Source organism: Zingiber officinale, chromosome 10B (genome assembly GCF_018446385.1).
Source record: "Zingiber officinale cultivar Zhangliang chromosome 10B, Zo_v1.1, whole genome shotgun sequence".
In the NCBI taxonomy this organism is placed as follows: domain Eukaryota; kingdom Viridiplantae; phylum Streptophyta; class Magnoliopsida; order Zingiberales; family Zingiberaceae; genus Zingiber; species Zingiber officinale.
Window position 1 is genome coordinate 30,022,903 of NC_056005.1, and position 72,089 is coordinate 30,094,991.

Genomic DNA, 72,089 nt, shown 5'->3' on the forward strand with positions numbered 1-72,089 from the left:
CTGTGGGGTATGGATGTTCAATGGTTGCTCTCTGGTTGATGATCATAGCCATGCCTATGGGGCATGCCCTGCCCTTGGACTGGTACATGGCCATGCCTTTGAGGCACGAACAGGTTGCTGATTTCTTCTAAAGTTGCTCCCATGTGCATTTTTACTCCATTTCCGCTCTATATTGCACCCTATCAATAAAAACAAACAAAGAGCATATTTCCAAAGAAATAGAATGAAAGTAAGACATTATAATAAAATAGGGTGCTATAAATATGCATTATACTCATTAAATACAAGTAGATGCACATCAAAGAATGTATAAAAATATATATAATCTATGCACATCAGTAACTAAGCATTATTACTCGGTAGACCTTTGATGATATTGCTCTCTATAATCCTTCATACTAAGCATTATTGTTCAATGGAAACTTATCATTGTTGTTCAACAGATCTTGATAACATTATTCTGCAAGACTTTGTTGATATTGCTTTGTAAAATCTTAACATGAGGCTGTTAGCCTTCATGATATTTCTCTACCAAGTATTGACATTACTGCTTGAGAAAACTTGTCATATCCTTGAGGGTAAGTCCGACTACCATCAGATGTCCCTCATTCAAGCAGCCTGAAGAGTAAAGTTGAATGAAGTCTGATTAAATGTATGTTCAACAATAATATTCTTTGAAGAAAAAACTAACTATCATTAGATGCCCCTCCTTTAAGTCAGACTGAAGAGCAAAGTTGAATGAAGTATGATTAAGTGTAAGAATAAATCATCTCCGGGGTCAGCTACTGTTATTGTTATACTACTTCTAGTATTCATTCATATCCATTTATGGGGAGGTATTTTATGGAAGATGTCTCCACTTGCAATATAAATAATCAAAGTCTTTTCATAATCTGGGAGATCCCTGTGCTGTCTAACTAAGACATAAACATTAACAAAGTTATTCTCTTATAAATCTAAAATAAATATGACTGACCAATATATTTTGCAGAAGTTTTGTGGCATAAATAACACCATATGTTTAAGAATGTAAAGACACAACTAAGAAAAACTAGTGAGATGGAAATATAACCAGAATATAACTTTTGAGATGGAAATATTTTTGGCACATTGACCATTATTATTGGCTCAAAAGTATTAGTTATTTGACACTTAAGCCATTATAATGATTCTTGGAAGTAGTGAGATGGATTTTTTTTACTCACTTGTGCTCCTTCTCAACAATTCCTCATCTCTCATATTGCTTTGTGGATTTGAGAAAGTATAACACTGGTTAGCATCGGGTCGGCTCCTTTGGCACTGCCCTTTCGATGCTCAAGTCAATAATTGGTGAAGAAAAAAGAGAGTATAATAGGGAGAAAAATAACTTAAACGAAAAAGAACTGCATCCGCTTGTTAGAAACATAAGACTATCATACCTAGGAGTTACTATCTGAGGTGCTTATAATAGTTGTTAGAAGAAAATCTTCATGTCATCTGCCTTCGCGTCTTTCTACTTCTTCCTACCTAGGTCAGTGACGACGCAGTTCTTGATGATCTATTACCATGCTCCCAATCCCTGATTATCACGTAAAGTGAAGAGGGATCTCAGGGAATTACCTCTGACAACCATTACTTATCCGTTGTTTACTAATTGCCACGTATTATAATAAGGAATCAAGTGAACCACCTCTGACATCCATCATCCATCCACCATTTACTAATTGCCATGTATTATGAAAAAGAAATCACGAGAATCACCTCTGACATCGATCATTTGTTTTCCCAATCATCGAGTGCCACGTGTTGACAACCAGAAGCTTTATAATGAAAGATTCCCTCAATAGTATTGCTTTATAGGCTTTAATGTAATTGCTCGACAGAAACTTAATATTATTACTCGATGAACCTCAATGATGTCACTTTGTGGAACTGAGCGTCATTGCTCAATGGAGCTTTGATGATATTGCTCAACATTCCTTTACGCTATTACCTTGTGAGACTAAACATTATTTCTCGGTGGACCTTTGATGTTATTCTACGAACACTTAACAATATTGTTTGGTGGACCTTCATGTTGTCACTCTATGAGACTGAATATTATTATTCAGTGGAGCTTTGATGATACTATGTGAACACTTAACATTATCATTTGACAGGCCTTTGTACTATCGCACTGTGAGACTGAGCGTTATTACTTGGAGGTGCTTTGATAATATTGTTATCCAATTCTTCAGTTACTCTTATGGAACTAAGCATTATTGCTCAATGGAAACTTGTCGTTATTGTTCGGTGCAAACCTCAATAACATTTCTTTGCAAGACTTTGATGATATTGATATGTAGAATCTTAACATAATTGCTCAGTAGACTATAGGTTACCCTTCGTGATATTGCTCTGCTGAGTTTTGATATTATTGTTCTACAATATTTATTCAGCCCACGAAGAAAAACTCAACTATATTGCTTAGGAAGTACTTGTCATATTTTTCGAGATAAATCTGTCTATCATCAGGTATAAATATGATTTTTCTACTCTTAGGACACTATAACAAGATGAAATTGTAGAAACAATAGGATATTACAAAAGATAGAAAAAAAATAGGATACTACAAAGGATAGCTCAGAGTATATATATATATATATATATATATATATATATATATATATATTTTCCGTTCATCCTTTAGTCTAAGCAGAGCATAATACTTTATTTACTAAGGAGAGGAAATATATATATATATATATATATATATATTTTCCGTTCATCCTTTAGTCTAAACAGAGCATAATACTTTATTTACTAAGGAGAGGAAAGAATGGAGAGGGAGAAGAGTACAGTAGTAAAAGGATAGATAGAAGAGTTGAAGTTGTTCACACAAATTATGCATAAATCCAATCTGTGGCAATCTAATTGACCTCATGTGATGTTGTCGGTACGGTACCTACCCAATGCACGCTACTACATTGCCAACTACTCGTAGACATGACTATCCAATCAAATGTTGTGGCCCCAAAAATCAAAATCAAGATGTACCTGCTTGATCCAGCGTTGTGGTCTCTCCATCAAGCTCTATGGCCGCAATTTGATTAAGCATTGCAATTGATTTTTTGTTTGGCAGTAGATAGCCTACTAATTCTGGGAATGATTGATCTGATTCTATAGAAAATTTTTACTGATAAAATAAATTAGAAAGTATTTATAATGGACAATTCATCAGTTCAATATTCTAAAATTAATCATCTATTTAAAATTAATGAAGTTGGAACTCGATTAAGTGTTTATGGTTGCTTAATCAATTATATTGAGTGGCTGTGATGCTCAATCGAGCGTCTGCGTTTGGTCATATGATCACATGGCAATTGAAAGTTCACCGCTTTGACAAATTTTGCCAGAATCAAGTTGCCAGGAGCTCATCAATCAAAATTTTATATTAAAAAGATTTAATAAAAATTATGAAGTTAAAAAAATATATGATATATTTATTGACATGAGACCTTTTAAGAAGAGCCTAAAAGTAAAATTATGAGAGCCTAGTCTCAAAGTGGATAATATCATGTCATTGTAGAAATATGTGGATATCCTTTGATTCCAACAAATAGTATCAAAGTCATGGTCCAAACCAAATGCCATGTGGGGCGACCTTGAACGAAGTTGAGGGTGGATCTGAGTAGGTCAAGGTGATCGGATGTTTATGAGGAGGTCCGGATCAAGTCAGAATGACTGAATGCTCGCGACGAGGCTCGAAGTAGGTCGGGGTGACCGGATATTCACAAGGAGTCCGAAGTAGGTTAGGGTGATCGGATGCTCGCGGATAGGCTCGAAACAGGTCAAGATTGGCCGGATCCAACTGCTTACGGGAAGTCCCGAAACATGTCAGGATGACCAGATGTTTGTGGGAAAGACCCTGAAGCCGATCAGGGTGACCGGATACATGCGGGGAGGTCCGGAGTAGGTCAGAATGACTGGATACTTGCGGGGAGGCCTGGAACAGGTCAGGATGAGCAGATGCTCGCGGGGAGATAAGTAATGACGACAATGTATTTCAACAGTAAGAAGGTCAAGGTGACTGAATGCTCGTAAGGAGGCCTGAAGCAGATCAAGGTGGTCGAATGCTCACGGGAAGGTCCTGAGTAGGCCAAGGTCATGAGTGCGGATGCTTGCGGGGAGACCTAGAGCATGTCAGGGTGGCTAGATACTCGCGAGGAGGCCTAGAGCAGGTCAGGGTGGCTAGATACTCGCGAGGAGGCCCGGGCCATAAGAGTAATTGTGATCCTTCGTTTGAGGGGAGGATTGTTGGGGTTTAATCAAAGTCCCACATTGAAAAGATTTGATAAAGATCATTAGGAGTTAAAAAGATGTATGATATCTCTATTGATATGAGATTTTTTTGAGAAGAATCCAATAATAAAATCATGAGAAATCATATGGAGTTATGAAAAATCATTTATGAAAATTGATTTCAAATCTTGTATTTCGATAATTCTATAAAATTATCTAGAGATGAAATCCATCCGCGGTCCTCTCAAACTTGCATGATCTCCCACCTTTCATTGCCATAATCTCGATGGTGGGAAAAAAAACAATAATTAAAAATTAGCAATGAAATTTTGAGCTTTGCATAAGTTTTGTCGGTTCAAACTTCAAAATTCCATAGAAATGGACAAGATAAGTGGAATTAAGGTGGTGAATGTTGATAATATTACGATTCTAAAAAACTACAATGAATACTAATTCCATGTCTTCATTTTTTTTCTAGTTGATATCACGTATTAAATTTATGTTGATTAATTTTAGAGGTATCAATTTAATTCTATGAAATTTTTTTATCAATCATCAAAATAAAATTAATACGGTCATAGCGTACAATTCATCAACCAACGTTAATTATGTCAACCATCTATATCTTTCATTGGTTTCCATGGAACATAATAATTAATTGTTGATTATCACATGCTTTTATCATGACTTTAACTTCTTCTTGAATAATGAAAAAAAAATAATAAACTTGATTATCCTTATTTATTATCCTTGGAGTAATCGATCCGATTATATGAAAGTGTTCTACTGGCTACTAAAATAAATTAAAAAGTACACACGACGGTCAGCCCAGCATCCTTTAATTGTACGCCTTATTTGGAGAAATTTTTTTTTACAAATATGTCATAACTGACGATCGAACCGTGGATATCTGGGTGATAATCTGAATGTCCTATCACAATACCATAATCCCGAGGACAACTTCCTCTTGAATAATTATGCAAAAGGCGGGTCCCGCCGCCCAGCGGCCCCCTAGGCCTAGCCCCACAGGGATCCTAGGAGGGGGTAAATCAGCGGTGAATGCTGGCCCGGGTAAAGCGTGGTGTCTCCGGAATTTAACACAGCCGGCCCAGATTATTCATCCAGTGCGCGTCCGTGGACCTTCGACCCTACGACTCATTGTGCAAGGATGTCACGCCTTAACCGGTTGATCCAGCCCGCGGGGGCACTTCCTCTTGAATAATTGTGCAAAAAGGCGGGTCCCGCCGCCCAGCGGCCCCCTAGGCCTGGCCCCACAGGGATCCTAGGAGGAGGTAAATCAGTGGTGAATGCTGGCCCGGTTAAAGCGTGGTGTCTCCGGATTTAACACAGCCGGCCCAGATTATTCATCCAGTGCGCGTCCGTGGACCTTCGACCCTACGACTCATTATGCAAGGATGCCACACCTTAACCGGTTGATCCAGCCCGCGGGAGTCACTTCCTCTTGAATAATGTTACAAAGACGGGTCCCGCCGCCCAGCGGCCCCCTCACCCCTGCCCCACGAGTATGTGGAGGGGGAGAGAGTGAAGATGAGTTTGCAGAAACATTCGAAAATATCATTGGGGAGGCATATGATCAATATTTATTAATATTAATAAAGTAGAAAGATGATTTCATTCATCTTGAGTGCTTTTCATTGTCAGATCCATAGCAAAATGAAGGAAGGTAAACCATATACTAATCAATCATTTAGGTGGGAGACATTTATTAATCTTCTATCGAATGAATTCGTATGAATCGATTCTTGCCCAATGAAATAATTCTGTCATCTGAATATCAACTCAGTTATACCGTGGAGACTACATGCGATCAATATTAAGCTCTAAGCTATAAGTGATAGAGGTTTTGATGGACACATGGTGGTAGATGGCGAGGATGACAAAGGGGTCGCTAAGCTAAGAATAGAAGTCGAGAAGCTTTCTGGCGAGGAGGCATCATGAATGCCATTGGATTTGAGAAAAAAAAAAAAAAAAAAATCATATGTGGATCCTGGATGATTCACACGGTCAACTTAAGTCATCCATAGAGAAATAAATTAAAAAATTGAACTGCGTTTCTTCCAATTTTACTGGGAATTAACCCCTGGTTTAATTGGTCATGAATAATACAATTGGAGATAAGGAGTGCGGAGGTGCAAGCAAGGTGCTCAAACAATGATTTTTTTTAACGAATTAATTAATTTCATATGATATATTTATAAAATTGAGAAAAGATAGAATCCTGATTTACTCCCTCAATTATTGATATTTTTTCTAATAAAATAAAATAAAAAATCTAAGCCCTAGGTCCTTAGGAGAAGAGCTGCCTCTTCCAAATTTATCTAGTGACCTGCCTTAATTAGATAGGAAACTTAGACATCTGGGTTATGAAAAAACGCTCAATTTAAACCTTCGTATTGACTTTTTTACATTTTCAATGTTCAAATTAACCAAATATCTAACATTCATAATTCTTATTATCTAACGGTATTACGTCGACAATCGATCCCTATAAATTCATTCCAACACTGAATCAAATTTTGAAGAACCTAGTAGTGCTTGGAAATCCAATTCGATCAACTTTATTCGATTCACTTCCTGAATGATATAGCCACAGACTAATTGAATCGATCCTGTTGCGGACCTGCAAGAAAGAGGCATAATTTATCTTTTTTTTTCCCCTTGACAAAGAAATGGCATCCTATCCTGGTTCGGCATCGCATATTTGGATGGTAATCAATCGATCACCTTCCAAACTCGGGACGAGACAGCTGTGCGGGAGCTTGACTTGCGTGGCACAAAACAGTCCACGACATCGGAAGCTCTTAACCATCCTCCCCCAAGGACACCGGAAGCTTTTCTTTTCAAGTGGTCACGGTGTCCCATCGTGTAATCAATGGTATGTTATTGAACCAGATGAGAAATTTGGTATTATCTATTTCACTTATATAATTTTAAAATCACACATCACATTCCTACTGTTTTTTTTAACGAAATAATTACTTTCTATATCACTGATTCAAAAATTAAATCAATGGATCAATTAATCAAATCACAAGTGAACTTAAATATTAACTTGGGATGGCTCTAAATTTGTCAGTGCACTGTATGTCGAAATGGACATGACGACACAAAGATCTATTAATGAGGTTACTGTCAAATGGAGAAAATGTTGAATGAAAAAATTTAGTCAACAATCAAAGAAAAATCTTGGCAATGATAAAGAAAAATAATGTCACCTAATATTTTGGTATTATAATTGTGTATTATTATTGTATATTTCCTTATTTATTGATCCCTGATTTATTAAGTTTACTGGGGATATATATAAGTTTGTATATAAATATGCAAGTATCTTTGTAATGAAGAATCAAATTGAGTTTTCTATTTCAATTGTTATTGTGGTATCAAAGCCATTGAGCAATTCTTTTGATTGTAGCATATGTTTTATTGAGAATTTCTTTTGTGAATATTTTTCCTCAGTTTTGTATCCTTTAAAGGATCTGTTCAATCTTGAACTTTATTATTCCAAAATTGTGATTAATCTTCATAAATACAAACAGATTCCAAATTGTGTTTGTCAAATTCAATGGCAGAAATTTTGTACTTTGAGAATTTCATTTTTAGGGTTTTGTTGAAAGCAAGGGATTATTTGAAATTCTTGATGGATCGGAGAAAAAATGGTGTTGAGATGGATTGGAAAACAAAGAATGTACAGGTTATTACTTAGATATTCAACTCGATTAAACTTGTTATAGCACCAAGTCTTCAATCTTTTGATACTGCTGTCGATATATGAAATCATCTTAAAAGAGTTTATTCTCAAGTCAAGGCAATTCGAACTTGAATATGAAATTGTCAACATTAGCCAAGAGGATAGAGATATTCACAGTTTTTATAGAAAAATGTTAAATTGTGGATTGAAGAAGACATGATTTCTGATTCTATGATTTCTCCTATTGCATATGCTGAAGTTAAGAAAGGAAAAGATCATGGATGAGTGATGCAATTTCTCATTAAGTTTCGATCTGAGTTTGAGATAGCAAGGGAAACATTAATTAATCGTGATTTTTTTATTAACTTATTCTTGCTTATCATGCAAATAGTGATTGATCCTGTCTAAAATTGGGAGAGATGACATGTTGGACACGTAATTCTGCTATTAATTGGATGAAGACTTCGAACTAGCAGGAAAAGGACTTCTGACCCCTCCTTCCTTTCTGCGCACACTAAATAGAGAGCAAAGGGAATGCTAGAGTGAGAATCATGGAGGGGGTTTCTGGCGCAGACACTCCGACGTTCAAGTCAGTACGGTAGCTGAGCAGAAAAAATAGAGAAAATGAACAGTGGATGCGTATATAAAAATGTGAGTGTGAGCATAAGCATGAGCACACCTCGCCAATGGAGAGAACCCTCTCTTTCTATATCATCTCTCATAACTTCTGCAATAATGAGGCGACAAGAAATATTTGGTGTCAGAATATGCTGGGTGACGAAAGTCGTACAGCCTGGAAGATGTGCATATATCCTCTGAGAATCTTCCGTTACCATTATATGAACCGCTTCTTATAACCTCCACCATCAATGAGACGGTAAAGAGAATATGCCGTCAGAATGTGTCGAGAGATGAAAGTCGTATAACCACCTTTCGAGAAAGATTCCATCACACGTATATATTATAGCAATAGAATATTCTTTGACATGTAGTTGTTATTCTTTGGAGGGTTGTTACGATTCTTTAACAATGTTATCCCCTTGAGATAGTCCGACCGGTTGTATGCATACTTGACTAGTTGTTATAAAGGGAGACTGGCACATGATTGGGGAACTGAGCCCCGAAGGTCCAACTAGCTCCATTATCGACCGACCATATGATGACTGCCTAGGCATTAAGAAATGTGGGACTATGCCTAAGTCCAATTAGCTCTTGGGTAGACTGACTATATGTTGAGTGTTGTATTGTAGGACTGACCGATTATATATTTACTTTGCTTTGTAAGTCTGATCAGATATTACTAAAGCTGGTCAGCCTAGTGGCCAGCCGAGATTAAGAGACTTAGTGCTCCCCTTCTCAGTGTCAAGGTACTTGGCATATATCCAACCAGCCTTAGAGTCGGTCAGACTTAAGGGACCCACTTCCCCATTCTTTGAGCATTTGTCTCTTAGCCTACGATTGGTCGGTTGGTCCCAAGGGTCGGTTGAACTCAGAGGACTTATCGATCCACTCTGCCAAGATATACAGAATAAACTTGATCAACCCTAATGTCGGCCAGGTATATGGGGCTTAGCTCCCTATCTTTTAAAGGTAGTCTCCTAGCACACAACAAAGGCAGTTTTCTAGCTTCTAGCCAGATAGACTAATATCTGGTCGAACTTATAATATTCAGCTGAACTTATAGAGCTAAGTAAATATATAATCGGTCAACCCTATAATCCAGCACTTGGCATATAGTCAGGCAGTCCAAGAGCTGGACGGACTTACGGGGCAAAGCCCCCCATTTCTTAACTCCTGGGTAGTCATTATATGGTCGGTCAACAATGGAGCTGGACGGACCTTCAGGGCTCAATTCCCCAATCATGTGTCAGTCTCCCTTCAAGCAACCAGTCAGGTATACATACAACTAGTCGGATTGTCATTAGGGGACAACATTATCAGAGAATCATAACCCTCTAGAGAATAACAAGTACATGTCAGAGAATATTCTGTTGCTATAACACATACTTGTGATGGAACCTTCCTTGAAGGGTGGCTATACGCGTTTCATCTCCTTACACATTCTGATGGCATATTCTCTTTACCGCCTCATTGATGGTGGAGGTTATAAGAAGAGGTTCATATACCAGTAATGGGAGATTCCTTAGAGGATGATTGTATATTTTTTGAGTTATAAGACTTCCATCACCCATCATATTCTGATACCTAATATTTCTTATTACCTCATTATTACAGAGGTTATAAGAGGTAATATAAAAAGAGGGGGTTCTCTCCGTTGGCGAGGTATGCTCATACTCATGCTAACGTTCACATATTTACTTATACATCCACTATTCATCTTCTCCATTTTTTCCGCTCAGTTACTTATTGACTTTAGCATCTGAGTGCCTGCGCCAAGGACCCCATTCCCGGTTCTTGGTCTAACGTTTCCTTTTCTCTCTCGTTGGTGTGCGTAGAGAGGAAGGAGGTGCCAAAAGTCCTTTTCTCGTCAGTTCAAAGTTTTCTTCCAGTCAACAGCAGAACCACGTGCCCAGCGCACCATCTCTCTCGATTTCAGATAGGATTAAATTTGGCACCATTTGTTAAAACTTTCGCCTAAATCTAAAATGCAGAGATGGAAGAAGTTAGATGATTCACCACTGTCACATTATCACCAGAAGATTTGGAGTTATTGTTGGTGCAATCATGCCTTGGGTGTTTTCAATGTGTTGACAACTATTTAAGTTTAGGTTAATACGTTTGGATCTAACATGCACTGCAAGTTTTGCAGGAAGAAGTCCAAGAAGGTCGAGTACCAGAGTCTTGGCAGGAGAAAGTCCTTGCAGGTCAGAAGACTGGGTGTAAGGCAAAAGAAGTCCAAGGAGGTCGAGGACCAGAGTCTTGACAAGAAAGTCCAGAGATATGCTCATCTGGCACGAGATATTATTTGGAAAACCTACAAGCAATCGATTGGTAAATCGATTGAGGCGCATAACTGGAACAGAATATTGATGAATCGATTAGCCGATCGATTGGAGTAAACCAATCGATCGGCCGATTGATTGATAGCCTCTGCGCGAGAGCACAGAGTGAACTTGGATTGATCAGCCGATCGATTGGAATAATCCAATCAATCGGGCGATCGATTCACATACTTTGCGTAAGAGCATAGTGTGAACCTGGATTGATCAACCGATCGATTAGAGATACCCAATCGATTGGTCGATCGATTCATAAGGTTTTTGCACGAAGGAGCAGTGCGATTTTGAATCGATCAGTCGATCGATTGGAGATAACCAATCGATAGATTGAATTGACTTCTGTGTCCATGAAATATGCAGTTGAATTGATCCAGTGTTGATTCAATCGATCGGGACGACACTCAACGGCTAGATTTGAATCGATTGGAGATGTCCTCAATCAATCAAAGGCGACGATCTTGTGAGAAACAACTAGTTTTGAAGACGAATAAAAAGGGGAAGAAATACTGTAGCAATATAACTCTTGTATACTCATTGTGCTAAGCAAAAAAGAGAGCTCTCCAAGTGATTTTAAAGAAAATATTTGAGTTTCTTCCTCCAAAACCTAGATCTCATCTTGTAAGAGGAAGAGGCAACCCTTGTAAAGGTTTCTCCACCTTCACTTGTGATAACGAGAAGGAGAAATTCATATTGGAGCTTGATCGTGTGGGTGTGTGCCTTGGATTAGTCACCTCAAGGAGGTGGAGACTAAGTAAACCAAGGAGTTAGCATTGCTCTCTTGTTTGCTTGCTTTTCATTTCTTTCTATTTGCTTCCGCTAACAAGTTGTAGGTGAAAAATCGAAGAAAGGTTATTCACCCACTCTCTAGCCAAACACAAAGGTTCTATCAATTGGTATTAAAGCAAGGAACGTATCGGAAGAACTCATCGTCAACCGAAGCATCAAGATGGCATTTCAAGAGGGATATAGCACCGCTCGACCACATTTCTTTGATGGCAACTGATCCTGTCTGAGAGGCGTGACAAAATGGAAAGCTGGGAGAAAACCTACTGCTGATGAAGAATAATACCTGTAGAATACCGATCCGAGAAACCCAAAGCAGATCTGGGAGAATGTAGTCGCAGAATACCCTCCTTATGCAAAGATCCAAAGACGAAAGGAAAGATTTAATGAAGAAAACCAAGATCTGGAGCTTCCAAGGCTTCCTGCGCACAAGAGACCAACCAACACTATTGTCAGTGACCTAAGACCGGGATGGGAATCCCTGGCTAGGCCCTCCAACGCTCAAGTCAGTGATCTCCTTTGGTGTGGAAGAAAGAAGAAGAAGACGAACAGTGATCAAGAACTAGGGTTGTGAGTGTGAGCAGCAATGTGTGCATACCTGGCCAACGGAGAGGATTCCCCTTTCTATATCACTTCATATAACCTCCGGAGTCATGAAGTGGACCCCGATTTGTTAGAGTTTGTTATGAGATAACGTAAGCCCTGTACTTGCATAAAATAACTTTTAAGGAATCTTTTTTGTACCCCAGATGTACCTTCTTTGTCGTCTAGTGCCTGCAGAAGAATTTAGAAACATACTTCCCGCCAAATTAGCGAACCTGTTATACAATCACATACCACAGATATCTTTATTAAACTATTTATGAATATTCTGGATGTATTTGCTCATGCCCTATCTTTATTACGTTATAGACAACCCGATGTGATACTATGCCCTGTATCGACCGAAATTGAACCCAAACCATTTCCGATCGGTTTATTACTACCATTCAACTAATCGTTCAATAATATACTACAAATTCTGTAAAGCCTTAGATCTTTTCATTCCCGGGCGATCATGTATACTCAATTAATATTAGTCTATGTTCAGATATGCCACCTTAAACAATCTTGGCTTTTCTATCTTAAATGTGTAAACCCAGCCGATATTAGTTTACCCTTCCTGAGTTATATCCCAGCCGATATTGGCCTATTATTCTCAAGGTATTTCTCGGTCGATATTGGTCTGTATCTCCTTGAGCCTGCTATCTTGACCGATATTGGGCTATATTTTATTAAGTGTGCAACCTCGACCGGTATGGGTCTGTATCCCCTTAAGCCTGCTATCCTGACCGATATTGGGCTATATTTTATTAAGTGTGCAACCTCGACCAGTATGGGTCTGTATCCCCTTAAGCCTGTTATCCTAGTCGATGTTGGGCTATATTTTATTAAGTTATATACCGACCGATATTGAACTATCCTTCCCAAGGTATTTCCCGACCGATATTGGCTTACCCTGTTAGAGTGTATACTAAAAGCCTAGCTTTTGGTATAAACATTTATCTAGAAATAAGAATCACATTGGTCAAATGTCTACATTTGTGATAAATGTAGTTGTTCAATTAATTTATATTGTAGATAACATGGTGTGTGGTGTCACACACAGAGGATCATGTTATCAGTACCTTATAAATTATAAACAGTAGCTCACGACCAAAATGGAAAGGAACAAACCATTAGAAGGTCGTAGTGTAATTAGGTATCAGTTTATCTTGACTGTATAATTACACTAGTACACTTAGAGTGTATTGAGAAGGACCATTTGAGGTCGTTTCTTTTATATTGATTTTATAAAGAAACAAAGACCTCGGTTATTATGGAAGTGTGTGCTCTTAATCCTGATATAATAACAAGCACATATATTTGATATTTATTTCTTTAATTTATCAATGGGTGAGATTTAGTTCGATGAATCAATAAGCCAAATAAGTTGGGAAATGGTATCACTTATAGTGTGTGTTGTTGATTATAGAAGGAAACTGTGTCCTAGAGATACTAGGTTGAGAATGTCCCCAAGAGGAGCTCATAAGGATTGTCATGTTAAACCCTGCAGGTGGACTTAGTCCGACATGACGATGAAGTTGAGTGGTACTACTCTTGGAACTAGATATTAATTAAGTGAGTTGTCAGTAACTTACTTAATTAGTGGACATTTGTTATCTTAAACACAGGGAGACTAACACACTCATAATAAGAAGGAGCCCAAAAATGTAATTTGGGATTGGTGCGGTAGTTCAATAATAATTCTCTAGTGGAATGAATTATTATTGATAAAATTAAGTTGTGTGTTCGGGGCGAACACGGGATGCTTAATTTTATCGGGAGACCAAAACCAATTCCTCCTCTCGGTCCCTATCGTAGCCTCTTAATTATAGAGTACTATACCCACCTATACTCACCTTCTTACCCATCCTATAGGGGGCCGGCCAAGCTAGCTTGGAGACCAAGCTAGGGCCGGCCATGTTTTGGTTCATGGGTGAATTCATGTGGCCGGCCCTAGCTTGAACTCAAGCTTAGGTGGTCGGCCCTATTAAAATAAAAAGGAATTTTATTTTTTAAATTTTTCTCATGTGGATAACATGATTTAAAAGAGAGTTTAAAAATTTAAATCTTTCCTTTTATAAGATTCTACAAAAGATTAAGAGAAGAGTTAAATCTCTTTCCTTATTTGTAGATTAAAGGTTGATTTTAATTTTGGTAAAAACTTTCCTTTTAATCATGTTCATGATTTAAAAGAGAGTTTAAAAATTAAATATCTCTTTTATAAAGCTTCTACAAGGATTAAGAAAAGATTAGATATCTTTCCTTATTTGTAGATTGGAAGAGATTTTAATTTTTTAAAGATAACTTTCTTTTTATCCAGATGTTTAAAAGAAATATTTTAATTTATAAAATTTCCTTTTTATTGACCATCATGAAGGGAAAATTATTAGAGAAATTTTTTATAAAATTTCCGGAAACAAATTAGGAAAGTTTTAATTCTTGATTGAATTAAATTTCCTTTGCTTGGTTTAAAGTGGCCGGCCACATTATTGATGAGAAAAAAATTATTTTTAATTAAATAAATTTTCCTTATCAATGGCAAAAGAATTAAGGAAATTTTTATTTAAATTTCCTTATTTGCTAAGGCCAAGGATTATAAAAGAGAGGGTAGAGGTGCCTTCAAGGAAAAACAACTCTATTATTTTTCCTCTCTCTTTTTCTTCTTTGGTGTGGCCGGCCATCCTCTCCTCCTTTCTTCTCTTTGATGGCCGAACCTCATCCTTCTTGTGGAGACTCATATGGTGGCCGGATCAAGTTTAGAGAAGAAGAAGAAGAAGGAGAGAAAGAAAGCTTTGTTTCTAGCATCCCTTGGAGCATGGTGGTGGTGGCCGAACCTCTTCATCCTAGAAGAAGTTTTGATGGCCGAAATTTGCAAGGAAGAAGAAGGTGCTTGGTGGTTCTCATCTCGGAAGATCGTTGCCCACACAACGTCCGAGGTTAGAAGAGGAATACGGTAGAAGATCAAGAGGTTTTTCTAAAAGGTATAACTAGTAATTTTTCTTTCCGCATCATACTAGTTATTTTTGGAAATAATACTAAATACAAGAGGCATACAATTCTAGAGTTTCGAATTTGTTTTCGATAAAGTGTTCTTTTGTTTTTATTTTCCTTGTGATTTGATTGTTCTTTTCGGTTAACCTAAAGTTATTTTAGGAAATTAAATATTAGCTTTCTATAAAAGGTTTTGTCTAGTCGGTGGTGGTTGCTCCCATATCCAAGAAGGTCATGTGCCTCGCCACGTCAGTACTGGGAACTGATTATGGAAATTAATATTTAATGGAATTAATAACTTAAGGTGACTTGGGTCGAACGTGTTAAGTTCCGCAGGAGATCCAAGTCAAAACCTAAAAGAACAAATAGATTAAGTTTTGGATCAAACGTGTTAAGTTCCGCAGGCGATCCAAAATTTAATTTAAAAGAACACATGGTAGCTAGGAAAAGGTTCAGACCTTTGTACAAAATTTTTGTACAGTGGAACCTCTAGGCTTTCCGAGTAGCAACCAACATACCCTTCTTAAGGTATTTCCCGACCGATATTGAACTATCCTTCCCAAGGTATTTCCCGGTCGATATTGGCTTACCCTTCTTAAGGTATATCCCGGTCGATATTGATCTATTTTCTTAATTCTGCTATCTCCTTTCTCTTTTTCACTAGGGACCTACTAAACCTAACCCATATCACAAGACTTCCCTTCAAGTCTAGTCGAAGGAGGTATAGCCGACTGACTAGACACAAGTCTATTTTGTTTCTTTGCCCATCTTTACCCGTGACTCTGCCATGGGCACTGTAGTGACTTCGTGATCTTCTTTATAGTAGCCCTCGTGACTTTTGGTACAGCAATCCCGTAAACCCAAGTACAGTAATCTCGTGAATCTTTTGATCCTTTAAATAGGGCTATGATCCTTTCTTCATTCTCCACTCCCCTCAGTTCTTTTTCCCCCTTGCTTCGCCCCTTCTTACTGAGAGTATGGCTTTAGACCTTCCTTTCTGGAGGCAATTCTTGTTTAACAAGGCGAAATCTATATATAAGGTTGCCCAAGCTTTGGATTTAGTTAACTCTCTGGTCCGAGAGCTGGAAACATTTCTATCGATTGCTCAGTTTCGAGTGCGCTCAGAAACTGGCCTGAGGAACAAAGTTCCTCGAGATCTAGAATCTCAAGCAAAAGACATGACTGCTCTGCAGACCCGACAAGCTTCAGAGGGGTTCAAACTATTCATGGAGGTTCAAGTAATTACCCCTGGACATCACGACGAAGGCACAACCCAGGCTATCTGCAGGCTAAGGCAGACACTCTAGAAGCAAAGCTCAAAGGCTCAAGCAGGAAAGGGACTCTTCAGTCACCTTTCCACCGGGGCATAAATAAATCTGCCCTTCCTTGTTCATGAGACCACTTTGCTTCATAGTTTCCTTCGTCCCGGGCAAAATATTGCCACTTCTGCAGCCCGGTCAAGCTTCCTTCGTGCCAGGCAAAATATTTCCACTTCTGTAGCTTGGTCGGTCTTACCCTTAGTTGGGTTGAAGTTTTCTAAGAAGTATAAGAGCTCCTGTTTCAGCAGGTTTCTATTCAAGTCTATCTGAAGAAGGTGTATAATTCATGTTTAGTTGAATTACCTAGTTTAGGCAATATTACATGTTCAATCAGGCTTTGCCTATTGAGTATATGTAAACCCTATCTTGTTCTTTTACTTAATTGATGATATATTTCGAGCTATGTAAGACTAAACGCTTTAAATACAATCAATATGTTAGACTCAATCAAACTCCTTTTGACTTCGGTTGATATTAACCTATCTTTCGTAAACATATTAACTCAGCCGGTACTGACTCATCTATGGTAGACATGTTATCCCAACCGATGTTAGCCTGTCTATTATAGATAAGGTTATCCCGACCGATATTAGCCTGCCTATTGCAGACAAGGTTATCCCGGCCGATGTTAGCCTGCTTATTATAGATAAGGTTATCCCGATCGATGTTAGCCTGTGCTTCGTAATGATATTAATTCAAACTGTGCTTCACGCTTGTCTGACTTTTATTTATTATTTTCTATTCTCGGTCCGGGCTCTGTCAAACCCGTTCCATCTTCCTCTATTACACATAGTAAACTGTGCCTTTTCTCAAAATTTCCTTGATTATGTTTGGTTTTTTATTGGTAAGAGAATGTTGGAGGCGTGTGACGAGGCATCACCAACCCTTACATGATTCTATTTGTCGCGTCCATCATAAATGCCCATTTGTGATCATATGACACATGTCTTTTCTTCTTTTTGCAACATCAGCTTTTGCATTTCTCTATAATCAATGGTGTCTGTTGATAAAACGTATTCTGATCTAACGGTGACCATACGCTTCTCTCAACCCTAAACCCTTCATATTCTTGTTGACTTTGTCTCTTCTTCCCTACCTTAGTGCTTCTTCCATACTATGATCTTCTCGCTCAATCTTCGCGCTCGCTCCCAGTGATCTTCTTTCTTGCCTTCAGTAAGTAATTTGTTGTTCTGTTAACACTTACTTCTATCTATGGCCGAGGAAACAATTTTCCCCTGGTATACTCAAATTTCTTCTTCTTTCGATGAGAATGCTCGACTTGCTATTCGTATGCAATATGAAATTCCTAGGGAATATGACATCATCATTCCTAAACCAAATGAGCATCCTCACCATCCTCCTGCTAACTGTGTAACTTTCTTTAGGGATCAGTTGATAGGGGATTTAAGGTTTCCCATTCCTTCTTTTCTAATCGATGTAAGTCAATACTTTGATATTCCCTTCCAACAATTTGTGCCTAATGTCTTTCGCTATTTGTGTTGTATATACATGTTGTTTCATACACTGAATATTCCTCCTACTCCTCAAAATATTTTCATGTTCTCCTATCCAAAGGTAGCAGAGCCAGGTGTCTTTCTTTTTCAATCCCGGACTAGGATGGTCCTTTTTGATGATATGCCTTCTTCTCTTAAGGCTTGAAAATCTCGCTTTTTCTTTATAAAGTTTCCTGGGCCTATTCCCTGGTCTCATGTTTGGAGATCTTCTTTACCTCCTTTACCTGATATCAAGGAGTTTTATCTTCACCCTTCTTTTCCTATTTATTGTGAAAAGTTATTGTGTCGTCGTCTTTCTATCACCAAATGGCTGTGGAACGATCTACTATATTTGTTTGGTTTGAGCCCGGTCAAACATAAGATACGTGGATCCTTAGGTAAAGTTCTATTTTTTCTTTTGTCAATTTTTATTAACTAAAATATTTCTTCTAATTTACGTAGTGGCTAGTTTTTATGCTGCTCTGATTGATGAAGAGCTGCGTCTGGAAGAAGCTGCACTTCATGCTAAAGAACAAGAGCTTCTTACTTCCCTTAATCCACCCTCGTCCACTGAAGTTTCGGTTCCTCCCGCTGAAGATTCCAGCTCTTAGGCTGTTCCGGAAGTTCCTGAGGGTCTTCCTGCAGAAATTCTAGATATCCCTCTGCCAACCGTTTCTTCATCAGTGGTTGTTGCTTCTTCAGCAGCCACTTCCCTTCCTGTCATCGAGCTTACATCTCCAGTGAGCTCTGGTAAATCCTTTACTAAAGTTGCTCTCGGCAAATGCCCCGGACGTAAACTTACCAGAGCTCCTCCTCCCAAAAGGAGACTCATTCTTTCCGCTGAAGAATTACTTTCAGAAGGTTTTGCTTCTGCAGATCCTTCTTCTGCTGAGCCTACTTTGGCTGACCTCTATCCTTCTCTCATTTTCTTTGCCTCATCCTCTTCCGGTACTAGTGTTCCTGGTGGCGCTTCTTTTACTTTTCCCCTGTCTCTTCCAGAATCTGGGTCTTTACCCTCCTCACTTTCTTCCTATCTGGTTTTCGCTCCCCCTTCTATACCAACCTCTTCCTTCTCCATGGGTTCTTTTGTCGTTCCTGTCCTTCCTATATTGCTGGGACGCCCTTTTGCTAGTGCTTGGGAGGAAATTCATCCTCTCTTTGGAAAGCTTACCACTCCCGAGACAATTGATCAATTCTCTCACAGGGAAACCCAGGTATGTTTATTAGTACTTATTTATCCTTTACCCTTGACTATTTTATGACCCTTTATTATATTTTTAGCGATGGATAGCCAACATGGGTCTGTCTCGGCTGATGCATAATTTATATAATGAGAACAAGAAACTGAAACAGCAAGTTGCTGAGATGTCCTCTGCTAAAACTTCAGAAGAATCCAAGAAACAATATGAAGCCCAGATTGAGAGCCTTCAATCTCAATTTAAATAAGCTACGGATCTCAACAAGGAATTAGCTTCCAAATTAGAAAAACAGACTACTGAGACAAACAAGTTGAAGTCTGACTATGAGTCTGCATTAGCTGATAAACTTAAGGCTTTACATCTTGAAGATGATGAAATAGCTTCCCTAAACACTTCTTTGCACACCGCTAAAGCAGAGGCATCCACCAAAGACGCTGAGCTGAATACTTCCCAAACAGCTTTGGTCGTCTATAAGGCTGGTGAAGATACTCGCTTCAAGGAGCGGGCCACCGTCCTGATCGGCTCTGCTGAATTCAATAGGCCCATCGCAAAGTCTATTTTGGCTGCCTATACTGCTGGGGCTGAAGGAGAGATTAAGCAATTGCGGGAGTAGGGCTTCCTATCTCGTGATCCTCCTCTTAATTTCTTGGATCGACGCAGACTCCTTGTTGACAAGCCCTACGATCTATTTCCCCAATTGTCTATAGACTAACCCATTTACCTTAATCTTGACTATTGTAAGGTTAACTGCTACCGGTCATGACAACTCCTGTTGGAACCTAATTTATTTTTGTGAGGTTAAACTTCTTCTTAGTATCTGTTTTCAAAAATTATTTGTGTTAATGAATTTGTTAGACCATTTGATTTATATTTTTATTCTGTGCTTTTATCTTTCGTATTTATATGTTTTAAAATTATTGTTTTCCTATTATCAAACTGGTTCTTTTCATTTAGGGTGGGTTACTTCCTAAATTTTATCTTCTTTTCATAATAAGCTTTTCCTCCATACCCCTATCATATTTTCCACTCTATTATTGTTTACACAAGGGCTTAATTTCCACCAATACATTGTAACACCATCAATCTGGACCGATTTACCATATCTTGATCGATTTATTGTATTATTAATCTTGATCGATCTACTATAGCATCTTCACTCCCGATCGATCTGTTATAACATCATCAATCCCGATCGATTTATTATAAGGTTCTTAATCTCGACCGGTTTTATTATAACTGCCTGATTTACTATAGTATCGTCAATCTTGACCGATCGATTTACTATAACATCACAAATCTCGACCGACCTGTTATAAGGTTCTTAATCTCGACCAATTTCACCATAACCACTCGATTTACTATTATGTTTACAAATATCGTTCGGAATTTTACAAGTAGCAGCCTTTCATTTGATTTAGTATACTCATACGGGATTATTGTTTTAATCAGATAGTCAATCTTAAGTTGCTCGCTCGTCCTTATACCAGAGCGACCTTCCTCATGCTTCTTTGATTCCTTTAGAATCAAGCGCAGAGAGAAAGTAAAACCCTGTCACATTTTTCTAAAGATGATTGCAGAGCTTACCTTCCTTTCCTTGGGATTCAGCTTTCTTTTTGAATTTGATCCCATCTCTTTTATGATAGTTATATCTCCTTATGTTCTTCTTTATTGAGTTTACATTTTTCCTTTTCCTACCCTCCTTTATACCTAAGTTCTGTGCAAATCATCATCGACTTTTGGATTTCCCCTTTCTCTAATTCTTCTTCTATTTCTGTTGAAGGGTTTTTGGTTTAAGGCATAAAGGAAGGCAAGGGTCTAAGACACTCTCTTTTGCTCTTCGACTATTTCTCCTCCTTTTCCCTGTTCACCTTCCTCCTGCTATTCAGCCATGGCCACTTCTTCCCCCGCGTGGTTCATTTCGTGCGCTTCTGACCTTATAGAGCCAAAAGAGGTAGAGTTACAAGTGAACTATGGTTTTCCTTCCTATATAGTTCGCCCTACTCCTCAGGATAGTCCGCACCTTCCTCCTCTAGGGAGTGTATCTATCTTTCGGGATCAAGTTTTACAAGATTTTTGATTTCCTCTTCATCCTTTTTTCTTTGATGTTAGTATCTACTTTGAGATTCCCCTTAATCAATTTATTCCTCAGTCTTTTTCTATCCTCATGGATTTTGTTGAGGTGTCTAAACTACTAGATTTTCCTCTATCCCCTCATCTTTTTCACCACTTCTTCATTCCCCGCCAAGTAGACATTGGTGTCTTTAAATTTCAGTCTCGCTCTAAGGCTATTTTGTTTAACAAGATTCCTCCTCAAGGGGAATGACGTCACAAATTTTTCTTTGTGCGCCTTCCTTCTTCTCCTCATTTTCCTATCAACTGGATATATGACCTTCCTCCAGTTCCTAGTACTGGCAAATCTCCTCGATGATCCTTCTGTCTCTTTCGCTTTATCCAAACTAAAGGGGATAAAATTTTTCCTACCGGCCCTGACTGCAGAGGGTTTAATGTTTCCCTTTGGAATAAGCTCTATCGAAACCCCTTTGGAGGTCTCTTTTGGTACGTTCAGACATTCTCAACTATGTCTATTAGTCACTTGTTGATTATTTTCTATAATAACACCTGATTCTTATATTTCAGTTGATGCTCTTCTACTAGCTTTTATGTACAAGAACACTACTATGACTAAGTCTTTTTAAAATAATCTTGGAGAAAAATGGCTATAGGATCGTCGAGCCAATCTTACTTCCTCTATTTTGGGTTTACTGTCTAAAGAAGAACAAACAGCGGAAGCTATTGCTGCTATGGAAGAGGAAGAGGAACAACCTTTTGTTGCCGTAACCAAGAAACCCCGGCTTACTGAGGATGTTCCTTTTAGTGACACTTTTGGTACTTTTGTGCAAACCCCCATTGTTCCTGCACCTATTTCTTTTGAGAGAGGTAAGACACCAATGCCCCCTACCTACATTATCTCCAATATTTCTCTTAGAATGATGAGACCGACTCTACTTATTCCTTCCTCTTCTATTATTGTTTCAGCTACTTCTTCTCAGATGGCTGCTACTACTCCTGCATCCTCTTAACCTCTTTCCTTGGCCTTGCCTCCTCTGGCTTCTGGGCCAAGGGCTAAAAGAACACTTTGCAGGAGATCTTCTCCAAGTCTAGGACCACCAACAATCCATGCCTCAACCACTGAATCGACTCTCCTTGCTTTGCCATCCTCCATCCTCTCTATTTCTTCCTCTGTTGTTCCTATTTCTACTACTTCTTTCCCTTCCATTCCTTCCTCTTCTTCTTCCCGGCCTCCTTCGTCTTCTATCCCCACACCCTTATTTAGACAAGCTATGGGCCTACCCTCTCACATAGGATGATCTTCAGATCCTCCTGGGTATGGTTTTCTACAGCTACAAAGCTCATTGGCTGAATCTTGGCTACAAAGCCAAGAGCTATTAAAAGACACTAGTATTTCCAGCTGTGTCGATAGTCATAGTCATTAAGCTGTTGCAGTAAGTGTTTTTTATTATATATTGCTAACTTCTTATTACTCCTGCTAACTGTATTATTATTATTTTAGTTTCTTGGCTCAAGTCTTCATCTGGACCAGTTAGTCATTGCCTTGGAAAGGGAAAATGGCAAGTTAAAGGCTCAAGTAGAGGCATTGAAAGTCAATCTTCCTCCTTCTCACATTGAGCTCACTTAACTACGAGAGAAGATAGCTTCACAGACTCAACAAATAGAGGGTCTGAAGAAGGAACTACAACATCAGCAGCAACTATTGGCAAACAAAGAGCTTGAAAGGAGAACTTTGGAATTATGAGTGGATCGATTAAATTCCAGCTTCTAGGTGGAAACTGCTTTGAAAGACAAAGCCCTCTCAGATATTTCTCATAAAAACATTGTCTTAGAGAAAGTGGAAAGGCTTCACAATGTCTTTCTTTCTGATCAGGCTCAAGATTCAGCCTCAAGAGAATTTGCTCTTCTACAAGAGCAAGAGCAAAGGAAAGCTCAGGATGCCAAGATATCCTCACTCCAAAAGGAACTAGAACAACTTAAATTGGAGAGGGACACTCTTAAAGATCAAAATACTAAACTACAAGCTGAATTTCAAAGTTATAAGGAGCATGAGGAAGACCGATGGGAAGATAGGCGCTTAACTTATCTAAGGTCTCCGGCGTTCGTTAACGAATATGTTCGTCGGATCATAGGAGCTCTAAATCATTCTGTGGCAGGGGTTATTCAGCAATTGAGGGAAGGCGGTTATCTACCTAGAGAACCCCCTTCTCTATTCATAAACTGTCGCAGACTCAACCAGGAATTACCCAAAAATTTGACAAGCCATTTTGAGTAAGCATGATTATGTATTTATAAAAGACTTGTAATTGAAAGACTTGTAATTAAGTACTTGTAATATTTGTACTATCTTGTAATAACCTTCATTATCTGAGTGTTGCTTCTTGAGAATAAGTACTATCTTGCTCCAAAGCTTTTCCTTGATTGATCGTATGACTCTCAGTGCTTCCGAGGGGAGTGTAATCTTGAATAACTTTATATGAAAAACTTCATAGGATTTATGTACTCTTGGTTGAGTGTACAATCCCGAGCGTTTTAAAATAGAGAACTTTATGTGGTTGTGACTTCTGATAGGGAGTGTAATTTTGAAGGATTATGTAGATATATAAAGAATTCCCTCTGAACTTTGAATTCTGATTGAGAGTATAATACCAAGTGTTTTTTATAAAGAAATCCAGATAATTTTTACATTAAGGCCAGATATATAATCCCAAACGATTTAATATGAAGAACTTCATTAACCTTTGAATATTTGGTTGGGCGTGGAATCTCGATTGATTTAATATAAAGAATTTCATTATCATTTGAATTTTTGGTCGGGCATGTAATCCCGCTAGTCCTGTGCTTTATCAATATTTTGGTCAAGCACTTAATCTCATATGACTCTACTCATGATAGTCGAAAGTCTTCGGTTCTTCTCACGAAGGCCTGTCCGGGTTACTTCAAGAGATTTACCGATCGACTATATTTCTGATAGTTTAGAGTCTCCGGTTCTTCTCATGAAGACCCATCCAGGTTACTTCATGGGATTTCCCGATGGACTATGTTTCTGATAGTTTAGAGTCTCCGGTTCTTCTCATGAAGACCCATCCAGGTTACTTCATGGGATTTCCCGATGGACTATGTTTCTGATAGTTTAGAGTCTTCGGTTCCTCCCATGAAGACCCATCCGGGTTACTTCATGGGATTTCCCGATCGACTATGTTTCTGATAGTTTAGAGTCTCTGGTTCCTCCCATGAAGACCCGTCCAGGTTACTTCATGGGATTTCCCGATCGACTATGTTTCTAATAGTTTAGAGTCTCCGGTTCCTCTCATGAAGACCCGTCCGGGTTACTTCATGAGATTTACCGATCGACTATGTTTCTGATAGTTTAGAGTCTTCGGTTCCTCCCATGAAGAACCGTCCAGGTTACTTCATGGGATTTCCCGATCGACTATGTTTCTAATAGTTTAGAGTCTCCGGTTCCTCCCATGAAGACCCGTCTGGGTTACTTCATGGGATTTCTCGATCGACTATGTTTATGATAGTTTAGAGTCTTCAGTTCCTCCCATGAATACCCGTCCGGGTTACTTCATGGGATTTCCTGATCGACTATGTTTCTGATAGTTTAGAGTCTCCGGTTCCTCCCATGAAGATTCATCCGAGTTACTTCATAGGATTTTCCGATCGACTATGCTTTATGTAAAACTAAAATGTTAGCACTAACCTTATGATGGTTTAACGTCTTTGAGCTTTTCTTAAAGAAGCCTGGTAGGTCCTTACTTAAAGCTCCTAATCGAAGGCCACTTGAGCAGAAAAAATGTTCGCCCAATAATCATCACGTTGTTTGAACCATGTCTATTTTTCAGGCCTGCATTGTATTCATCGAATTGAATGAAGTACATGAATTATGAGCATACTTGTCTTTTATTCGCAGGGAAACTACTTCAAGTGATTTTGATTTGTTCTCTCGGATGTATTCTTGAATGATATGAGCTTGTTAAGTTCAGTAGGGCTGTAGATGATTTGCACTCCATGGACGCTTGAGAGTTCTTCCTTCAGTGTCCTGGAGATAATATGAACCCGATGCAAGTTTTTCTACCACCTTGTAGGGTCCTCCCAATTGTGGTGCCAATTTATTAACATCACCAGCAGGCTTGACACGCTTCCATACTAGATCTCCCACCTGAAAGAATCTTGGGATGACCCTCTTATTATAATTCTACCTCATTCGTTGTCGATATGATGTGAGACGAGTTACAACTTTGTCTCAAATTTCTTCTATCAGATCTAGCTCCATAAACTGCCGACCCGCATTATCATCATCATATAATTGTCTTTTATCGGATTCTACTCCTACATCAATAGGAATGACAGCTTCTCCCCCATAAACCAGTTGAAAGGGAGTGATCCCTATAGCTTCTCGGGGTGTAGTGCGATATGCCCAGAGAACACTGGGCAATTCATCTACCCAACTGCCTCTAACATGATCCAGTTTGGTTTTTAATCCTCTTATAATCTCTCTGTTGGTTACTTCTGCTTGACCATTACTCTGTGGATATGCCACAGAAGTGAATGCTTGAATAATACCATAGCTTTTGCACCAGTCTAAGATTCTGTCTCCTTGAAATTGCCTTCCATTGTCAGAAACTAATTTGTGAGGAATGTCAAATCTGTATACGATATTTTTCCACAGGAATTTAATAACTGCATCTTCAATAATCCGAGCAAGTGGTTTTGCTTCTACCCATTTAGAGAAATAATCCACTGCTACTAATAAGAATCTCCTTTGTGCAGTTGCCATAGGAAATGGACCAACTATGTCCATGCCCCATTGGTCAAAGGGGCAGGAGACTATAGAGGTTCTTAACAATTGTGTAGGATGGTGTGAAATATTCTGATGTTTCTGACAAGAAATATAAGTTCTTATAAATTTTGTAGAATCTTCATGTAAAGTAAGCCAGAAATATCCTGCTAATAAAATTCTGTAAGCCAAGGACCTTCCACCTATATGACTGTCACATGAGCCCTGGTGGACCTCTTGCAAGATGTATTGTATATCTTCTGTCCCAATACATTTAAGTAAAGGTCTAGAAAAAGCCCTTTTATATATCTGTTCCCCTATCATAGTATATTGACCAGCCCTCTTCTTAAATATCCTTGCTTGTTCTGTATCAACTGGAATTATACCTTGCTGTAAATATAATATGATTTGCACCATCCAATCACCTTGTATCTCTACATCAGCCTGTCTTTCAATACAAGATACTAACAATGTCTGCTCTACTGGCCGATCCAAGCTCCATGGTATTATAGCAGAGGCTAATCTAGCCAATTCATCTGCTACTTGATTCTCAGATCGAGGATTTTTTGTAGATTTACTTCTTGAAATTGAGCCTTCAATTTATCAAATGCCTCAGCATATAACTTGAGTCTATCATTATTAATTTCAAAGTTACCTGATAATTGTTGGGCTGCCAATTGAGAGTCAGAATAAATATAAACTCGAGACGCTCCCACATGCTGAGCGACCTGTAATCCTGCTATTAATGCTTCATATCCGCTTCATTGTTAGTAGCCCTATAATTTAATCTGACAGAAAGTTGAAGCTTATTCTCCCTCGGAGATATAAGGAGAACACCAATTCCACTGCCTTGTCTGGTTGAAGATCCATCCACATAAACTTTCCAAGTATTTTCTTCCTCAGGACCTTGAACTTCTATGATGAAATCTGCTTGAGCTTGTGCCTTGATGGCCGAGCGGGGTTGATACTGTATATCATATTCACTAAGTTTGGTCATCCATTTAATCAATCAACCAGATGCCTCTGGGTTAAGCAGCACCCACCCGAGAGTACTGTTGGTCAATACAATAATTACATGTGCTAAGAAATATAGGCGTAGTCTCTGGGCAGTTAACATTAATGCATAGGCTAAATTTTCGAGTGTAGTATATCTACACTCGACTCCTTTTAATAAATGACTAGAAAAATATACAGGTTGTTGCTCTTTCCCTTCCTGTCTAACTAACACAGAGCCTACAACATTTTCATTGGCTGACAGATATACCCAAAGAGTTTCTCCAACTACAGGTTTGGTCAACACAGGAAGGGTGGCCAGGTAATCTTTCAATTCCTGGAAAGCTTTATCACATTCTTCATTCCACTGAAATTTGTTAGCCTTCTGAAGTATTTTGAAGAAATGGAAGCTATGATCAACTGACCTTGAAATAAATCTAGACAAGGTGATAATCTGGCCGGTGAGTCTTTGGGCTTCTCTCATGTTACGTGGTGGCTCCATGTTCTGAAGTGCTTTGATCTTGCTCGGGTTGACCTCTATTCCCCGCTCGGACACCATGTACCCCAGGAACTTTCTGCCTTTTGCCCCGAACAAGCATTTTCCTGGGTTCAACTTGAGCCCGTATTACCTCAATGTTTCGCAAGTCTCCTCTACATCCCTGCATAGGTCAGTAGCCTGAAGAGACTTAATTAAAATATCATCAATATATACTTCCATATTTCTTCCAATCTGCTTCTGGAAGACCCTATTCATAAGCCTTTGATAAGTTTCTCCTGTATTTTCAGTCCAAACGACATAACATTATAACGATAATTACCTTCAGATGTTATAAAACTGACCTTCTCTTGATCCTCTTTAGTAAGAGGGACTTGATGATAGCCTTGATAGACATCCAACATAGAAATATATTCACATCCGGCCGTAAAATCTACTAATTGATCAATCTAGGGCAAAGGATAATAATCTTTCGGGCAAGCCTTGTTGAGGTCACAGAAATCAATACATACCCGCCATTTATTTCCTGGTTTAGAGACTAGGACAACATTGGTTAACCATCTAGGAAACTGCACCTCCCTGATGTAGCCGGCTTCCATGAGTTTATTCACTTATTCCTTGATGATTTGATTTTGCTCAGTACTAAAATTTCTCTTTCTTTGCATGACAGGATGAGCATCTAAGAAGACATGCAGAGAATGTTCCATTATTAAAGGAGAAATGCCCGTGACCTCTCTGGGTGTCCAAGTAAAGACATCATTATTCTTCTTCAAGCATTGAACCAGCTCGATTTTCAGCATGGGATCAAGATCGGCCATAACATAGGTAGTAACTTCAGGCCGACCGGTCTGTATTTGGACCTCTTCCTTTTCCTCATAAACCAGAACAGGTGGCTTTTCTTGAATGGCATTAACCTCCATTTTTTGAATCTTTCGAGCGGCATTGGCTTCGGTTATGACAATCTCCACATAACATTTACGAGCCATCTTTTGATCGCCACGTACTTCTCCGACTTGGTCATCAACAGGAAATTTAATCTTCTGACAAAAAGTAGAAACGACCGCCCTAAACTCATTGAAGGTCGGCCGACCCAGTATCACATTATAGGAGGAGGGGGCATCCACCACCATAAAGTAGGATCTTCTTGTTCTCATAAGAGGCCCCTCCCCTAGAGATATGGCTAATTTTATCTGGCCAAGCGGTTATACCTCATTACCAGTGAATCAATATAAAGGAGTCACCATCTGTTGAAGTTTGCTCGGGTCAATCTGCAGCTGATCAAAAGCTTTTTTGAAGATAATATTCACAGAACTACCAGTATCTATAAAGGTACGAGAAATAGTATAATTGGCTATCACAGCCTTGATTATCAAGGCATCATCATGAGGTATTTCTACCCCCTCAAGATCTTTGGGCCCAAAACTGATTTCTAGACCCGTTGCTCTCTCCATGCTGCATCCTATAGCATGGATCTCGAGTTTCCGTGCATGTGCTTTTCTGGCCCTATTGGAGTCTCCATCAGTGGGCCCACCCGCGATCATATTAATGTTGCCTCGGGCGGCATTGCTCCTGTTTTCTTCTTGCCGAGCTGTCATGGCTTCAGGCTAAGTCTTCTCGGGCGCCTGGCTTGTACCAGCCGGGGTTGGTAATATACCTTGTTGAAGTTCTACCGGGCGGTATTCTATCTTGAGTGGACTCTATGGCCTGGGATATTATTGCTGATAGTAATTTTGTCTATGATAACGATCTCTATTTGCTCTTTTATTTTTTAAAACAAAACAGTCTTCGGTATGATGATTGCTGGTCTTGTGATAAGTGCACCATCTTCTTGGTGCTTCTTGCTATATCTCCACATGTTGTACTGCTTGTGGTCGATATTCTGGATGACGATGGGGCGGATGAACTACTTGAGGTCCCCTTGGTGGAGGAACAGGAGCCTTCTCCTTAACAAGGGTAGGAGAAGAAGTAATACCTTCTTTTCTGCGAGCGACTTGAGCTTCTTCAACATTAATGAATTTAGTAGCACATTCAATTAAGGAGTCAAAATTGGCAGGAGGATTTCTCACCAGATCTTTAAAGAAATTATTATCATTCAAGCCTTGAGAGAAAGCACTTACTAATATCTCCATAGTAGCATTGGGCACATCAATAGCTACCTGATTGAATCTTTTGATATAGGCTCTAATGGACTCCTTAGATGCTTATTTAATTGAAATAAACTCCAGGGAGTTTTATGATACCTCTTGTTGCTGGAAAAATGGTGTAGGAAAGTCTTCTGGAAATCCTTAAACTTTCGGATAGATTTTTCCGGCAATCTCTTGAACCAATGTTGCGCAGCTCCTCCGAGTGTTGTAAGGAACATCCGACACTTCACCCCATCAGAAAATTGTTGTAATAATGCTACATTCTCGAATTTCAACAAATGAGCTTCTGGATCTGTAGTCCCAGTGTACTCGCCGATCTACAGATTTTGATACCGCTTAGGAAACAGATCATCCAGTATGCTTTGGGAAAATAGAGAGATGACTCTTTTCGGCGAGCTATCACTAGTTGCCATCATCTTAGCTTTGCGCTTCTCTTTGTCTGACGCCTCGCCAGAGGATTCCTGAAATAGAGGCCTTCATCCTCCTTGCTCAAAAGGAGTACGAAGGAAAGCTCGAGGACGCCTACTTGGAGAAGCAGCAGCCAGAGGGAAATATACATGATCTTCTTATTCCAGCTCCCTTCCCTTCCGATGCTCAGTAGTCGAAATCGCCGGATTATGAGCTACCGGTAGAGTAGCTCCAGTATAAGCTTGTTGTTGTTGTTGTTGTTGTTGCAAAGCCTTCTGTAAACGAGTATTGATGAGGAAATCCAGATCTTCACAACTAATTGTGAGTAAGTTTGATTTTCCAGTGTCTTTCATCTTGTAGTCTCAGATTCAGGTGAAGTTCCCACAGACGGTGCCAAATTTGATCCTGTCTGAGAGGCTTGACAAAACGGAAAGCTGGGAGAAAACCTACTGTTGATGAAGAATAATACCTATAGAATACCGATCTGAGAAACCCAAACCCGATATGGGAGAATGTAGTCGCAGAATGCCCTCCATGTGCAAAGATCCAAAGACGAAAGGAAAGCTTTAATGAAGAAAACCGAGATCTGGAGCTTCCAAGGCTTCCTGCGCACAAGAGACCAACCAACACTATTGTCAGTGACCTAAAACCGGGGTGAGAATCCCTGGCTAGGCCCTCCGACGCTCAAGTCAGTGATCTCCTTTGGTGTGGAAGAAAGAAGAAGAAGATGAATAGTGATTAAGAACTAGGGTTGTGAGTGTGAGCAGCAATGTGTGCATACCTGGCCAACGGAGAGGATTCTCCTTTTTATACCACTTCATATAACCTCCGTAGTCATGAAGTGGACCCCGGTTTATTAGAGTTTGTTATGAGATGACGTAAGCCCTGTACTTGCATAAAATAACTTTTAAGGAATCTTTTTTGTACCCCAGATGTACCTTCTTTGTCGTCTAGTGCCTGCAGAAGAATCTAGAAACATACTTCCCGCCAAATTAGCGAACCTGTTATACAATCACATACCACAGATATCTTTATTAAACTATTTATCAATATTCTGGATGTATTTGCTCATGCCCAGTCTTTATTATGTTATAGACAGCTCGATATGATACTATGCCCTGTATCGGCCAAAATTGAACCCAGACCATGTCCGGTCGGTTTATTACTACCATTCAACTAATCATTCAGTAATATACTACAAATGTTGTAAAACCTTAAATCTTTTCATTCTCGGGTGATCATGTATACTCAATTAATATTAGTCTATGTTCAGATATGCCACCTTAAATAATCCTCGCTTTTCTATCTTAAACGTGTAAACCCGGCCGATATTGGTTTACCCTTCCTAAGGTATATCCCGACCGATATTGTCCTATTCTTCTCAAGATATTTCTCGGTCAATATTGATCTATATCTCCTTAAGCCTGTTAGCCTGACCGATATTGGGCTATATTTTATTAAGTGTGCAACCTCGACCGGTATGGGTCTGTATCCCCTTAAGCCTGTTATCCTGACTGATATTGGGCTATATTTTATTAAGTGTGCAACCTCGACCGGTATGGGTCTGTATCCCCTTAAGCTTGTTATCCTAGTCGATGTTGGGCTATATTTTATTAAGTTATATACCGGCCGATATTGAACTATCCTTCCCAAGGTATTTCCCGGCCGATATTGGCTTACCCTTCTTAAGGTATTTCCCGACCAATATTGAACTATCCTTCCCAAGGTATTTCTCGACCGATATTGGCTTACCCTTCTTAAGGTATATCTCGACCGATATTGATCTATTTTCTTAATTCTGCTATCTCCTTTCTCTTTTTCACCAGGGACCTACTAAACCTAACCCATATCAGCAACGATTTTATATATTGAAAAGGTAGGATGAAATACTATTTAATGAATGATATTGAGAATTAGTTTAGTGTTGTAGATGGATTCGAGAAACCAAAAGACAGATCGGGAGCACCTCTTCCAACCAAGGATTGGACAAAGGAGATGGCAAAGAAGGCCCAAACAAATGCAAAGGCCACAACAACCCTACAATGTGGACTCTCAAAGGAGCAACTAAGCAAAGTAGGACCATTCAACTCCGCCAAAGAGCTTTAGGAAAAACTCATTTGAGTTAAATGAAGGATCAAGCGAATCAAGGAGAACCAAGAGAGATCTCTTGTTGGGGAAACTTCAAACTTTCACTATGAAGACCAATGAGACCGTGAGTCAAATGCACGGTAGGTTCAAGGAGATAGTAAATGGGCTTCATGTAATAGGTGAGAAAATTGACAATCGAGACCTAGTAAGGTATGTTCTCCAATCTTTTCCTAGAACCACCTTATGGGCATCAATGGTTGATGCATATAAGGTTTCTAGAGATCTATCTTTAGTTAAGCTTGATGAATTGTTTTGCGAGTTTGAACTTCATGAACAAGCTAATGTGGTTTCAAAATAGAAAGGTATGACTCTTGTTGTAGAGAAGAAGGAAAAGAAAAAGAAGAAGGAAAAGAAGGTGGAATCCTCATCATCCGAATCCGAGCAAGAATCATCGGATAGTGATGATGAAATGTCGGCAAGTGAAGTGGCTCACTATGTCAAAAAGATGATGGGAAGATCAAGAAAATTCACAAGAAAGGATGTGAAGAAAATGTTTCAACCCTCAAAAGGTAAAAATAGTCAAAGTTCAAGTTTTAACACTAGTGTCACTTGTTATGGATGTAACAAGAAAGGACACATCAAGCCAAATTGCTCGAAATTAAAGAAGAAAGAAGAAAAGGAGAAGAAGAAAAAGGAGAAAAAGAAGAAGGAAGTCATGGTGGCCCAAGCTACATGGGATACACCAAGCATTGACTCATCGGATGAAGATGAACTTTGCCATGTTACTCGATATATGACATTTATGGCTTTTGAAGATGACAAGGAAGTGTCAAGTGAAGAGGATTCATCAAATGAAGAGGAATCAAGTGATGAATCATCATCAAGTGATGATGATGAGGTAAAAGAATCTCCCAAAGTATAACTTCTTTATAAAACTATTTCTCATCTCAAAAATACTTTTGTCAAATCACAATCTAAGGTGAAGACCTTGAAAGGAAAGCTTAGGACCATTAAAATTGATGCATGCATGACTAGTGAGTCAAATATGCTCAAGGAAGAAAATGAAAAGTTGAAGAATGACATGATTGAATTAAGAGCATGTTTAGAAAAATTCACAAATGGATCCAAGTATCTAGATATGATCATTAGAGATCAAAGAGCCATTTACAACAAAGCCAGAATAGGATATAGACCTAAGGAAAAGGAAGTTGCATATATGTCTCTAATCAAGGGTACTAGAAATGATGCACTTAGGAACAAAGTTAAGAAAAATCTTAAAGGGAAGGTAAAACAAGCTGGGTGCCTAAGAAATATTTGAATGATATTTCTGAATCAAGTTCATGGGTACCAAAGAGTTGTGTGTTTTATGTTTCTTAGGTAGAGGAGAAGAAGGATGCAAGTATGTGGATTGTGGATAGCGGTTGCTTAAGACATATGACCGGTGATGTGAGCAAGTTCTCCACTATAAATTATATAAAGAAGGGAACAGTATCATTTGGGAATAGTGGAAAGCTCAAGATTATAGGTAAAGGTACAATTGAGGTATCATCTACAATCACCATTCATAAAATCCTATTGGTTAAAAATATGGGGTTCAATTTGCTTAGTGTTAACCAATTATGTGATGCCGGATATAATGTAGAGTTTCACCCCGATAAGTGTATAGTTAAGCACAAAAATCTTGAATATGTTGTGCTAAAAGGATTTAGAAAAGCAAATCTTTATTATGTTGATCTTTCATATGCTTCTAACCCTCTTATTAAGTGTTTGATATCAAAAGAAGAGGAAGGATGGCTATGACATAGAAGACTTGGACATATCAACATGAGGAACATAGCCAAGGTAGCCAAGATGGAGCTAGTAAAGGGACTACCAAAGATCAAGTACATCAAGGACAAGTTGTGTGATGCATGTCAAGAGGGTAAGCAATCAAGGTCATCACACAAAGGTAAAACTTTAACTAGCACTTCATTACCGTTAGAATTATTACATTTGGATCTTTTTGATTGTCATAGAACACCTTCCTTGGTAGGTAACAAATATTGTTTGGTGATAGTAGATGATTACTCTAGATATACTTGAGTTTATTTATTGAAACATAAGGGGGAAACTTTAGAAACAATTATAGGATTTACCAAGAGGGTAGAAAACGAAAAGAACCTCAAAATTGATAGAATTAGGAGTGATCATGGTGGAGAGTTTGAGAATTTGAACTTTTCTAATTTTTGTCTAGAAAATGGCTATAAGCATGAATTCTCTTGTCCAAGAACGCCTCAACAAAATGGTGTAGTGGAGAGGAAGAATCGAGTTTTACAAGAGGTGGCTAGAAACATTCTCAATGCATATTCCTTACCAAGCTATTTGTGGGCCGAAGTGGTTAGTACCGCTTGTTACATTCAAAATCGTGTCTTGATTCATAAGTTTTTAGGGAAAATACCTTTTGAACTATGGAATGACACAATCCCTACAATTCACTATTTTAAAGTCTTTGGGTGTAAGGTCTATATTCTTAATACTAAAGATGACTTAGGAAAATTTGAGGCCAAGTCAAATGAGGGAATTCTAGTTGGATACTCATCTACTAGTAGAGGATATAGAGTATACAACAAAAGGACTCAAACGGTTGAGGAATCATCCAATGTTGAGTTTGATGAGTCCACTAGTACTTACCCTACAAAATCATCTATTGATAAGGATATAATTGAACAAAATCAATCCATCACTCAAGAAATACAAAACTTACATTTAGGGGGTATGGATCAAGGGGGAGGAAGAGATGGCTCAGATGATGAAAGAAATAATGTAGAAAATGATCCTCCCAAAAATGATAATTCCATAACTTTGAGGACCGTAAGGAATCATCAAGATCATCCTATTGATCAAATAGTTGGAGATGTGGGGCAAGGGGTAAGGACTAAATCCTACTTTAGAGATCATACTAGTCAAATTGCTTTAATATCACAATTTGAACCAAAATCAATTGATGAAGCTTTAGTTGATACGGATTGGATTCTAGCAATGCAAGAAGAGTTGAACCAATTTGAGAGAAGTGAAGTATGGAACTTAGTTCTAAGACCCAATGATAGTACAATTATTACAATAAAATGGGTGTTTAGGAACAAATTGGATGATCAAGGAAAAGTGACTAGAAATAAAGCTAGGTTAGTGGCTAGGGGCTTTAATCAAGTTGAAGGACTTGACTATTATGAAACCTATGCTCTGGTTGCTCGATTAGAGTCCATTCGAATCCTATTAGGATATGCCGCTTATATGGGTTATAACTTTATCAAATGGATATGAAATCGACATTCCTAAATGGATTTATTAAGGAGGAAGTGTATGTGGAACAACCACCCGGATTTGAAGCCATAGACTACCCAAATCATGTTTATAAACTTAAGAAAGCCTTATATGGGTTAAAACAAGCTCCCCGGGCTTGGTATGAAAGTCTCTCAAGCTTCTTAATCTCCAAAGATTTTAGAAGAGGAACAATTGACCCAACCCTATTTTTAAAATCTAAGGATGGAGATATTTTTGTTGCACAAGTTTATGTTGATGACATCATTTTTGGTTCAACAAATAATTAACTTCTTCATGACTTTATCAAACACATGGAAAGTGAGTTTGAAATGAGTCTAGTTGGCGAATTGAGTTTCTTTTTGGGGTTACAAGTCAAACAAACTAGTGAAGGAACCCATATTTACCAAACCACTACCCGAAGAGGAATTTACCTCACTTAGGAGAGAACTTGGTATGTGTTTTGTAGAATAGTAAGTATAACATTACATGATCCCATATCACACTAAGAATTTACCTCATTGCATCTCACAACAGACCTAAGAAGCCTTGCTTGTGTACTTCTTCAATTAGACATTATGTAAGATGCTTAGGATGATGCTTTTGGTTCAACATGTTAGTCATGATACATTGCTTTGAACCAATATAACATCGAGTAACATTAATCTTACATTACTTTGGTCCAATCATAAGGAAAGCAAGTGTACAAATCATGCACACTTAGCCCTACGATTATGATTGGAAATTTAAATTGACATACCTATAAAACTTATTTTTGAAACCCTTGTTGAAGTTTGTCCTTGGATGGGAGTTATCATTGAATAATTAGATACAAACTTACCACAATATTGAAGTTTTCGACAACTTTCAATTTTGTGTCAATCTTCGCTTATAAGAGTCTATTTTTGTCAAACTTTATTTTTTCTTGATAATATGAGACATATATAGTGTTTACACAAAATTTCATGATTTTTAGAGTAGTGTACAATTATTTGTACATTTCCAAAACTTGGATCTGAAAATTTTTTCGAAATGCAGTAATATCAGAATCCCCAATTGATCGGTCGATCAATTGGGGAGTTCGCACTTCACCACAGAAGGCGTCTGAATCGATCCATGGATCGATTTGGAGTACTTCGATCGATCAATGGATCGATTGAAGTACCTTTCCGAAATGCACAGAAGCCATCTGAATCGATCAGTGGATCGATTCAGAATGTTTCAATCGATCTATGGATCGATTACGATGCGTTTCCGATTTTGCACAGAGGCTTCGTGAATCGATCGACCGATCGATTCACTTCCTCTCAATCGATCGGTCGATCGATTGGGGAACTCAAAATCCAACTTAAATCACTGTTGACCTAAGTCCACTCTCACTTCCTTCATTTCTCTCCTTCGACTCGTTCCGTTCCCTAATCTAGGCGATTCTCCCGGTGACTCTCTCGTCTGCATCGACCGTCCTCTCCGACGGTTCTCTCTGGCGAAGAACGCTCTTCCATCTCTCTCCCTCTTTCCTTCTTCCTCTCTCGAGGCACGGGGCCGGCTCTTCTTCCTCATTTATACGTCACACAATAAGAACTCCAAACCCTAGGTAATTTCTTCCCTCTTTTCTCATTTTCTCTTTGGCTCTTGCTCCTATACTTGGAATTCTAATCTCCATGTGTCTTGTGTGTTTTGTGTGTGGCACATTGCATTTCTCTCTTGCATTGCATTCTCTTCTTCGATATTGCATTTTTCTTGCATCTTCTTGCCTGCATTTTCTGTTGCACTGCCAATTGTCTTGCCATTGCTTGTTCCTTTCCATTGGTTACCCTTAGGAAGAAACAGAAGGTCCATGAGTCGGGTGAGGGTTCATCTCAGCCACCCTCTCGCCCTCTTCCCCCCACTGATCAGAGATTCCCTAATGCTGCTATGCAGCAGGCCTTTAGCAAGCATACCTTCAAACTAATAACCCCTAGGTCTGTTGATCTTCAATTCTACAGGGACTCTTGCTTTGATGTATATTCCTGTTTCAGGCACTATAAACTTGAGTCGCTGTTATCTTGTGAGAGGAGTATCAATGTGAGCCTTGTCCCTGAATTCTATAACAATTTGCATACTTCTGATGGTGTTAACTATCGCACTCGCGTTGCAAAGCGGAGTTTGGACTTTTCCTATGAGATCCTTCAGTCATTTCTAGGGTGTCTACCATCCAAAAATGATTTTTTTTTATCCCACACTTCTTGATGAGTGCCTCCACCATTTGAGCATCTCAGCATTGCATCTATGCATCAGTCCCTTTTTGGTCGTCCTCGTCCGGATGGGCCCAATGCACAGATCATTACTTTTTCTTTTCTTGAGTTATCGACTGAGAACGCCACCCTGTTTAAGGTGATCATTAATTGTCTCTTTCCTATTGTCTCATGTGCCTTAGCCGCTCTTCGACCCCCTCACATGCTTTCCTTATATGTCATTCGACATTCCCTTGACATCAACATTGCTCTGAACATATTTCATTGCATCATTCATTTTACTCAGCCAGTGCAGCAGATGGTTCACATGCCTTTCGATCACCTCATCACTAACTAGCTGGAGTTCATGAAGATCGGTGTCTCTCGGGGATGGTTGGAGACCATGACCGTTGCCTACTCTCGGATTTCTTCCCGCTCTTTCACGAAGACGGGCTTAGCAGCTGGTCCAGGGGGAGTGCGATGGTGAGATGGGCGTGCTCTTGGTGAGGGCCCTAGGGCTCGCCAACGGGAGGCTGTGCAGGCACTAGTTCCTGTGGCGCCTGATGCGGAGGAGGATATTGCGGAGCCTGCTTCCCCGACATTTGAGGAGTCTGTGGATACTCGTCTTGAGGAGCTACATATGGGGATGGCTGCCCTGACCACCAAGGTTGACACGATGCAGGTGACTCTGGATACTCTAGTGGGTTTGGTGCACTCTTGGGTGCCGAGTCACCCGTCTCCGTCCATTCCTCCTGCTGCAGATGTTTCTGAGGATGCTGTTGCGTCCGCTGATGCTCCTGCTACTACCTCTGCCCATCCTTCTACTCCTCTCGATGTTCTTGTTCCTACTCCTTCGGGAGACGATACAGTTGAGTTCTATGTAACTGTACGTTATATGGATGTTTGTTGTGGAGTCCCTCTGTGAACTTCACTTTATTTTGGGTGTTTGATATACTGCTTTTCTATATTATCTTTCGTTTCTAAATTTCTAATTGTTATATTATGTTGATATATGTGTGATGTAGGGGGAGTACCCCTCGAGTTTATCGTGCTTGCTTAGTGCACAAATTGAGGGGGAGTTTTATTTTTGATCTTTGACAAAGGGGGAGATGTAAATTGAAGTTTATGCTTAATTAAGAAGGAAATTCATACTTAGTCATATATGATTTGCTATTATTGCTTATGATCAAGTAAGATGACTTTTATGCCTAGTTAATAACAATATTGTATTTACTGTTAGCTCATGCTTGTTGTTATTTACTGCTTATCGTCTTATTATTATCGTGTGTTGGAAATTAGTCTAAACTCAAATAGATTGTCAAACATCAAAAAAGGGGGAGATTGTTGGTGCAATCATGCCTTGGGTGCTTTCAATGTGTTGACAACTATTTAAGTTTATGTTAATACATTTGGATCTAACGTGTGCTACAAGTTTTGCAGGAAGAAGTCCAAGAAGGTCGAGTATCGGAGTCTTGGCAGGAGAAAGTTCTTGTAGGTCAGAAGACTGGGTGTAAGGCAAAAGAAGTCCAAGGAGGTCGAGGACCAGAGTCTTGGCAAAAAAGTCCAGAGATATGCTCATCTGGCACGAGGTATTATTTGGAAAACCAGCAAGCAATCGATTGGTAAATCAATTGAGGCGCATAACTGGAACAGAATACTGATGAATCGATCAGTCGATCGATTGGAGTAAACTAATCGATCGGTCGATCGATTGATAGCCTCTGCGCGAGAGCACAGAGTGAACTTGGATCGATCAGCCGATCGATTAGAGTAATCCAATCGATCGAGTGATCGATTCACATGCTTTGCGCAAGAGCACAATGCGAACCTGGATCGATCAGCCGATCGATTGGAGATACTTAATTGATCGGTCGATTGATTCACAAGGTTTCTGCACGAAGGAGCAGTGCAATTTTGAATCGATCAGTCGATCGATTAGAGATAACCAATCGATCGACTGATCAATTGAATTGACTTCTGTGTCCATGAAATATACAGCTGAATCGATCCAGTGTTGATTCAATCGATCGGGACGACACTCAATGGCTAGATTTGAATTGATTGGAGATGTCCTCAATCGATTAAAAGTGACGATCTCGTGAGAAACGACTAGTTTTTAAGATGAATAAAAAGGGGAAGAAATACTGTAGCAATATAACTCTTGTATACTCATTGTGCTAAGCAAAAAGAGAGCTCTCTAAGTGATTTTAAAGAAAAGATTTGAGTCTCTTCCTCCAAAACCTAGATCTCATCTTGTAAGAAGAAGAGGCAACCCTTGTAAAGGTTTCTCCACCTTCGTTTGTGATAACGAGAAGGAGAAGTTCATATTGGAGCTTGATCGTGTGGATGTGTACCTTGGATTAGTCACCTCAAGGAGGTGGAGACCAAGTAAACCAAGGAGTTAGCATTACTTTCTTGTTTTCTTGCTTTTCATTTCTTTCTATTTGCTTCCGCTAATAAGTTGTAGGTGAAAAATCAAAGAAAGGATATTCACCCCCCTCTAGCCAAACACAAAGGTCCAATCAGTTATTGATAGTAGCCTGAGCACAAAAGTTAATGCAACAGCAATAACAAGCAGCAACTGACGGTACTTTGCTGCATAACCTAGCTGCACAATGACAGACTAGCATACTAAACGAGGAACCTGAGTGGAAGGTCCAACTGGGTTCCAACTGGTCCCTTCTCCACTAACAGTTGACTTCATGTAAGTGCCTGCGCAGCCAGTCAACCTGCCGCTTATACCACCATCCTTGGTTGGTTACGACCGAGTATTATTTCTCACCCCTCTCGATGAGATAGGTCGAGAAGAAAGTGCCCATGTATCATCTTTGTTAGGATCGGTTGAGCTAGAGGGGGGAGGGGGTGAATGACTCACTTCATTTTTTTGATCAATTTACTCTTTCGCAACGGACACTCGAAGGCAATGCTAACTCTTGTATTTACTTGGTATCCACCTCCTCAAGGAGGTGACTAGTCCAAGGATCCACACCACTCACCACTCTTCCACTATCAAAACCCTCCTTCTCGGAATCACACCGAAGGTGAAGAAACCTTACAAGATTACAACTCTCTCTCTCCAAAGTAAAGGATCACACTCACCACAATGAAGAAGAAAAGAAAGATTACAGGCTTTAAAAATGCTTCTTCTTTGTAGATTGAGATTTGAGAAAGTAGCGAGATGGAGATCTTGAACTTGAGCACTTTTTGAAGATCTTGAGCACTTGAGAGAGTTGAGACCTTTGAGAGCAATGGAACAGTATATTTTTCTTTTCTTATCTCTTTTCTTTTTCTTCCATGCCTTTAAACGTTGAAAAAACTAGCCGTTTCTCACGTAGTTATTGCCGTGAATCGATCAGAGTCATATTTGGATCGATTCATAAGTATTCGTTGGAAACCATCGTGTCACGATCAACGGCTTAGATTGCTTTACTTGAGTTTGAATCGATCGGTGTAGTTCTTGAATCGATTCAGACCTCTGCTCGTGAAATCGCAGCTCTGTGAATCGATCGCCCGATCGATTGAGTAACCTCAATCGATCGGCTGATCGATCCAGGGGAAATCTGTTCTTCGCACAGAGGCTTCCTGGATCGATCGCTCGATCGATTGGATTGCCCAAATCGATCGGCTGATCGATCCAGAAGCATTCTGTGCTTCGCACATAAGGGTGTCAATTCGGGTGGGTCGGGTCGGGTTGGGTCGGGTTAAATTTTTTTTTTTTTTTATAACCCAACCCGAACCCGACCCGAACCCGAATTCAACCCGAAACTCCTAAACCCGAACCCGAACCCGCCCAACCCGCCCAACCCGAACCCAACCCGTGTAACCCGAAAATTCGATTCAAAATGACTTTTTGGAGCTATTTTCCCTATAATTCTTCACTTTTATCTCAATATTTCATCATTATCATACTAACTTGATATTAATATACATAAAACATCTTAATTTTCAAAATAAAATTTGATTTAACCCTAAAAAAATCCCACTAAACCCTATATTTGGGTCAACCTGATCCGAAAATCTCCAACCTGAATACTCCAATCTGAACCCGACCAGAATCCTGATATTTTTTGGGTCGATCAGATCTGCACTTTGCACAGAAGCTTCCTGGATCGATCGCTCGATCGATTGGATTGCCCCAATCGATCGGCCGATCGATCCAAGCACTCTGTGCTTCACGCAGAAGCTTCCCGATCGATCACTCGATCGATTGGTTTCCCCAATCGATCGACCAATCGATTGGCTTCCTTCCAACCAATTGACTGATCGATCCAGAGGCATTCTGACTCACAGCCGTGTCTAAATTGATTTTCTAATCGATTTATGATACGTGAGGGATCATGCATCTATCTTTATGACCTCCAGGAACTTCTCTTGTCAAGAATCCGGTCCTCGACCTTCTTGGACTTCTCTTGCCTTGCATCCGGTCTTCTGACCTGCAAGGATTCTTTTACCAAGAATCCGATTCTCGACCTTCTTGAACTTCTTTTGCCTTACATCCGGTCTTCCGACCTGCAAGAACTTCTCCTGCAAACTCACACTGTATGTTAGATCCAACGTATTAACCTAAATTTAAATAATTGTCAACACATTGAAACTTCCAGGGCATGATTGCACCAACAATCTCCCCCTTTTGATGTTTGACAATCTATTTATGTTTAGGCCAATTTCCAATATACCATAATAGTACAATGATAAATAATGATTGCAACAACGTTGAAAATCATCTAAGTTAAACATAAGCAGTGAGTATGAGCATACACAGTAAGCTTGAGTTTCAATTTAAATTTTATTTAGCATGAACTTCAACATATATCTCCCCCTTTGTCAAATATAAAAAAAACATAACTCCCCCTCAAAATGTGTACTAAGAAAACACAATAAACCCAAGGATTACTCCCCCTAAACCACACAGATATCAACAAAATATAACCACGTGAATTGTAGAAACAAAATAAAAGGTAGAACAAGTAGCATATCAGATATCCAAAAATAAAATAGAGTTCACAAAAAGACTCCATAACAACCATCCATAAGACGTACAATAACATATCACAAAGAGACATAAAACTCGATGAGCTCGTCTCCCGAAGGAGTGAGATCAGGATCAGCAGAAGGAGCATACGTAGTAGCTGGAGCAGGAACCGCCGCAGAGTCAGCACCAGTAGCATCCTCAGCATGGGGAACGGGAGCTGTGGATGGAACAGACTGAGACGGATGACCCGTCACCCAGGAGCTCACTAAATCCAGTAATGTATCCATAGTCGCCTACATCGAAGTCTGTCGATGGACCATGGTCTCCATCGTGGAACGTAGTTCGGCTACCTCTATGGTCAGCTCCTCCAGGCAAGTGTCGACAGTCTCCTCGAATGTCGGAGAAGCTGGCTTGGGGATATCCTCCTCAGCATCATCCACCGCAGGAACCAATGTCTGTGCATCCCCTCTGCGGCGAGCCCTGGGTCCCTCACCAAAAGCATGTCCATCGCGCCATCGAACTCCCGCTAGACCACCAACTAAGCCCGTCTTCGTGAAGGAGCGGGAAGAAATCCGAGAATAAGCAACAGTCATGTGCTCCAGTCGTCCCCGGGAGACATCTATCTTCTGGGACTCCAACCAGTCTGTGATAAGATGCCCGAAAGGCATGTGGACCGTCTGCTGCACTGGCTGGGTAAAATGAATGATGCAATAAAAAATGTTCAGAGCGATGTTGATGTCAAGTGAATGACGAATGTCATATAGGGCAAACATGTGAGGGGGTCGCAGAGCGGCTAAGGCACGAGAAACAATGGGGAAAAGGCAGTTAATGATCACTTTAAACAAGGCGGTGTTCTCAACCAATAACTCAAGTGAAGAAAACTTAGTGATTTGAGCATTTGGCCCATCCGGACGAGGACGACCAAAAAGAAACGGATGCATGGATGCAATGCTAAGATGCTCAAAAGGTGGAGGCAACTCATCAGGTAGAGTGGGATAAAAAACAAAGTCATTGTTGGATGGTAGACAACCTAGAAAAGATTGAAGGATCTCATAGGAGAAGTCCAAGCTACGTTTCGCAACGCGAGTGCGATAATTTACACCATCAGAAGTGTGCAAATTATTATAGAATTCGAAGACAAGACTTACATTGACATCCCTCTCACAGGTTAACAGTGAGTCAAGTTTATAGTGCTTGAACCGGTTATAGGTATCAAAACAAGACGTCCCATAGTATTGAAAATCAATAGATCTAGGAGTTATGAGTTTGAAGGTGTGTTTCCTAAAGACTTGCTGCATTGCAGCATTAGGAAATCTCGGATCAGTAGGAGGTTGAGGACGTGATGGAGGTACGGATTATCCTTCGCCCAATTCACGAACTTTTTGTTTCTTTCTGTGGGATAGGAAATGAGAAAGAACAAGAGGTGGCACACGATTTTGCAGTGCAACATAAAGATGCAGAGAAAGATATGCAAAAATGCAAGGTTAGTGCAGGTAATGCAATGCATGAGGGATAATGCAAAACAATACACAAAAGCACACAAGACATAAGTGGATTAGTTCAAGTATAGGAGCAAGAACCAAAGAAAAATGGGAAAGAAGTAAAGACAATACTTAGGGTTTTGAGTTCGCATTGTGTGCGAGCGACGCGGAGAAGAAGAAAAGGGGCTGCCCTGGTCGTCGAGAGAGGAAAAAGGAAGCTGAAGGAAGGTTGAAGAGCACCCTCCGCTAGAGAAAAACCGCCGGAGTGACCAGCTGATGCAGGCGGGAGAGTCGCCGGGGAACTCGCCTCAGAGCTAGGGCACGAAAACGTCGGGAGAGAAAATGAGGTGGAGTGAGAGAAAAACTAGGGTAATCAGGTTTTAAGACGGGGTTTAAATCCCCAATCGATTGACCGATCGATTGAGAGCAGGTGAATCGATCGGTCGATCGATTCACGAAGCTTCTGTGAAAATTGGGAGATGCGTCTCAATCGATCCAACGATCGATTCAAATGGGATGAATCGATCCATTGATCGATTAAAATGCCTTCTGTGAAAATCGAAAGGGCGTCCCAATCGATCCATTGATCGATTCACCTTCTCTGAATCGATCCATTGATCGATTCAGATGCTTTCTGAAGTGAAATACGAGCCTCCCAATCGATCCACCGATCAATTGGTAAGTCTGATATTACTGCACTTTTGAAAAGCTTTTCAGATCTAAGTTTTGGAAATGCACAAATAATTGTACACTCCTCTAAAAATCACGAAACATTGTGTAGACACTATATATGTCTCATATTATCAACGAAAAATAAAGTTTAACAAAAATTACCTCGTCTTAGTGAAAACTTACACAAAATCGAAGGTTGTGGAAATCTTCAATAATTTGAGTAAGTCCTTATCTAATTGTTCAATGATATCTCGCATCCAATCACACATGTCAACCAGGATTTTAAAAATGAGTTTTATACATATTGTAATTTGAAAATTTCCAACCATAATCGTAGGGCAAAGTGCACATGATTTGTACACTTGCTTTCCCTATGATTGGATAAATGAATATTTCATATGAAAACCATTTTTCTTGACCAAAATAATGCATCATAACAAGCATTATGACCAAGATAAATGTCCCTAACCTCTCACCCCCATCTAAATCACATTAAGAGGACAATCCTATGCTTTTGTGAGAGGCAAAACTTAAGGTGAAGAAAAGCCTAAAGTGCTTTCCCTGTAAAGTGATCATGGAGGATGTGATTTAATCAATACAACACATTCCCAATTCCCTTCTAAGAAAGCTAAATTCAACTTCGGGGAGAGGTTTAGTGAAGATATCGGCTAAGTTTGATTTTGATCGAACATAATTTAAAATGATATCACCTCGAGTTACATGATCACGAATAAAATGATGTTTAACCTCTATGTGTTTCGTTCTTGAATGATGAACGGGATTTTTGGTCAAGTTGATTGTACTTACATTATCACAAAGAACTTGAACATTGTTATAGATAAGTTTATAGTCCTCTAGAGTATGAGTCATCCACAATAATTGTGATACACACTCTCCCATGGCAATATATTCCGCTTCGGTTGTGGAGAGAGCTACACAATGTTGTTTTCTACTTGACCAACTTACTAAAGAAGATCCTAGAAATTGACAACTACCACTAGTACTTTTGCGATCCAATTTGCATCCGGCATAATCGGAATCGGTATAGCCCACTAGGTCAAAAGTTTCGGTTCTAGGATACCAAAGACCAACATTTTGAGTCCCCTTGAGATAATGAAGAATTCGCTTAACGACACTCAAATGTGACTCCTTGGCACAAGATTGATACCGTACACATATACCTACGGCAAAAAGTATGTCGGGTCTACTAGCCGTAAGATAGAGAAGACTCCCCATAGCACTACAATACACCTTGGAGTCAACTTCTTTCCCCTCAATGTCTTTATCCAATTTAGTATTAGTGGCCATGGGAGTAGATATTTCCTTTGCATTTTCCATTCCAAATTTCTTAAATAGCTCTTTGACATATTTAGATTGATGAATGTAAATGCCTTCTTTTGTTTGCTTAATTTGTAACCCTAGGAAAAATTTCAATTCACCAACCCAACTTATTTCAAATTCACTCTCCATGTGATTAATGAATTCATTTAAATAATCTTTATTTGTAGAACCACAAATAATGTCATCTACATATACTTGGGCCACAAATATATCATTACTACTATTTTTCAAGAATAGAGTGGGATCAATTTTTCCTCTATGAAACCCTTTTGATACTAGGAATGTTGACAATCGTTCATACTGTTGGTTGCTACTCGGAAAACCTAGAGGTTCCACTATACAAAAATTTTGTACAAAGGTCTGAACCTTTTCCTAGCTACCATGTGTTCTTTTAAATTAAATTTTGGATTGCCTGCGGAACTTAACACGTTTGATCCAAAACTTAATCTATTTGTTCTTTTAGGTTTTGACTTGGGTCGAACGTGCCTCCTGCGGAACTTAACACGTTCGACCCAAATCACCTTAAGTTATTAATTCCATTAAATATTAATTTCCATAATTGGTTCCCAGTACTGACATGGCGAGGCACATGACCTTCTTGGATATGGGAGCAACCACCACCGACTAGACAAAACCTTTTATGGAAAGCTAATATTTAATTTCCTAAAATAACTTTAGGTTAACCGAAAAGAACAATCAAATCACAAGGGAAAGAAAAACAAAAGAACACTATATCGAAAACAAATTCGAAACTCTAGAATCGTATGCCTCTTGTATTTAGTATTATTTCCAAAAATAACTAGTATGATGTGGAAACAAAAATTACTAGTTATACCTTTTAGAAAGACCTCTTGATCTTCTACCGTATTCCTCTTCTAACCTCGAACGTTGTGTGGGCAACGATCTTCCGAGATGAGAACCACCAAGCACCTTCTTCTTCCTTACAAGTTTCGGCCATCAAAACTTCTCCTAGGATGAAGAGGTTCGGCCACCACCACCATGCTCCAAGGGATGCTAGAAAAGAGGCTTCTTTTCTCTCCTTCTTCTCCTTCTTAGATCCGGCCACCAAAGCTATCTCCACCATGAGAAGGTTTCGGCCACACAAAGGAGAGGAGAGGAAAGAAAGGGCCGGCCACACCCAAGGAGAAAAGAGAGGAAAAATAGAATAGAGTCATTAGCCTTGAAGCCTCCTCTACCCCCTCTTTTATAATCCTTGGTCTTGGCAAATAAGGAAAATTTAATAAAAACTTCCTTAATTCTTTTGCCATTGAAAAGGAAAATTTATTTAATTAAAATAATTTTCTCTTTTCAAATTATAATGGTCGGCCACTCTTCTCCCCAAAACAAGGAGAGTTTTAATTAAAACAAAAATTAAAACTTCCTAATTTGTTTCTAGAAATTTATAAAAATTTCTCCAATAATTTTAATCCCTTCAGGATTGGTTAATAAAAAGAAATTTTATAAATTAAAATCTTTCTTTTAAACATGTGGATAATTTCCAAAAAGGAAAGTTATCTCTAAAAATTAAAATCTCCTTTCAATCTACAAATAAGGAAAGATATTAAATCTTTCTTAATCTTTTGTAGAAACTAATAAAAGAGAATTTTTAATTTTTAAACTTTCTTTTAAATCATGAATATAATTAAAAGGAAAGTTTTTACCAAAATTAAAATCAACCTTTTAATCTACAAATAAGGAAAGAGATTTTAACTCTTTTCTTAATCTTTTGTAGAATCTTATAAAAGGAAGGATTTAAATTTTTAAACTCTCTTTTAAATTATATTATCCACATAAGAAAAATTTTAAACTTAAAATTCCTTTTTATTTTAATAGGGACGGCCACATGAATTCACCCATGAACATACCCATGGTCGGCCCTAGCTTGGTCTCCAAGCTAGCTTGGCCGGCCCCTATAGGATGGGTAAGAAGGTGGGTATAGGTGGGTATAGTACTCTATAATTAAGAGGCTACGATAGGGACCGAGAGGAGGAATTGGTTTTGGTCTCCCGATAAAATTAAGCATCCCGTGTTCGCCCCGAACACACAACTTAATTTTATCAATAATAATTCATTCCACTAGAGAACTATTATTGAACTACCGCACCAATCCCAAATTACATTTTTGGGCTCCTTCTTATTATGAGTGTGTTAGTCTCCCTGTGTTTAAGATAACAAATGTCCACTAATTAAGTAAGTTACTGACAACTCACTTAATTAATATCTAGCTCCAAGAGTAGTACCACTCAACTTCATCATCATGTCGGACTAAATCCACCTGCAGGGTTTAACATGACAATCCTTATGAGCTCCTCTTGGGGACATTCTCAACCTAGATTACTAGGACACAGTTTCCTTCTATAATCAACAACACACACTATAAGTGATATCATTTCCCAACTTATCGGGCTTATTGATTCATCGAACTAAATCTCACCCATTGATAAATTAAAGAAATAAATATCAAATATATGTGCTTGTTATTATATTAGGATTAAGAGCACACACTTCCATAATAACTGAGGTCTTTGTTCCTTCATAAAGTCAGTATAAAAGGAACGACCTCAAATTGTCCTACTCAATACACTCTAAGTGTACTAGTGTAATTATATAGTTAAGATAAACTAATACCTAATTACACTACGACCTTCCAATGGTTTGTTCCTTTCCATCTTGGTCGTGAGCCACTGTTTATAATTTATAAGGAACCGATAACATGATCTTCTGTGTGTGACACCACACACCATGTTATCTACAGTATAAATTAATTGAGCAACTACATTTATCATAAATGTAGACATTTGACCAATGTGATTCTTATTTCTAGATAAATGTTCATACCAAAAGCTAGGCTTTTAGTATACACTCTAACACATACCAAGCCCGGGGAGCTTGTTTTAGCTCATATAAGGCTTTTTTTAAGTTTATATACATGATTTGGACACTCCAAATTTTCAAACCCCGGTGGTTGCTCAACATATACCTCTTCTTTTATAATACCATTCAAAAATGCTGATTTTACATTCATTTGGTACAATTTGAACCCCTTGTGGGCGGCAAATGTCAACATCATCCTAATTGACTCCAATCTTGCTACGGGTGCATAAGTTTCATCATAGTCTAACCCTTCTACCTGATTGAAACCCCTAGCAACTAATCTAGATTTGTTTCTCACAACTATCCCCTTATGATCAAGTTTGTTTCTAAAGACCCATTTTATATCAATAATCGATTTGTTTGTAGGCCTAGGAACTAAATCCCAAACTTGACTTCTCTCAAATTGAGATAGTTCATCTTGCATTGCTAAGATCCAATCGGGATCAAACAAGGCATCATCAATGATTTTTGGTTCTATTTGAGATATCAAGGCGACTTGGCTTCCTTCATTTCTAAAGTAAGATCGAGTTCTCACTCCTTGAGTGATGTCTCCTACTATTTGATCTAAGAGATGATTTATATGAGTCCTAGTAGGTCTTGATTCTTGATTTATTATAATTTCGGGTTCAAGTGGCAAAGATTCATTTTTCTCACCATCACTTTCTTGATTTTCTTCTCCTTGATGATCTATTCCATCCAGTGTTAATTTCTCTAACTCAAAACGTATTTCTTCATCGTTTGTTCTTATAGAGTTCAAAGAAGGATTTTCTTCAAAGACAACATTTAGTGATTCTTCAACTAATTTTGATCTTTTGTTGTAAATTCAATACGCCTTGCTATGACTTGAGTAACCTACAAGGATCCCCTCATCCTCCTTAGCGAAAAACTTTCCCAAGTGATCTTTGGTGTTTAGAATATAGACCTTACATCCAAACACTCTAAGATGCTTAATTGTAGGTGGTTTACCAAACCACAACTCATGAGGTGTTTTTCCTTGAAACCTATGTATTAATGTTCGATTTTGCACATAACATGCCGTATTAATTGCTTCGGCCCATAGGAAACTATGAAGTGAATATTCATTTAACATGCTCCGAGCAGCCTCTTGCAAAACCCTATTTTTCCTCTCAACAACTCCATTTTTTTTAGGAGTTCTAGGGGTGGAAAATTCATGTTTATATCCTTTTTCTATACAAAAATTTGTGAATCTATCATTTTCAAACTCACCTCCATGATCACTTCTTATCTTGTTTATCTTATGAGCCTTTTCATTTTCTACTCTATTACAAAAAGCAATCAAGGTATCTAGAGTTTGATCCTTATGTTTCAAGAAAAACACCCATGTATATCTAGTGTAATCATCCATAATCATAAAGCAATATGTACTACCATTTAAAGAAATATATCTACTACTATCAAATAAATCCATGTGAATGAGCTCCAAAGCATTTGAGGTACTTACAACATTTTTACCTTTATGAGTAGCTTTGGTTTGCTTACCCATTTGACATGCATCACATATTTTGTCTTTTTGAAACTTCAACTTTGGCAATCCTTGCACTAACTCCTTCTTTGAAAGGTTTTTGATATTCCTCATGTTGGTGTGAGCAAGTCTCCGGTGCCAAAGCCACGTCTCCTCTTCTTTGGACATGAGACACTTAGCAAATACATTAGTAGCACCAAATAGTTCAACTTGATAAATATTTTCTCTTCTATGGCCTATGAGAATATTGGTGTTTAGTTCACTATGCTTGATTAGACATTGAGATGAGTTGAACTCAACTCCATAACCCGAATCACATAGTTGACTAGCACTTAAAAGATTAAAGACCATGCCTTTCACTAATAACACATTTCTTATTACAAATTTTTCTGAAATTCTAATATCTCCTATTCCTATAACTTTTAATTCACCACTATTACCAAAAGAAACAGTACCTTTACTTTTGTGTCTAAATGATGAGAATTTTGAAGAATCCCCCGTCATATGCTTAGAACATCCACTATCTACGAACCATGTTGTTGGATGCTCCCTTGACGCATGCCTGTTTAAACACGATAAACCAAATGTTTTGGTACCCAAACCTTGGGTCCGGTAGCATCAATAACAAATTACTTGGGTACCCAAGCTTGAATAAACTTAACCCTTGAAGCATGATTTCTACTAATTAGAGACATGAATTTAACTTCCTTATCTTGTGATTTAAAACCTAGTCCCGCTTTGTTGTACACACCTCTTTGAGCGCCTAGAATCATGTCTAAGTATTTTGAGCTTGAAGTAAATTTTTCTAGAGCACTTCAAAGATTATCAACTTGTGATTTCAATGATACATTTTCCTTTTTAAGATCATCAAAATCATCTTTGTCATTTTCATGAAGCATGCAAATTTCACATGGCACAATTTCATTTTTAAGTGATTTACATTCATTTTGCAATTTCTTAACCTTCCCTTTTGATTTATCTAGTGTGTTGGTTAAGCATGCAATGGTGGCATACATCTTATCAAGCTTGGGAGAAATTACCTCGTCATCACTAGATGATGACTCACTTGAAGACTTCATATCCTCTCCATGACTATCTTCATCTTCACTATCTTCAACATGGCTTAAGGCCATGAGAGCCATGTGCTTTGAGCTCTTCCTTTCATCTTCTTCCGATGAGCTTGACGATGAGTCATCCCATGTGGATTTCAAAGCCTTCTTCTTTTTCTTGATCTTTTCCTCTTGCTTCTTCAACTTTGGACACTCCGTTTTGTAGCGCCCCTTTTTCTTGCATTCATAGCAAATAACATCAGTCTTAGTCTTAGAATCCACAACAGATTTACCTTTTCTATTTTCATCATTGAAAATCTTCTTAACATCCTTTTTGTCAAACTTCCTTGAATGTCTCATCATTCTTCGAACAAAGTTTGCCATTTCACTAGATGATAGCTCTTCATCACTATCACTATCACTATCACTATCACTATCTTGTTCAGATTCCAAAGATGACTCCTTCTTCTCCTTTTTCTTTTCCTTGTGCTTCATTTTGCTCTTTTCACCTGCAACCAAAGCTATACCTTTCTCTTTGTGGCTTGTGTTAGCTTGCTCATGTAATTCAAGTTCACAAAATAATTCATCCAACTTTACTATTGACAAATCCATTGATACCTTATAGGCATCTACCATGGATGACCATAATGAGTTTCTTGGGAAGGATTTTAAAGCATACCTTATGAGGTCTCGGTTCTCTACACTCTCTCCAACTGAATGAAGACCGTTTAGGAGTTCCTTGAACCTCCCATGTAGTGAACTTACCGTTTCTCCTTCCTTCATTGTGAAATTTTGGAGTTGGTTTATCAAGAGATCTCTCTTTGCAATTCTTGAATCCTTGGTGCCTTCATTTAGCTCAAAGAGCTTGTTCCATAAATCCTTGGCACTCTTGAAAGGTCCAACCTTGTTGAGTTGTTCCGAGCTTAATCCACATTGAAGAGTCACAATCGCCTTTGCATTTGCTTGAGCCTTCATTTTTTGTTCAACAGTCCACCTTGATGATTCAAGCATTCTTCCATTTTCAGTGCGCCGTGAATCCCTCCATGATTGAGAACCACATGTCAATCTCGATCATAAGATAGTGTTCCATGCGGCTCTTCCAATACGCGAAATTACTGCCTTCATAGAATGGTGGTCGTGAAGTACTATGTCCCTCCTTCAAAGACATCTTGTAGCTCTTTAACTCGTGCTTTCTTGGCGATGAAGCCTCAAAAGCAAACCATTGCTCTGATACCACTTGTTAGGATCGGTTGAGCTAGGGGGGGTGAATGACTCACTTCGTTTTCTTGATCAATTTACTCTTTCGCAGCGAAGACTCGAAGGCAATGCTAACTCTTGTATTTACTTGGTATCCACCTCCTCAAGGAGGTGACTAGTCCAAGGATCCACACCACTCACCACTCTTCCACTATCAAAACCCTCCTTCTCGGAATCACACCGAAGGTGAAGAAACCTTACAAGATTACAACTCTCTCTCTCCAAAGTAAAGGATCACACTCACCACAATGAAGAAGAAAAGAAAGATTACAGGCTTTAAAAATGCTTCTTCTTTGTAGATTGAGATTTGAGAAAGTAGCGAGATGGAGATCTTGAACTTGAGCACTTTTTGAAGATCTTGAGCACTTGAGAGAGTTGAGACCTTTGAGAGCAATGGAACAGTATATTTTTCTTTTCTTATCTCTTTTCTTTTTCTTCCATGCCTTTAAACGTTGAAAAAACTAGCCGTTTCTCACGTAGTTATTGCCGTGAATCGATCGGAGTCATATTTGGATCGATTCATAAGTATTCGTTGGAAACCATCGTGTCACGATCAACGGCTTAGATTGCTTTACTTGAGTTTGAATCGATCGGTGTAGTTCTTGAATCGATTCAGACCTCTGCTCGTGAAATCGCAGCTCTGTGAATCGATCGCCCGATCGATTGAGTAACCTCAATCGATCGGCTAATCGATCCAGGGGAAATCTGTGCTTCGCACAGAGGCTTCCTGGATCGATTGCTCGATCGATTGGATTGCCCAAATCGATCGGCTGATCGATCCAGAAGCATTCTGTGCTTCACACAGAAGCTTCCTGGATCGATCGCTCGATCGATTGAATTGCCCCAATCGATCGGCTGATCGATCCAGAAGCATTCTGTGCTTCGCATAGAAGCTTCCTGGATCGATCGCTCGATTGATTGGTTTTCCCCAATCGATCGACTGATCGATCCAGAAGCACTCTGTGCTTCGCGCAGAACCTTCCCAATCGATCGGCCGATCGATTGGCTTCCTTCCAATCGATCAACTGATCGATCCAGAGGCATTCTGCCTCACAGCCGTGTCTAAATCGATTTTCTAATCGATTTCTGATACGTGAGGGATCATGCATCCAGCTTTATGACCTGCAGGAACTTCTCTTGCCAAGAATCCGGTCCTCGACCTTCTTGGACTTCTCTTACCTTGCATCCGGTCTTCTGACCTGCAAGGATTCTTTTGCCAAGAATCCGGTTCTCGACCTTCTTGGACTTCTCTTGCCTTGCATCCGGTCTTCTGACCTGCAAGAACTTCTCTTGCAAACTCACACTGTATGTTAGATCTAACGTATTAACCTAAACTTAAATAATTGTTAACACATTGAAACTTCCAGGGCATGATTGCACCAACAATCTTCTAGAAACACGCCCGCGCGAGATCTGTGCAAAGGAAAGACCTCAATGGTTAGCTGCTCCCTTGAGTGGATTGGCATGCCTTTCTCCCACAAAATCTTGGAAGACAAGCTGCTAATCCACTTATGACCCCTGACGATAGGGGAATATCATGTTAGTATTAGCCCTAATACCAATTATGAGATAATTAACAAAGATACTTTTTATATTATATTTCATTAATTAATAAAAGATAAAGTTAGTTATTATATTTACTTCAGTTCAGTATTGAATGAATAAGTATAATAATATCCTAGAGTAGTAGGTTCTAGTCTACAACATATCAATTGATTAAATTGATTATGGAATATTATGGATATATATAGAATGTTACTCTTAACTATTCCTAGTCAAACATTAATATACAGGGATAATATCAATGCGTTGAGACTAACATATAGGCCAATGGATGACATAAATCTTATAAGTCATGGATATGAGATACCAGGTTGACATATGAGTGTATATTAGAGAATATGTACTGAATGACCAACCATGAGAATATTTTATAGATTGTTATATGAGTATCATAAACATTCTCATAGTGACTATTAGTATGAATAGTCCTTAGACTTGAAGTCACTATGGTTCCCTACATAAGGAGTTGTGTACTTTGGTATCGGTAAACATTACCTGTAACAAGGTGGACAATAAAGTTGATCACTGGGTATGCAATAAGTTATACAGATGGATGTGAGTGATGTAGATGAGATCTATCCCTTCCATATGACAGATGTAATATCTATGTGCCCCTTGATTAGTAGGATATAAGAATGCATGGTCATACTTAAATGAGTCAATATGAAATATTTAGCTTATTTATTTGACTGTGTCTACTTAGAGATCAAGAAACACAAATATTGATAAGAGAATGACATGGTCTATGTCTTATTGATCAATCTAGATATCAAGGATAGAAGGACTGAGTCATATAAGATAATAGACACAGAAAGCTGAAGTCAGATCTCAACATTCTTGTCATTTAGGTAACAATGATATCCTGCTATAGATGTCACTCATTGTCTATGTATCTAAAATAGTTTTAGAGATATTACCAATGTTGCGAGAACCTATTAGGTCACACACAAAGAAAAAGTTGATTTAGAGATGAGTTCATATGATGAATCATTAGATTAAGTCTAATCCAAATTAGACTCATTGAGTTAGACTCAATTAGATTCAATTATTGGATTGGGTCTAATTCAAACTAGACTCATTGAGTCAATTTGAATTAATGAGATAGTGACTCATTGAATTTGAATTACATGAAGGAAGAGGAATGGCTAATTTCAAAATTAACCATTCACTCATGAAGAAATGTTGATTTGAATTCTTGAAGGAAGACCAAAAGGCTCTTGTCTTAATGGAGTGTTAATTCTCATTAAGTGAATTCACTGGATGAAGTATAAAAGACCTTTTTCATCTCATTTTTGATGTGAGGATCTTCTTCTTCTCTCTTCCTTCTCTTTGGGTCGAAACATCCCTTGTGATTGCTAGCACAACCTTGGTTAGTTTTCTTCTCCACTTCGTGAGTTTGTGAGACGGATGGAAGGCTTATTCGTGTGGATGCTGAAAGAGGCACAGACATGTGATCATGTTGAGATCCTTGCTATCGGGAGTTCATGTTTACGGAACAAAGGTATAACTCCCTTTAACAAACTTAGTATATGATTTTTCTCCTTTGCATGGATCTTCTAGAAGGATCTAGTTAGTTTTTCCGCTGCACTTTTTGTGTGTTTAGCTCTTTAGATCCTAACATATGGAGGGGAAATCGACCGACAAGATCACCTCCTTCGTTGGATTGAAAGCACTAGGAGGGGAGGGGGGTGGGTGAATAACGCTCATGGTTTTTTCATGTTTTTCATAAAAGGTTTGAAGAAAGTGCAACAAAAAATGAATTAGGAGAAAAATAAAGAAAGCAATACCAACACTTTATTTTTTTTTACTTGGTTCGGAGCCTGTGATGACTCCTACTCCAAGGTCCACGATCGTTGATTTCTTTTATTGGAAAATTCACTAACAATTCGATTGATTACAAAGAACTTCACAAAGGAAACAATTACAAGTTTGTATAATTTAAATTATATCGATAGTATAGAAGTCCGATGTAGAGAGCAGTTGTCGGAGCAGTGTCGTAGCATTGTAGTCGGAAGTCAGAGTAGTGTGGTAAGTGTTTGTGCATAGAAGTTGTAGCTTCATTCTCTTGGAAGTTCTATATGGAATTCTAGCTGAATAGTGCTTTATAAGGTGTTGAAGGCACCTCCAACTGCATCCAAGGCCCTCCAAGTGTAAAACTCATCCCTTAAGTTTCAGACTCGATAACCTCCATAGATTGAGATTTTTATCTCCTGGAGGGCGCCTTCCAAGCACTCCAAGGCACTTCCGTGCTAAGCTCTAGGGTACCTCCAGCTACATGGGAGGCACCTCCGCACCTCTCCATGCTAGGTCTTTGGCCAAGGCATCTGAGGTACCTCTAATAGCATAGAAGGCACCTCGAGTACTGTTCACCCAAGTTGTTCTTTGAGTTTTTTACTCCTATAAGTTTATGTTAGCCCAATAATAAAAAGTAACATGTAAAACTGAGTTAGCATAATATAAAATAGTATTTATTAATTAGTTTAATAGGCTCGGGACTGTCCGATTCTGACTTTCAGATTTTCATGAAACTCTATGTTTAACTGACACCTATTATTCCCTCAACAGGAAATGCGTCCTCACATACTCTTCTCAGGAGAGTTTACTTGATGCCAAACCCATCCTCTAGACCGTTTGAACTTTTGCTTAGTATCCAAGACTTCAAGACTTTCTGCTGGACGTCCAATTCATGACCCGTCCAGTCTTCCATCTAGTATCCACGACCTCCAAGACTTTCACCTACTGTCCTTGACTAGTAGGATTTTTCGCCCATTATCCTCGACCTGCTAAAATTTCTTTCCAATCCCTCAGATGAGGACTTCCTTGCCTAGCCACAACTAAGACTTTCCACCTGCCTGTACTCACTAGGACTTTCCTACACATTTAGTCGGACTTATTAGAATACAATAACCCTTAAATTTGAACCCTTTATCATTATCAAAATTTGGATTTAATTATTTGGTACTTTCTGTACCAACAATCTCTCCCTTTTTTATTATGATAATATAATTCAAATTTAAATAAAGCATAACTAGTTAAGAATAACTAAAGATCTATACAAGTAATAATTTTCAACTGCCATTTTTTCAAAGTTAAAATTTTTATATTAAAATCCCCCCAAAAAAATTTAACTTTAAGCCCCCTGAGAAATAGTACTTAATTTTAAAAAGTACTTAGCTTAGAAAATACTTAGTTTTAAAAATTCGCTTTTAAAAAAGAACTTAGCTTAACTTTTCATCTTTTTCTCCCTTTAAAAACTTCTTTTATTTTTCAAAAATAATTAGCTTTGAAAATAATTTAGCTACTTAGTTTTGAAAGGAATTTAGCTACTTTGAAAAGAATTTAGCTATTGAAAACTAGCCACATAACTTTTAATCTTTTACTCCTCCTTTGACATATATCAAAAATAATTTGTAAAGTACTCCCCCTCAATTAATGGCTTATTTGAAAAGAGATTTAAACAATTTGAAGATACAAGTACTTGATTAATTGTTTTGCTTTAAAATGAAATTATAAAAGTGAAATATTAGGTTAACTTAATGAGTATAACCCTAGAGTCTAAGCATGTAAAAAAATCAATGTAAATCTTTTGTTAAAAATAATCATCTACTTTTCTTAAAAGAAATGTCTAACCTTTAGCTACTAGTTGTTTACCATAACATAGTAGTACTCACTTAGTTAAGTAAAATATTCAGTGGGCAAGAAAATTAAGTGTTTAATTTTAATATTTAAGTTACTCATGCTTGGACTTTAGGGCTTCTTGAAATGATGTGAACATGGCCTTAGTTACAACTTTACAAATTTATCTCTTCTTAAAGCACTTTTTAAAATTCAATATTTTTCAGTTCAAAATCAAAGCTAAGTACTTTTCAACTTTAGCTATATTTTCTAATAACATTTTCAAAGTTATTTCAACTTTTGCTAAAGCATCTTTTCGAATTTAAACTATCTTTTAAAGGATTTTTCAAAATTCAATCAACTAAGTGTTTTTCAAAAAGCTTGCTAACATTTTAGCTAAGTGACTTCTATAGTCGTTTCCAAAATTAGCTAAGTTAAATATTTTTCTCAAAAGTCTTTTCTGAATTGAATTAAGTACTTTTTAGAAAATGCCTTCAAACTTAGCCAATTTTGAGAAAAGTCCTATCTCAAATGGAATTAAGCATTTTTCGAAAAAGTTTCTCAAGTTTAGCTAAACTCTTTTCAAAATAATTTACCTAAGTACTTCGAATCTACAAGATCTAAGTTTTCGAATCTAGCTAACCTGTCTAAAAAAAAAAAGGCTTCTCAAAAGTTATCTACGTACTTTTTCAAATGCTGCTAAGTTATTTTCCTTAGCTAAAATTATTTTCAAACTTAATCTTTTAAAGCTATCTTAAAAGATCTCTTGTGAATCCTTAAACATTCACTTAGCTAAATGTTTTACAAGACTATTAATTTCAAAAAGCTAAGTCTTTATCCCTCTATTTATATTAAGGTCGTTATCTTTTCTAAACAATTTTTGAAAAGTCAAAGCTAAGGCCATTAATCATAAATTCCCTGTTACCCCCTTGTTTATTTTGATGTATGGCAAAGGGGGAGAATAGGAAAATTCAAAGCAACTTAAAATTCAAATTATTCAAATTAAAGGGCTCTTATTAAGGGGGGGGCCTTACATCGTTAAAGGCTTAAGTTTGTTTCATTTATTTACTTAAGCCTGCTTATGCGTTTTACTTTGAAGATCATTATTGCATTTTTTAATTAACTTTGAATTTCGGTTGCCATAATCAAAAAGGGGGAGATTGTTGGTGCAGGAAGCATCCGACGATCGAACTTGAGTTTTGATAATGACAAAGGGTTCAAAGTTAAGATTAATTGTTGTCTAACGTACTTGAATAAATGTTTCAGGAAAGTCTTAACTGCGGTTAGGCAGGTGAAAATTCTAAGGGGTGGTAACCTTAGGTCCTAGGGGGCAGTAACCCTAGGTGAAGGAAAACCCTAAGGGACGGCAACCTTAAGTCCTAGGGGGTGGTAACCCTATATGGAGCAAAACCCTAAGGGACGTCAACCTTAGGTCCTAGGGGGTGGTAATCCTAGGTGGAGGAAAATCCTAAGGGGGGGTAACCTTAGGTCCTAGGGGGTGGTAACCCTAGGTGGAGAAAAACCCTAAGGGGCAGTAACCCTAGGTCCTAGGGGGTGGTAACCCTAGGCAGAAAGTCCAGTCGGTCTGGAGGACTGGACTAGCATCAGGTAATCTCTCCTAAGGGGAGTAGGTGAGGACACGTTTCCCGTAGAGGGAACAGTAGGCGTCGAGTCGACCTAAGGTTTCTGGTCGGAGATCCGAAGTCAGACCCGGACAGTCCGACGATTGTCAAATACTGTTTTTACTATATTTTATGTGTGCTAACTTTGTCTTGTAGGGTATGTGTGTGTTTTGTGAACTAACATGCTTTACAGGGACAAATGAGCAAGGGCAGCCTCGGATGAACAGTGTTCGAGACGCATCCATGGAGCTTGGAGGCACCTCGAGTGCAAAGGAGTTGAAGTCTACGCGGCAGAGCTGGAGGTGCCTTGGACTGAGCTAGAGGCGCCTTGGACCGCAGCTTTGAGGCGCCTTGGACCAGCTTGGAGGTGCCTTCAAGTGGATCAGAGGAGAAGATTTCAGTGCTGATCCACGCGGCTGACTCGGCTGCTTTGAGGTGCCTTGAAAGGGCTTTGAGGTGCCTCTAACATTGTTTAAAAGGGGTATTCGAGTAGCAGGATGATACAATGAATTAAAAAGCAATCTTCTCCTGTGTGTTGCGAACAAGATGACCTAGAAGTGCTGCTACAAGTGCCCGACGACCCAGAGCTTCAAATCTTCAATTTTAGTTGTTGGTACAACGTTTAATAATGTTAAATTGTAATACTTTTTTAACTGAATTTGCGCGATATAGTTGTTACCCACAGAAAGCGATCAACGATCGCAGGCCTTTGAGTAGTAGTCGCCCTAGGCTCCGAACCAAGTAAATAGCTTGTGTTCGTGTGTTGTTTTTCTTTCTATTTTCACTGCATTTACTCAAATGATTTCTGAATTTGAATCGTGTGAAAGCCACGAGCGCTATTCACCTCCCTCTAGTGCATCTCGATCCAACATAAACTTGGGTTGATGCACATCAAAAAGGGGGAGATTGTTGGACACCGTGATTGTTTTGATGTGATAAACCAAGTTAGGTTAGGTCCTATTTGATTTTGATCCTTGTTTCTAAGTGTGCAGGAGCTTAGGAGCACAGGAAGTCGAGCGAAAGATGCAGCTGGCAAGAAGGATGGCACGGGAAGGGAGCCGACGAGCTCGGTGCGTCCGAGGGGCGAAAGAGTTGCGAAAGAGTACACCGGTGGATGAGAAGAACGTATGCGACATTCGAGGGATGAGAAGCCGGAGCGGAAGCCTGCTCGAGGAGAAGGCTGGAAATTGGATTCGGGTGAGCCCTATTTCGGTTAGCCGCAATCACTCAAGCCAACGGAGCAGCAGAAGAACCAAAGGCTGGAGCAATTTATACCCTGCAGGTGGAGGAAGCCATCCATGAGGTATAGAGGGCACCCTCCATGTGGTATAGAGGGAACCCTCTATGAGGCATAGAGGGCACCCTCCATAAAGTATGGGAGGTTCCCTCCATGCTTATGGAGGGCACCCTCGACCCAGTTTTTTAGCCGTTGCAGTGGATAAAACCTTATCCGCTAATCCCACACTAGAGGCACCCTCCATGCCCTTGGGAGGTGCCCTCAAGCTGCGGATAGAGTTTCCAAGAGCTATAAAAAGGGCCCTGGAGCTAGGGAATAAGACATCAACTCTTGTATTAACTTCCTAGCAACTGTTTAAACTTTCATTGTGTGTAAAAGGCTTCTCCGCCTTCAGAGAAAGGAGATTCTTTGTGAGTTTTGTAACTGCCTTGGATTAACAACCACCTAAGTTGTAACCAAGTCAATCCTGAGTCTTTTCCTTAGTTTTGTCATTTTTATTTTATTATTGTTGTTGCATTTTAAGAAGAGTTGAAAGAATGAGGAGGGTATCTTTTTCTGTTTCAAGTAATTCACCCCTCCCCTCTTGTCGACCCGCTAAACCAACACTGTTGACTACCAGATGAAAAGACAGTTGTTGGCAACAACTCCGGTGATGCACGGATGGCGTGCAAGGTGGATGAAGAAGCTTCGGTAACTGGAAGCTCGCAATATCAAGCAAGGATAAATTTTCTCCTTACTATCTAGTGGTTGTTGGATAGCTGGTGGTCATCCGATGACTAGAAGAAGGTCGAATGTTGGCTGGAAAACTCTTTAGAAGAGATGTCACATAGTGAATAGTAGCCATCAGCTATTTCCCACGAGGTAGCGGCTTTAGAAGCTCCGACGACTAGGAGGTGACAACAAGGTGGAGGATGGGATGGCTTTAGGTGTTTTCTACTGGCGATGAATGTGTGGTGATGAAGAAGCACTATTGCTACTGTAACGTTAGAAGAAAACAAAGCCCTTTTATTTAATTAAAACTCTAACCCATTAGGATTTAATCAAAACCATTAAAATCTAACTCTTAGGTTTAATCCAAACCTGTGATTTCTCTCCTCTCTTAATGGGTTTGGATCTAATCCAAAACCATATCTACTATCCCATAGTCCAAACCATTTAACATAAGTTTGGTTCAAGGCCAAACTAAGTTGGCTCAAACAAACCATTTGGTTCATCGAACAAACTATTTGGTTCATCAACCAAACCACTTCTTCTTAAAACCAAACCAATTTGGTTCATTTTGTCTTCAAAAGACATGATTCATCCGCACTTCCATTCAGATGGAATATCTTTCATCCAACGAAATATCTTCCATATTTACCTTTGTTTGGTTCAATCAAACTTTATCTCTCTCGATCTGAAAATCTAATTCTTAAACTCATTTTTAGTCTTTCGAATAAACTTGTAGTGCGTGTGACCGAATAGATTTTTAGTTATGTTGGTCATTCATAATTAATTATTAATTATGAATAAATCACAAGTGCTACCTAGTAGTGCATCATGATCCCCAATTGATCGGAAAATCAATGATTGATCTCAGAATCATTTTCTAAACCCTTCTACAACTATATTGAATCATACCTTGTTCCTTTCACCAACATATACTAATGTGCGTAGATTGTATACACTTGTTTAGCATGTTTTGACGCACATTCACATATTTTGTGCATGTTTTATCTATGTATTTTTGTACTTTCAACTTTACTTTTAGTATATTTACTTTTTTTTGTTCGTAGATCTACTTTTGTATATTTTTTGTAGCAGGAGTCGTATTTGGAGAATAATTTATGATCGAGGCTAAATCTGAAAGTTAACGAAAGGAGGAAGACACCTTCTTGGAGTGCCACACGGCCATGTTTGGGAGAGTGACCTAGGCCGTGTGGTGATGCTCACCCATGCAACATTAGCAGAGCTGGGCAATGTCTAGGCCGTGTGGTGATGATCACCCGTGTAGTTGCTACAGAAAAGAAGAGGGTCACGCCCGTGCCAATTTGCAAGCCTTCCAGAGCCAAAGCAGTACATGGTCGTGTCCCAGACATGATCGTGCAAGCCTTCCAGAAGCTAAACAAGGTCTGACCATGTCCCAGACACGACCATGCATGAGTTCCAGAACCGGAGGCAGCACAGGACGTGTAGATCTGCACGGCCGTGCAAGGAGGGCAGTGGCAGAGCATGTCACGGCCGTGTGCACTACACTGCCGTGTGAGATGGGAAGTGAAGGGAATGATCTAGGTCGTGTCTCACACATGGCCTAGTCTCGGGGTCGTGTGGCGCCCAAAATTTTTGCTCTATATAAGGGTTTCTTTCACCATTTGAAAGGGGGGGTTCTCCCTCTTGGGAGAGGACGAGATTTGGGTGATTCCTCACCTTTTTGGAGGGATTTTCTGGCGATCTAAGGGCAGATCTTCAACGAATTGACTCTGGGAAAGAGGATTGGATCTGAAGACTATTCTTCATCGTAGATAAGCTTTTCTTTCCTTTCTCTTCTTGGATTTTGGGATCAAGATGCTTGTAATCTTCTTGTCTTTGGGTTTCTTTTCCTGTTCTATGGATTAGATCTCTTTTTTCTAAGATGGAGGGAGTATTTGTAATGTAATTTGATGTAAACTCTTGTGGATTTGCTAATTTCCTGTTTCTATGATGTTGTCTTGTTTGTATCTATTTGATCTTGTGTGGATTGATGTGATTGGACTTAATTACCATACTTGATTGAATGTTTGAGTGTCTTGTGGATCTTGTAGAGGTAATTCCTCATTCGATTATGTGAGGGACGTACATGACAAACAAGCCCGTGTAAGACCGATTGAGGGAAAATCTTGAAGGGGAAATAAGGACATTTAAGGGGGTAGGATAGATTGCATGCATTAATCATTTATATCTTAATATGGGTTGAGAAGTAATGCATTTCTATGTTGATTATCCAAGGGATGCACATGACAGGCAAGCCCGTGTAAGGACATCTTAGGAATCATTCCTAATTGATCTATTACAAGAGAGAATCGGCAACCTTCTACAAATGATGGGCAATTGAGGAATAAGATTTAGTAGATCATTTACATTGAATAATAATACAAAGAAACCAAAACTCCTAGAACATCATTTTGTTAGGACCTTCGGATGGCTAGAGAGGGGGGGTGTGAATAGCCTCCTCTAAAACTTAAACAATCTTCTCACAAAAGTTTGTTAGCACAGCGGAAATATGCAAAAGAACTAATACAAGGAAAAGAAACAACTCACAACTAACACAAGTATGTACGAGGTTTGGGGATAACTTGCCCCTACTCCTCGGCGTGTCCGTAAGGTGGACGATCCCTTGATCTTTCGGTAGATCACACCCCGGATAGATTCCGGCTAAGAATTTCTCCTTCTCGGTGGAGTAACCTCTCCACAAAGTCTCAGAGAATATTTAAATGAAGCACAAGACTTACAGGGATTAGTGGCTAAAGGGGATGAAAAATGAGCTTACAGCCACGATGAAAGCAGAGCGCAAAACCAGAAGAAGTTCCTTAGCCAAGAGCTCAAAAACACACAGCACTCTTGCTTGATCGACTGAGAGTTTTCCTTTTTTTTTTGGTTATCCTTTGAACATCTCATACTCCTTCTTCTTATGCCTCTACCTTTTCCATTGCGTTTGCCTGTATCGAATCACTGCAACCTGCACTGAATTGCTGTTGCCAACTCAGGCATCGCCAATCACTTTTCCTCCTCATCTGGTTCTCTAAACTCACACAAATACCATCCATGGTCTTCACTAGTGTCTCTGAGCTCGAACCAATAGCCAGGAGTCAAGCTGATTGCAACCAGAACACAACCAGATCGCCAATAACCATTGATGCTCCAATTACACCATTTGCAGCCAAACACAGTAGAAAAACCACTTTGTCTTATTCCTCAGATAGACCTTAATTTGAACTTAAGCACTGGCATGATACCTGCAACCTGCAACGTAAAAAGCTCACACCAGATGGTTAAATTAGACGAATCAGAAGTTGCAGAGAAACAGACACAGTGTTGTGGATCGGTCAACAGACCGATCCATAGCCCTCTGGACCGATCAGGACATATCCTGATCGGTCTGGGAGGCTTCTGATCGGTCTGTGGACCGATCAGCCTATAGGTGGATCGGTCCACAGACCGATCCCCTATTGTCCTCTGAATCTCATCGCTTCCTGATCGGTCTATAGACCGATCAGATAACTTACAGTGAACTACTGTTTGGTTACTGATCGGTCACCGGACCGATCAGATAACCCATAGAAAGCTACTGTTTGGTTACTGATCGGTCACCAGACTGATCAGATAACCACAGTATTACTGGATCGGTCAGTTGACCGATCAGATATCCATAGTATCACTGGATCGGTCAACAGACCGATCCAATGCCTATGTAAGGTAGGTTTGGCGCTTCCCAGCCTTAAACCCTAAAGCCTTTCTAGTCTAGAGAACGAGCTACCGAACCCTCTCTGACCTAGTCCGGAGAATGAGCTACCGAGCCCTCTCCGACTTCTTCCGGTCCAGAGAACGAGCTACCGAGCCCTCTCCGACTTCGTCCGGTCCAGAGAATGAGCTATCGAGCCCTCTCTGACCTAGTCCGGAGAACGAGCTACCGAGCCCTCTCCGACTTCGTCCAGTCCAGAGAACGAGCTACCGAGCCCTCTCTGACCTAGTCCGGAGAACGAGCTACCGAGCCCTCTCCGACCCGTCGATCCGAGAACGAGCTACCGAGCCCTCTCTGACCTAGTCCGGAGAACGAGCTACCGAGCCCTCTCCGACTTCGTCCGGTCCAGAGAACGAGCTACCGAGCCCTCTCTGACTTAGTCCGGAGAACGAGCTACCGAGCCCTCTCCGACTTTGTCCGGTCCAGAGAACGAGCTACCTAGCCCTCTCTGACCTAGTCTAGAGAACGAGCTACCGAGCCCTCTCCGACTTTGTCCGGTCCAGAGAACAAGCTACCGAGCCCTCTCTGACCTAGTCCGGAGAACGAGCTACCGAGCCCTCTTCGACTTCGCGTGCCAAGTGTCCATACTTGGACTTTTCCCTTCCACCTGATCAATATTGATCAGAAATCAATCAGAGTTTAATTAATATCTGATACAAACTTAAATCAGTGTCAACATCAAAACAGCAGCCAGGTCAAACCGTATCAACAATCTCCCCCTTTTTGTTGTTTGACAACACGATTTAAGTTTAGATCAGAAATGCACATATTTCCCTCATTTTAGGGGGATCAAGATCCTCCCCCTAAGATGAATACAACACTAAGGAAGTCAATAATCCTCAAGGTTATCCTCTCTCCTAAAATCAAAACCTCATTCATCTCTAAACTTAGTCATCTTTTCCCCCTTTGTCAAACACCGAAAAGGTGCAAATTAGGTAATAAGACTCAAAGGACTCCCCCTTAACCCATACTGTCTCTTTCTTAATCCGCACAGAATTCCCTCTAAGTGTAATATCGGACAGTAAATAAGAGACAATCAAGATATGGCATATGAAAAGCATATAAATAAGAACTGAAAAATAAAGAGAAGCAAGTAATAGAAAAACGAGTAGCTTAAACAGCTAATATCCAGGTCAGACATAGTATCTATCAAACAGTATCTAAAACATAGGCAGTCAAAATGACCAACATAAAACAAAGTGTATCAATCAATCTCCTCAATATGAGGAGTATCATCATCATCTACTGGAGGAATGAATCCCTGAGGCGGCATGCTCGAGGGTGGATAGCCCGAGTAATACTGTGGAGGTGGGTAGCTGGCCATCCATCCCAGAAGCACCTGCTGCATCGCTAACTGCTGACTGTGTAGATCATCGTAATGCTGGTCAATCCGAACGCGCAACCCATGGAGCTCAGCAGCCAGTCCGATCAGGAGATATCAGGAACCTCTTGATCGGTCCCTGGACCGATCCGGGAACCTCCTGATCGGTCTGTAGACCGATCAGAAGACGATCAGTAGCCCCCCTGCGTACCAGACTATCCTGATCGGTCCCTGGACCGATTAGGGAACCTCCTGATCGGTTTGTAGACCAATTAGTAAGCTTCCTAGCGTAAAAAAAAAGAACCTGATCGGTCCCTGGACCGATCAGATATCAAATCTGGAGAGTTTTTGGATCGGTCGATAGACCGATCCACCCTCTCCTGATCGGGTTGTAGACCGATCAGTGTCTGACACTGGAGTCTCTCCAGTAATTTCAGTAACTGAAATTTGTAGAAGTGTTCGATAATTCAGAACTTAAGAAGTCCAGAAACTTCCAAATTCAGTGCCTAGAATCTGAAGAATCTACAAGCATAACTATTTCCTAAAGATGAACTCTTATGGTCTGAAATTGTCTATAGCCCGAAAGTTTCAGACGTTTAAAAAAACACAGACAACTCAAGGCTTCAAACACTGAAATTTCCGACCTTGTTATGTTCAGTTTCAAGTTTGTCAACATATATCCAAATTGCTATCATTATTTCAACGACTTGTCCTAGTTTCAATCAAAAACATGAAAGGTATCGATCAAAAATATCAATCAACACATTAACCAAAGTTAGATAAATTCTAGGTAAAGGTCCAACCAAGTTTCCTTGGTTGGAATATATGAGTAAGATCTAGGAACCAAATACACATGAATTATGTAATGGTCTTTCCCATACTCAATTTATGTCTCTTCAACCTAATTATTCAAGAGATGCATGATACATTTTGAATAATTTGGCTAATCCTAGCATCTCACCTCATTTCTAGCAAACAAAAATAATTTGTTAAACCTTATAGTTTGTGTGAGATGTCCCCAAGTTGCCCAAGAAAATTTCCCAATTTCTCTTGTCGTTTTAATTGTCCTTATTGATCATGATGAAGTCCTAATGGCCTATTGAGCCAAACACATTCCCAATTCTCTCCTTAAATGACTAAATTCATTTTCTGGAAGGGGTTTGGTGAAAATATCAGCTAGGTTTGATTTTGACTCAACATATGTGAGCGCAATGTCTCCCCTAGCTACGTGATCTCTAATGAAGTGATGACGCACTTCAATGTGTTTGGTCCTTGAATGATGGACTGGATTTTTCGTTAGGTTTATTGTGTTGATGTTGTCACACAGCACTTGCACTCCCTTATACGAAAGCCCATAATCTTCTAGGGTGTGGATCATCCATAACAATTGTGATACACTCTCTCCCATGGCAATGTATTCAGCCTCGGTCGTGGAGAGGGCAACGCAATGTTGCTTCCGACTTGACCAACTAACCAATGATGAACCTAAAAATTGGCAACCCCCACTAGTGCTTTTCCGATCCAATTTGCACCCAGCATAATCGGAGTCGGTATAACCTATCAAGTCAAAAGACTCCGTACGAGGGTACCATAGACCTACTCTAATTGTGCCCTTAAGGTATCTCAGGATTCTCTTAACTGTAATTAAATGAGATTCCTTGGCACAGACTTGATATCTAGCGCACATGCCCACAGCAAAAAGTATGTCCGACTAGCTGTGAGATATAGAAGACTACCGATCATGCTTCTATATTGCGTTAGATCAACTGGTTTTCCATTCTCATCATTGTCAAGGCGAGTGTTTGTCGCCATTGGAGTGGATACTTCCTTAGAGTCACTCATTTTGAATTTCTTGAGCATCTCTTGAGTGTATTTCGTCTGATGGACATAGATGTCATCTCGAGTTTGTTTGATTTCAAGTCCAAGGAAGAATGTCAATTCTCCCACCAGACTCATCTCAAACTCACTTTCCATGTGAGTGATAAATTCATTCAAATAGCCCTTGTTATTTGAGCCACAAATTATGTCATCGACATACACTTGGGCTACAAATATGTTTTCACCATCTCTACGCAGAAATAGGGTTGGATCTATTTGACCTCTTACAAAACCCTTTTCTAGTAAGTAAGTTGACAACCTTTCGTACCAAGCTCGAGGTGCTTGTTTAAGCCCATAAAGAGCTTTCTTGAGCTTGTACACGTTGTTTGGAGCTTCGGTATTCACAGACCCCGGTGGTTGTTCAACATAGACCTCTTCTTTAATGAAACCGTTTAAGAAGGCCGATTTAACGTCCATTTGATAGAGCTTGAAGCCTCTATGTGCAGCAAAAGCTAGCATCAAACGAATGGACTCTAATCGGGCCACGGGAGCATAAGTCTCATCATAATCGAGACCTTCGACTTGACTATAGCCCTTGGCTACAAGTCTTGCCTTGTTTCTTACGACTTCTCCCTTTTGGTTTAACTTATTTTTGAAGACCCATTTGGTTCCAATAATGGTGGTCTTCTTAGGTCTAGGAACTAAGTCCCACACTTGGCTCCTTTTAAATTGACCTAACTCATCTTGCATAGCTATGACCCAATCAGGATTGTGCAATGTCTCATCAACTAATTTTGGTTCGATTTCTGAGATCAAGGCGACCTCATTAGACTCATTTCTAAAGAATGATCTAGTCCTAACCCCTTGTTGGATGTCTCCAACAATCTGGTCTTGGGGATGACTAGAGGCTATCTTGGATTGCCTTGGTGTTAGCGGTGCCTCATGAGTGGTCTCACTAGGCACAGGCAAAGACTCAGTATCAGGCAAAGGATCAGCCTGAGCCCTTTGTTGCCTTTGCTCATCGTCATCGGAGTCAACTTCGACTCTTTCTATGTTTTGATCATTCACACTTAGCCTTCTAAGTTCAAATTGAATTTCTCCTACATCCCTCGATTGATCATTTGATTTGGGGATTTCTTCAAATGCTACATCCGAGGACTCTTCAATCAATTTAGTCCTATTGTTGTAGACTCAATAGGCTTTGCTGATGAGAGAGTACCCGACCAGTATTCCTTCATCAGCCTTAGCCGTGAACTTCCCCAGATGATCCTTGGTGTTCAAGATAAACACCTTACAACCAAACACCCTAAGATGTTTAATTGTAGGGGGTTTTCCGAACCAAAGTTCATGGGGAGTCTTTCCTAAAAACCTATGTATCAAGACTCGGTTTTGCACATAGCAAGCTGTATTTACAGCTTCAACCCATAAGTAGCTCGGTAGTGAGTACTCATTGAGCATGCTTCGTGCAGCTTCTTGCAAGACTCGATTCTTTCTCTCCACAACCCCATTTTGCTGTGGGGTCCTTGGAGTAGAGAACTCATGCCTATATCCTTTTTCTTGACAAAATTCTAAAAATCTATGATTTTGAAATTCTCCACCATGATCACTTCTAATTGTTTTAATTGTTGTTGATTTTTCATTTTCAGTTCTTCTACAAAAGGAAACAAAAATATCTATGGTTTGATCCTTATTTTTCAAAAAGAAAGTCCATGTATATCTAGTAAAGTCATCAATGATTACTAAGCAATATCTACTACCATTCAATGAAATGACATTAGTATAATCAAATAAGTCCATATACAATAAATCTAAAGCAGTAGAGGTACTTACAGCGCTTTTACCTTTATGAGACGCTTTTGTTTGCTTACCCTTTTGACATGCATCACATAATTTTGTCTTTTGGTACTTGATACTTGGTAGGCCTCGCACTAATCCTTTGTTGGCTAGCTTTCGAATATTCTTCATGTTCACATGGGCCAACCTCCTATGTCAAAGCCATGATTCTTCTTCTTTTGACATGAAACACTTAACAGAGGCATTAGTAGCACTTTTAAAAGATACTTGATAAATGTTATCTACCCTTGTGCCTACTAGTACCGTGTCAAGTGTGTCAATGTGTTTGACCAGACATTGATTTGAATGAAACTCAATTGTGTAACCCGTATCACACAATTGGCTGACACTTAGGAGATTAAAGGTCATCCCCTTGACTAGAAGGACATTTTTGATTTGGAAACATTCGGATATATGAATATCTCCAACTCCTATAACCTTAAGGCTACAATTATTACCAAAAGACACATTACCTCTATTTTTGTTTTGAAGGGTAGTGAAGAGTGACTTGTCCCCGGTCATGTGCTTGGAGCATCCACTATCAACAAACCAAGTTGATAGATGCTCCCCCTTGAACAATGCCTACAAGACACGAAAAATAGACGTTTTAGGTACCCAAATCTTGAGACCTAATGCATCTACAATGAAAGACCTAGGAACCCATGCCTTGGTCACAACCTTCCTAGTCTCATGAACCCTAGAAGCATGTGATCTATGAAATTGGGTTCTAGACACTAGTGAAATGAAACTAGACTCCTTAGGTTGATATCCTAACTCAGCCTTGTTGTAGACCGCCCTTTGGGCATTTAGAATCATATCTAAGGTCTTAGAGCTAGTTGAGAATTTTTCAAGCATTTTCTTGAGTTTCTCAACTTCACCCTTTAAGGCTTTGTTTTCATCCTCAAGGACCTCTAGATGCAGGTCATCAACCTCATCTTCCCTAAGAGCCTTCAAGTGCTCTACTTCATCTTTTAATGATTTAATTTCAGTTTTTGATTTCTTAAGCAAAGTAGATAAATGTGCAATAGTTTTATAACATTTCTCTAAATGCGGAGAGGTTACCTCTTCATCATCCGAAGATGATGAAGCCGCGGTTGAGGTGTCACTTGTGTCACCATCACTCCCGGAATCCGGTTCCTCCCTTGCCATGAACGCTAATTGACGTGTGCTTTTCTCCTTCTTCTCTTCCTCCAATGAGCTTGAGGAGGATTTATCCCAAGTAGCCTTGAGAGCTTTCTTCTTCTTGGCCCTTTCCTCCTTCTTCTTGAGTTTTGGACACTCGCTCCGATAGTGTCCTTTCTTGCTACACTCATAACAAGTAACATTAGTTTTATCAACATTTTGATCGATAGGTTTACCTTTCCCTTTGTATCTCCGGCTTCTTCTCATGATTCTCCTTACAAAGTTGGCCATCTCGCTTGATGATGATCCACCTTCATCATCGGACTCGGAGGAGGATGAGGATGAAGGAATCTCTTTTTCCTTCTTCTTTTCCTTCTTCGTTCTTCCATCCTTGCTCTTTTCTCCTGCAACTAAGGCAATATCTTTCTCTTTTTGACCCTTGTTAGCAACTTCATGAAGTTCCATTTCACAAAAGAATTCATCTAATTTAACAATTGAAAGGTCCTTGGAGACCTTGTAGGCATCTACCATCGATGACCACAAGGCATTCCTCGGAAA